Here is a 72,089-nt window from a genome sequence, read left to right on the forward strand (position 1 = left end):
GTATGACGAACCAAATACCGTACGCACTGGCGGAATGTTACGTGATACCACGTACTTATACATCTGTGACTATTACAGCGCCACCTACCACAGAGCGAAAAAAGTGGTCCAACTGAAACATTCATATTTATTTACGTACTAGACGAAGATGTAATAGAAAAGGGGGTTCCTATTTTAAAAAACGCAGTTGATATCCGTTTGACCTATGGCAGCGCCATCTAGCGGGCCAATCATAGCACCAACTGGTTTCGGCCTTCAAGCTAGAGGAGTTTCCTTCTTTGTAGTTTTTTCGTTTGATGCGTATTTCGTGAGATATTTGGCTCGGTCACTATCATTGGACCACCCTCTATACTAACGCGAAATTTCTCGAAATGCTCTAATTTGTAATAAATGTACGGCCCGCTGAGGTACGTTTATATTTGACAGTTCTTGCATGATATATACAAATGTGTCCTGCCTTACACGGCTGTTTCATTCTGCGTGCCGTGTCGAAAGCATCGAGACCCAGACTCGCGGCCTGTGTAGTTACTGTGAAGACGTCAGCAAGGAAGACAAAAACCCTCTGTCTGGGTTTTCGCGACTGGATTTTGAGACGTGAAGACCTGAGTACCCACAGTCAACGTCGCAAATAGGACACTGGTGCGACCTACACTTGTATACTGCTGGAGGCTTTGGGATCCCTACCAGGTCGGACCGAAAGAAGACATGGAAGCAATTCAGAGGCGGGCTGCTAGGTTTGTTACCGCTAGGTTCGAACTACACGTGTTACGGAGATGCTCCGGGGACACAAATGGGAATCCCAGGAGGGCAAGCGGCGTTATTTTCGAGAAATACTATTTGGAGAACCGGTATTTGAAGCTGACTGCCTATCGATTCTAGAGCCACCAGTACACACTGTACGTAAGGACCACAAAGATCAATTACGAGAAGTCAGGGCTCCCACGGAGGCATACAGGCAGTCGTGTTTCCCTCGCTCTCTGTGCGAGTGGAACTGGAAAGGAAACGAGAAGTAGTGGTACATAGTACCCTCCGCCACGCACCGTACGTTGGCTTGCGGAGTATCTGTGTAGATGTAGGTGTATGCTGTGAGCTACATAGCGGATAGACACGGGAAACCATAGCACTTTCAAGCACTTTTCATTCCGAATTTTGCCTCTCGATCACTTCGAGGGGCGAATTTAAAGTTATTAGAGAAAATGGTTCAAATGGCTGTGAGCACCATGGGACTTAACTTCTGAGGTCAATAGTCCCCTAGAACTTACAACTACTTAAACCTAACTAACCTAAAGACATCACACACGTCCATGCCCGAGGAAGGGTTCGAACCTGCGACCGTAGCGGCCTCGCGGTTCCAGACCGTAGCACCTAGAACCCCTCGGCCAGTCCGGCCGGCGCGTATTCAGTCTCGCACCTCCTACGTGGGAACGGCCAGTGGAAGCCTTCCGACATTTCGCATTCCTAGAAACGAGAGGTGCTCTAGGGCTGCGATACGTGGGTGGGATGACATGCGACAATAAATTGGTAAATACTTAAGATTTCGATCTTAGTGTGAAAACGTTCTACGTTGTTTATACGTAGAGAGAGACGCATTCTTTGCAGGCCGCAGAGACCTTGATCTCAAGCTGAGCGGCCGGCACTCATCTGGAAACGTGAGTGGGCACCTGGCAGTCAACACTCCAGACCTGTGATAAGCTGATAAGCGAGTCGCCGTTATCGGGTGTCGACACTTGCGCAATGGGGTCGGTAATTTGCGATTCTGCACCGTTCGGAAATAGTGAGGGGCCAACTGGAGAGAAACGGCTCCATTTCGGGAGGTTTGGGAGACGGAGCAGCTGAGAGGTGTGTGGGTGCAGGAGGGCTGCGTGTGGAGCAGCCTGGCTTTGGGGGGGCGGGAGGGGGTGGGATGTGGTGGGAGGGGGACTGGGGGCGGGGGGAGGCTCTGCAGGGGGGTCTGCAGTCTGACGTGGAGACCCTCCGACCGGACTAAATCCCTCTCTGAGACATGGCAAACGTCAACAGAGTAACACTCACGTGAGACGTCGTCCCCTTGTACCACACACGACGGGTGGATAACAACACACGCAAGTCAACGTGTACACCTTGTTACACTACAGAAATGTATTAGCTAGGGTAGCTCATTGTAGGGGACTGGGGGCGGGGGGGAGGCTCTGCAGGGGGGTCTGCAGTCTGACGTGGAGACCCTCCGACCGGACTAAATCCCTCTCTGAGACATGGTAAACGTCAACAGAGTAACACTCACGTGAGACGTCGTCCCCTTGTACCACACACGACGGGTGGATAACAACACACGCAGGTCAACGTGTACACCTTGTTACACTACAGAAATGTATTAGCTAGGGTAGCTCATTGTAGGTTGTTTATTATCAGAAAGTAATACAGTGTATCTTCTCAGGCATGGGCCTGGCTCAGAGAATTTTCGACTTGCTGAACACAGCACGATGTGCTGAAGGCGAAAACTCTATAGAAACTACAGTGTCCATGTGTCCTCCCCAAGAAGGGACAATAGGTCGCTGATATCCTCGACACACTAAACACTCTAGCGGAGAACACCGGCTGCATTCTCAGACGATGAAGTGACCTACAGGAAAGGGCAACTTCGCGATGACTGCAAGGAAACCTGGAACAAATCTGACGGTATTTTTTTGCTTCGTTTGCAAACAGAAACCTCTCTTTAAATAGGTACCAATGCAATAATAATATCTAGTAATTAGATAAAGAGTGTCATGTTAGCCTGTTGCTGAATTCCACGTTTGCCTGAGAAGCTATAGTACGTGCAGAGATACATTATAAAACTACGCGTACATCACTAGTTGGCAAGCCACGTGACTCTGGGCGCTGGAGAGTACTTCTGGACGCACGAACTGACCCGCCCCTCCCCTCTTCCAGTCGCGGATGCGGCTAAGACACGCACTGGCTCTGATTTCCAGAATTTTCGCGCGCGCTGATATCGCGAGATGTACGTGACAGGCAGTGAGGCGTTGTCCGACTCTTCCCAGAAAGTACTCTCTCGACATGTCAGTAGTAAACCACTGTGAGATAGAAAACACCTCTGCTGTAGCGTCTGCCCCTGGAGTCTGTTGATGATATCTGTAGCTCTCTTGCGCCGACTAAACGATCACGTGACCAAACACACCGCTGTTCGTAGCATACTCTCTCTCTCGTCTCCCAGACCTACCTCGTAAGCGTAGCAGACTAACAACACTCAAGAACGGCTCGAACAAGCGCCTTATAAGCCTGGTTCTTCGTGTATGAGTTACACTTCCTTAAGATTCTTCCTCTCAATCTGCCGTCTGCTGTTCAAAAAATGTTCAAATGTGTGTGAAATCTTGTGTGCCTTAACTGCTAAAGTCATCAGTCCCTAAGCTTACACTCCACTTAACCTAAATTATCCTGAGGACAAACACACACACCCATGCCCGAGGGAGGACTCCAACCTCCGCCGGGGCCAGCTGCACAGTCCTTGACTGCAACGCCTCAGACCGCTCGGCAAATCCCGCGCGGCTTGGCGTCTGCTTTTCCTGCTATTTGTTTCGTGAGGTCGTTCCAGAAAAAATGGTTCAAATGGCTCTGAGCACTATGGGACTTAACATCTATGGTCATCAGTCCCCTAGAACTTAGAACTACTTAAACCTAACTAACCTAAGGACATCACACACATCCGTGCCCGAGGCAGGATTCGAACCTGCGACCGTAGCGGTCGCGCGGTTCCAAACTGTAGCGCCTAGAACCGCTCGGCCACCCCGGCCACTATGGAGTATTATACGCCGATTTTTTTATCACAGTGTATATATATATATATATATATATATGTAGTGCAGTTATTGTTGGAGAATTCTCCTCAGAAATGGAAAACGTTGAGCAAATAACTCGATCAATTATTCTTTGAGTTCTTCTTGTTCTTCCAATACGCATTCATTCTTTCCGAAAAGACCTGTTTACGCACATCCGATCCCTTTGGTCTGCACTATTTTTCTTTTGGTTTCTCTGATATAACTTCCTATTTGTCTTCTTTGTGTCTGAAAGTGTCTCTTCCTTGAAGTCAGCTAGTCTTATGTTTCCATTATTTAGGTCCTTTCGAATTTCATCTAGCCGAGGTGCGGAATTCTTGTGTGGCTACATAATCTATTATTCTCTTCGTCAATCGATTTGCTGGTAGTCGGCTGAGATGACCAAAAAATTTCATTCCCCTTCCGCTAATATCATTTTCGATGTTTGAAAACTTTTCCGTTGTATTAATCGATTGTACCATGTAACCGCCTTTGTTACGTCTTCCTGCTAGAAATTTGCTGATTATCTTTCTCTTTTCTTTTCTGATGTCTTCAAGTTGTTGTTTCCTGTTAAGAGTTAGTGTTTCGCTTGCATAGCGGATTGCTGGTTTTATGGTATTGTAGTGTCGAATTTTTGTCCCTCTTGACATTGATTTTTAGTTGCAGAGGTTTTGCATTAACCCTAATCCTTCTTTAATTTTGTTGAGGCGATGTTGATGTGAACTGTTTCAACACCTGTCGGTTCAATGAATTCTCTAAGGTATTTAAAATGTCGGGCCCTGTTAATTTTACAGAATTTTGTTTTCATGCTTGCAATTTCTGTTTTTCAACAAAAGAATTCAGTTTTCTCAAATGAAACTTGTAAACCTACTTTTTCCGCACATTCTTTGAGTATTTCCAGCTGTTTCACCGCCCTCTGCTTGTTCTCTGTTAGTATTGCCAGGTATTCCGCAAATGCGAGATCTGGTATGTAGACATTGTCTTTGGCAACGCCCAGTCGTATTGGCTTCCAAACCCCACATTTCTAGAGTTCTTTCTCGCATTCTTTCATAACTTTGTCCAGAACTACGTTGAACACCTGTTTGAATGTCGAAGGGTTCTGAGATCTCCCCCATATATGTTACTTTAGATTTCGTGCCAATGAGTGTTTGTTTTATCATTTCTCGTGTTTTGGGATCTAATCGCCTCTCTTGTAAAATCTGGAGTAGTGAGGGCATGTCTCCTGAATTGTATGCTGTTTGAAATGTACAAATGTGCTTACTACACTTTTTGTCTGAGACTCCGCTTTTTGAGTATGGTTTTGAGGTTGAAAATTTGCTCCAGACATGATCTGTTTGATCTAATACCTGCTTGATATTCTGCTACTTTGGCTTGTAATTGCTGTTGTGTTCTGTTCAAGAGACAGAGGATCGACACTTGCTTGCAGGGAGTGGCCATTGACCCTCAAGATAAGCAGATGGAATTTATTACGCATAGATAGGCATAATGACTGACTACTGGATGATTGTAGGATTGCAGAACAACCAGTGGAAGCAATTACATCCATAAAATATCTACATGTGTGTGTACAGAGCGATCTGAAACTAATGGCAGGTAAACTTAAAAACCATACAAGGTAATTGCAAGGACTGTCTGGAAGTGTAGTCCACCCACAAAGGAGGCAGCTCACAAAACACTCGTTCGACCAATACTTGACTACTGCTCGTCAGTCTGGGATTCGGAGCAGGTAGGATTGATAGAGGAATTGGTTCAAATGGCTCTGAGCACTATGGGACTTAACATCTTAGATCATCAGTCCCCTAGAACTTAGAACTACTTAAACCTAACTAACCTAAGTACATCACGCACATCCATGCCCGAGGCAGGATTCGAACCTGCGACTGTAGCAGTCACGCAGTTCCGGACTGAAGCGCCTAGAACCGCACGGCCACCACGGCCGGCGATAGAGGAATTAAAGGAGATCCAAAGAAGAGCAGCGCGTTCCGTTACGCAAGCATCACGGAGCCGCTCAGGCAGGTGTGCTGGCAGACGCTGCAAGAGACGCACTCCACAGCACTGTGTGGTTTACTGTCAAAGTCCCTAGAATGTACAAACAGGCATCTCGCAAAAGACTGTGAAGGCAGAATTGGAGAGAGTCGAACACGCATGGAGGCGTACTCACAGCCATTGCTGCCTTGAAGCATTCTCGAGTGGAACAGGAAGAGGGGAAGGGTCGGTGTTTCACAAAGTATCGTCCAGCAGGTACCATAAGGTTGCTGTGAGGCTGGGACGCCACCACCTGGCAGCCACTGCGGCGGCCTCTGGCTCACGGCTGCAGCACCGTGGAGGCAAGTGCCGCACCTGTCGCCTCAGCTGGGTTCAGCTTGCTGGCCAGCCACAGCAGAGCGACTGCTGACGGCAAAGGTGACAGCTCCGTGAACTGAATGTGGCCCCCTGTACACCCCAAATCACCTACAAACTTTAATGCTGTATCTTCGTTATTACGCAGTAGATCCACAAGAAGTGTCCTTAATCGCTGTTCTTCCAGCTGTAGAAATTCCATCAGCAGGCAAAGTATTCAATCTTATGTCAAAAAAACTACAATAGATTTCGGGAGTCCGTTTAGTGGCATGATACTCACTGGAATGAGGCAGAACGGACTGACAATTATTTGTGATACAATCGCGGTCATTCTACATCTAGTCTCCGGCCGGAATGGCTGAGCGGTTCTAGACGCTACAGTCAGGAACTGCGCGACTCCTCCGGTCGCAGGCTCGAATCCTGCCTCGGGCATGGATGTGTGTGATGTCCTTAGGTTAGTTGGGTTTAAGTAGTTCCAAGTTCTAGTGGACTGATGACCTCAGCAGTTAAGTCCCATAGTGGTCAGAGCCATTTGAACCATTTTCTACATCGAGTGCCGAACGGTTCTGTTTGACGACGTTCAAACTGACATCGAAACAAAATTTTCAGTCTCGAGGGTGTCTAGTTTAATCCACTTATTCGGTGTATTGCGACATATCACACCCCGTGGGAATGGAACGTGCCTCTGGGATCCGAAGGGCGGATTGCGCGAGCGTGCTCCCGCGGCAGATAAGCCGGCCGGCGTGACGTCACGCGGCAGGTGTATAAGAGCGGCTGCCGCCGGCTGCGCTGCCTCGCCTCGCTCCACGTCGCTCTGCTCCGCTCCGCCTGCAGGGTGAGTAGCGCCGCTGCTGCCGCCTGCCAGCAGGTCGCGCGTCTGCAGAAATGTCCAAATGTGTGTCAACTCTCACGGGACTTAACGGCTACGGTCGTCAGTCCATAAGCTTACACTCTACTTCACCTAAATCATCCTAAGGATAAACACACACACACCCACGCCCGAAGGGGGACTTCGAACATCCGCCGGGACCAGCCGCACAGTCCACGACTGCAGCGTCTCAGACCGCTCGGCTAATCCCGCGCGGCGGTGTGCCTGCCGGTGTGTGGACGTTTGCCACGGCGGACATTTGCCACGAGTTTACCTGCTCCGAAGGTTTTGGTCTCTTGTCTCTCCCGCCTCCTCCTCCCTATCGCTTACTGACCCTTTCCGCTGGTTTACTTAACATAGAACCAGAATCTGTTGGGAATTTCCCCCACATTTCTAGAGAGAGTTTCGTTGTGCAAACTATTAAATGCATCTCGCATTGAAATGGACACCAAATTTCGAGCCTCAGTAAAACTTCGCCAATGTGGGAGATTTTGCGTTCGTGTAAATTATACTTGCCTTTTTCGGTGCTCCTGGAGCAGCATTCTGTCGTGTTTTGTGTACCATGTGGGATCAATTCCGTCTCTTATTAATTTATTTGGTATGAATCTCTCGAGTGCTGTTGATACTATGTTTTTCAACTTCAGCCATATATGGTCTGCACTTACATAGTTTGGAAGGATTGGAGACTGTCTCTAAGAAGTCAACCGAATGTTTAGTTGCTTTTATAAATAGATACATCTCGCGTTTAGTTTTGGTGAATTTCTTTGTTACGGAATTGAGCCTCGCTACGACTGTGTGTTCACTAATTCCGGTATCCGTCGTGATGCTCAGGATTATTTGTGGCTAAGAGTTCAAGTGTGTTTTCGTAACCATTTACATTTTGAATGGCCTCGTGAACTAACTGTTCAAAATAATTTTAAAAAAGCATTTAGAACAGTTACGGAAGTTGTTTTATATCTACAATGTGGTCTGGAAATGTATTTTTGTCAACATAGGGAAGGTAGATTGAAGTAACTGCCAACTATAATTGTATGAGTAGGGAACCTATTCGTGATGAGACTCAAGTTTTCTTTGAACTGTTCAGCAACTGTTTCATCTGAGACAGGGGGTCGGTAAAAGGAGCCAGTTATTAATTTATTCCGGTTGTCGAATACAACCTCTGTCCATACTAAGTCACAGGAACTACCTGCTTCAATGTCGCTTGTGAGCTGGAACGCACATTACATTATTTTTCCTTAACTTGTGCTTCTTGTTTCTGTTGTGGTGGAGATCATTACCATTACGGCTTTTCCCTCGAAAACCTAGGATGCTTTCTCTGCGACCCTGTAAATACCAGAGCTAAAGAATGTAGAACAACAATGTACGTTACAAGCATAGCGTTCTGTATTGCTTCATTTCCTTCAAAAATGGTTCAAATGGCTCTGAGCACTATGGGACTTAACATCTGAGGTCATCAGTCCCGTAGAACTTACAACTACTTAAACCTAACTAACCTAAGGACATCACACACATCCATGCCCGAGGCAGGATTCGAACCTGCGACTGTAGCGGTCTCGCGGTTCCAGACTGACGCGCCTAGAACCGCTCGGCCACACCGGCCGGCTCATTTCCTTATTTCTAACATTTTAAAAATGTACGTCGGCTTTAGATGACATGTCAATCATAGATGTTCTTATCTCGATTTAGTGAACGTATTTTCAGTCATGTTGCGAAGTTTGTCCCCCTACACTTTATTAACTAATGTTTCACCGCAAGGGATATTTCATTTTAGAGAGTAAATTAATATGGAGTATGTCGTTCTTCTTTTCCCACATTCACATACCCATTTCTTCTTTACTTATTGTCTTTTGGGCATGCAGTTGTAGTAATTAAAGTAGGCACAAATGCAGTGATCAAAAAGAAATGATTAGCATAAATTCGCATTCTCTTTACATCGTTCCTTTCTTGTTGCTCCCCTGCCAATGGACTGTTTCTATCGCGATCAGTAAGCGTGAAAGGAAGCTACCGTACAGACAGAGGGATCTATATTTATACTTGGCAGAACTAATTACATACTGGCATAATCGTCGGTATTGCTTTCGTTTCCCAAAAGTTATAAATATTTCGATTTCGGAAAAGGAGGTCTGTATTTGGCCGAGATGTCTAAGAAGAAGGTCCCTTACGTGCTGGTCGTATCCAGTAAGATGTGGAGACGGCGGTTTGAAAGCGGACAGAAGAGGGACGAGGAAGGGCGTCCCTTACGTGAGGGATCGCTACCCGGCGAAGGGGCGCGTGTGGCAAATGTCCGGCGTGGCAAATGTCCGGCATTCGCGCCTGCCAGCGCCACGCTGGAGCCCTGTACACGGGAGAGTACGGCCAGCCTGCCGGCCGCCGCCATTTTAGGCCTACTGCGCAAGGGCAGCCCTGTGGACGGAACTGTATAATTCGCCTGAATGCGACAGTGCGTCAAGTGAACAAATGACTATCGTTATTAATCGTTACGTCCTTGATAACTCGGCGTCTACTGGGAAAATTTGCTGCTCTGTCACTGACAAGGGAACCTCCCCATCGCACCCCCTTCAGATTTAGTTATAAGTTGGCACAGTGGATAGGCCTCGAAAAACTGAACACAGATCAATCGAAAAAAACAGGAAGAAGTTGTGTGCAACTATGAAAAAAATAAGCAAAATATACAAATTGAGTAGTCCATGGGCAAGATAGGCAACATCAGGGAGATCGTGAGCTCAGGCGCGCAGTGGTCCCGTGGTTAGCGTGAGCAGATGCGGAACGAGAGGTCCTTGGTTCAAGTTCTCCCTCGAGTGAAAACTTTAATTTTTTATTTTCAGACAATTATCAGAGTTCAGGCACTCACACATAATCAACTTCGCTCTCCAAAATTCCAGGACAAGTTCATATTTGCTTGGACATATGCAGGATTTGACAGTCTACACACGGAAAAATTTGAAAACGTTAAAAACATATGTTTTGACAGAGCACAGGGAAAACTGTGCGACTGTGAAACTGTTGCATTCATTTGTTGCAGTTTATGTGACAAACTCTTATGTTTTCATCACTTTTTTGGAAGTGATTATCACATGCACATGAAAACCTAAATGGGGCAAGGTAGAAGAATCTTTTTACCCATTCGCCAAGTGTGCAAGTTAGGTGGGTCGACAACATATTCCTGTCATGTGACGCACATGCCGTCACCAGTGTCGTACAGAATATATCAGACTGTTTTCCTGTGGAGGAATCGGTTGACCTATGACCTTGCGATCAAATGTTTTCGGTTCCCATTGGAGAGGCACGTCCTTTCGTCTACTAATCGCACGGTTTTGCGGTGCGGTCGCAACACACAGACACTAAACTTATTACAGTGAACAGAGACGTCAATGAACGAACGGAGAGATCATAACTTTGCGAAAATAAAGAAAGTAAACTTTTCACTCGAGGGAAGACTTGAACCAAGGACGTCTCGTTCCGCTGCTGCTCACGCTAACCACAGGACCATGGCGCTCCTGGGCTCGCATTATCCTTGATGTTGCCTACCTTGCCCATGGACTACTCAGTTTGTATATTTTGCTAATTTTTTTCATAGTTCCACACAACTTCTTCCTGTTTTTTTCGATTGATCTGTGTTCAGTTTTTCAAGGCCTATCCACTGTGCCAAATTATAACTAAATCTGAGGGGGGTGCGATGGGGAGGTTCCCTTGTGAGATATAGACGCTGATAAATATAGCTAGCAGTAATCTTTTTCTCACGCTGACCTTTGTGAAAAGTATTACATGCTTAAACGATAGAGTCCAGTCAAGGTCTCTGAGGTACACACATGGCTTACAGTACATATTAAATTACAAATGCATACTTCGATTTGCATATTCCCTTTTTTAATGCTTGTTACAAATGATGGTAGTTATTTGTAATTAAAAATAAAAAAACACAAAATTACAAATTACCGGTGCATCAATTTAGCTAAAACATGTAAAAGACAATAAATTTCTTCTTCTTAAAATACCTTTGCTGCATTTCTCATACCAATACTTCTACTACTGCACTTTGCTGTGGCTTCCTTCTGCATCTGGCAGTTATATTTCCTCTGAAGAACCTAAATTCGAGTCTTCAAAAATTCATCTACAACTCTTTCCACGACACGGTGAGAAGAAGGAATATTCTTAATGAGTTCCTCGAATGACTTCTGTGCAACTGCCTCCAGTGCTTGGAGGGACAACTTAGCTTCCAGGAACAGTTTTTCATTCACACGAAAGACTTTATCTGTCATCTCAATAATGCGAAATATTTCTTGGGAAATGCATTGCAAGCTGTCTTGAGCTGTGTAATTTTTTAGTTCAGTGAGTCTTCGAACTTCAGACTTCTCCTTTGGTGAAAGTGGTTCTCGGCACGCTTCACAAAGCAAATACTTTTTCTGCACTTGCTTTGTTGTTCTGCCTGCTAAATAATGTAGAGACTGTGCTTCCTCAGGTGGCATTTCTCCAACATCGCTTACGTCTGAATTCGCACTTGCAAGCAAGCCTGCATCGTCTGTGCCTTCTGCTTCGTCGTACGTCCGTCTGTGTTCCAAGTAGTCGACAAGAAATTCACCATCTTCTGTCTGATAACTTCCATGGCGACTGGGACGAAAATACTGTGACACAGCAATAAGCCGCAGTATCATCTTGAAACTGAGACACTCTGGAACAGGATTACTGGCTCGAACCATACTGAAAAGGTTGTCCAGAGCATCCTGTGACAGCCTGCACAACAGAACACACTGGAAACCTTTTTCGTTCAGAAGATAATCCTGGACATTAATAGCTGTGCATGTTGCTAGAATAACTCCAGATTGTACAGGTTTCCAGATACCCCTGTTTCCAATTTTCAAATTTTCAAACAGCGAGATGACACTCCTAAGGAACTGTACAACATCATTGTGTATGTCCTCAACGGTTCTACTCATGGCAGTTTTCCTGTTCCTTGAGGTCATTAATTTAAAGCAACGGAAAATTGTGGCTATGAAAAACGCTGTTGACGTGGCAGAATCTTCAAGTACATGTTCCTCTATTGCATAATGTAACACTGCTTCAAGGCTGTGATTTAAAAGTGCGTAAGCAGCACCAACCTTAATTTTATCATAATGGCCTGGCCATTATCTTTTAAATCCCAAGCAATATTTAATTTCTTTTCCTTGTCAAACTCGTACAGTTTCTTGATAGGCTCAATCGAGACTACCGGTCCCGTCAAATTATTGTCTGCAATTGCTTGCCGTGGTAGGATAAAGTGGTCGGAATTAGTTAGGTGTTCCTCACATTCTTCAAGATATGAGCTACGTCAGGCATGAAGTACAGATTCCGCTCTGGAGTAAATGGATGTTGGCAGAAATTCTTTGTTTCATTATGACGGCCAGCAATAACACGACATTCACCCCACAGTGCCTGATTTTGTCCACCCACATCTGATACAATAACTTCTACCATCAGACCAATCACTTCACACTTCACAATTAATTGCCACAGGAAAGACTTTAGTTCTTTACCTGAAATTGATTTCCCGGTGAAATGGTAACCAATTATTTGTTTCCATCGCGTACTTAGACCACCAAGCATAAATACCAAGACGTGACAAGCATATTTTTCATACGAACCATTAGCTGCTGGAAGTGTTGGATAGCCAATTAGGAATTTCGATGAAACGACGTAATTTAGGCGTGGCGTGAGACTCATCTCATCCATCATTATTGCAACATGTCTTTCAAAAGGATTCGTGGTGTCTACCTTCACTTTAAGAGCGGATATGAAATCCTCCAAAATACCTGGACTGATTGCCAGAGACTCAGGTTTCCTTTGTAGAGTTCGTTCGCTTGGTAATGGTTGTCCCAGTTCTCTTACCGCATTGTATTCAACGCTTCCACAAGCTAATCGAATTTTCAAAGCCTTCTTAATAATTTCTGGTGAGCACTTTGTCCCTCGCATAGTTTTTTTTCTGCAGTGCCGAGATCTGATCGTCGTTTAAAAAAGGTTTCACAGATGCCGCCATTGTACCAATTTTACCATTCGCACTGTGTAGTTGCTTCTGCAACATGTGGATTTTCCTTTTCAAACTTTCTAGTTCCGTTTCGGTGTCATTCTCAGGAGGTAATCCGACGTCAGAACTGTGAACATCCGGCAAAACTTCTTGAGGAAGAACGCAAACTTGCTCATTGCCTGAAAAGAAATAGTATTAATAATAATAACAAAAAAATGTTTTGTCAAACGAAAACGCGAGAAATTTAAGTTTCATAAAAAGTTAGTAGTGAATAAGATAGATAAGTTACTCTTTAGTTACATATATTTAAACAGTACCTGGCTCTCTCTGTCTAGTGTAAGTGCACTCAGGTTCCCTTTGCACACCCCTGTCCTTTGGTGCCTTTCGTCCCTTAATTTGAGGACGATGGCTAAATATAGTGGGTACCGCATTAGATTTCAGTTTCTTAACACCATCCTTACAATTTGCTTCAAACTGATCAGGTGTGAAGTGAAGCTAAAAATGACAGTCCAAATTACACTGTTAAATAAAGTTCAAAACTAATACCAGTAAAGAAGTAAAGATGGCATTATGAATAACTAACAAAATAAACCTTTTCAAATTTCGTATACATGAAGTACATCTGTATTTGAAGATTTGATTTTCAGGTTCTGTCTCTTATTCAATGGTGATCGTAGGCATTCTTGTAAAAATGATGTGGATGTAGCTTTATTAATACTATCAATAACTTTGTTAATGCATTTAGAGCTATTTCTACATAAATACTACTACAAAAATGTATAAAGTGAAAAAATTTTTTTTTGGTTTTCAGGTGTTTGTGTGTGTGTGTGTGTGTGTGTGTGTGTGTGTGTGTGTGGTCCACGTAACCACCACCAGCCCCGCACTTTTTTATAAATCCAGACTGAGTTTCTTAAAATGTGGCCTGACCTTTTTGAGGAAACAATGTTAATATTTCCGCTGGACAACTACCTTAAATGTTCAGTACTTTCTCTCTTTTTAAGTCATTCTTCTTTCTGTGGATGGACATTCAAATGTCTGTTTTAAGATTTGTGGACAGTTTCCCTCGTTCACTTGTACAACACATAAGAGTATAGAGGCAACCTTTCACATTCATTGCTCCCACACCGAGATCAGCAGGAACATTGTCAGTACCTGGCTCATGTCGATTCTCCACTTCTACAGAACTATACTGAATTGCTGTTTTAAAATCGATTCTTCAGCGACTGTTACTAATGAAACAACGTGAATCCAATAAGCAGATAGTGATTTCCCATTTTATTCAAAGGTCCAATCTCGGCATCTAATGCACACAGTCTAGACAGTCAGTGTAAGGACGAACTGAGAAATTCTTCAGCGAAAATTAGACCTCGTTGTCCAGAATCTGTATCATCGAGTGGTTATCTACTATTATCAGTACCATCTGCAGTGCGGAGGTTCAGTGACTTCTGCTACAAAATAGATGTGACGTAGCATGTGAAAGTTGCTGAATTGAACGGGTTACTCCTGTAACTTAAATATCAGATCTGAAGATGGTTCTGAATGAACCGAAACCGGTCATATGAATAATAATAATAAAAAAAATTTGCAATCAAGACGGATTTAAAGTAACAAAATAGTAGTATACGTGTTAGTTGAAGGGAAAGAATATTCTCTGCGGCTGGCTCTGACATATCGTGCTGCGTGTGGTTGTCGGATGTTGTCCTGTTGGACTATTTGAGAAGTGTTGAGAATGAATTGCAGGCTGAGTAGGCCCGCTTCCCATAGGCAATGTTTCCCAGAAGCACCCTCCAGGTTGTAGTAGACCTGTGTGAAACAACTCGTACAAGGCTACATGCACAATTATTGGTTCAATGACGAATAATATAGATTCCAGCCATAAAATAATGTTGTTTCCTTGAAGGAAAGAAGTGAACAGAATATCTCGTTGAATAAAGTACTGCTATAGTTATTTAGAACCTTCTTAGTATTTTGGTAGATGTCCAGTTCTAACGATTGCCGGTTCAAGTAAAATCGCTGTGTAGAAAAAATTATGGAAATGAAGTCTGCCCCCCTTCCCCCTCCTTCTGCAGCTTGTCGCGTAAATAAAATGTGCTGAAAGAAAACCGTAACTATTTAAAAACGTATTATTAAAGATATGCAGGTATTCACCAATGGCATCAGTCTAACACAGCAAAGATGATACTGCCACTGGCTGGTGATGGACCACTTTTTATGAACCGTCACTCGAGAAGTATCAGTAGTCACCTGTAAGCTGAAAGAGCTGCCCGGTGATGCAGTGTTTCAGAATCGTCCGCAATGGAATTGGTTAAGGACATCACGGAGACGGCGGCCGTGGACCTGGGGGACCTGCTGGACGCCGGGGACGACGCCGTGGTGACGCTGACGGCGGGCGACACGCGGCTGTTGGCGCACAGGGCCGTCCTGGCGGACAGGAGCCCTGTGTTCGCCGCCATGTTCGCCCACGACACCCTCGAGGCCAGCAGCGGCGCGGTGAGCATCCCGGACGTGGGGGGCCCGGTGCTGAGGCAGCTGGTCTCCTACCTGTACACCCTGCGGGCCCCCCAGCTGCCCGGCATGGCCCCCCAGCTGCTGGCCGCAGCGGATAAATACGGGGTGTCGCGGCTGAAGGCGGAGTGCGAGCGGCAGGTGGCCGCTCAGCTGACCGTCGAGACCGCGGCGGCCGCGGCCGTCCTCGCAGTCCGCCACTCCTGCGGTGACCTCAAGCATGCTGCACTGGCGTTCATTAAGACCTGTCCGTTCGAGGTGATGGCCACTCAGGGGTGGGCAGATGCGATGCTTCATCAACCAAAAGACTTGATCGAAGTGAGCCGGTTGCTGTATGATCCACCACCAAAAAGCAGGTAAGGGCGAGACAACCCACTCATTCGTGTCTCTCAGCTTTGTGTGTGTGTGTGTGTGTGTGTGTGTGTGTGTGTGTGTGTGTGTGTGTGTCTGTCTGTGTGGTGTGTGTGTGTGTGTGTGTGTGTGTGTGTGTGTGTGTGTGTATTTCCCTGACTATAATTTTTGCCACTGAGTTTCCTTAGATGTGTCACTGGTGTAAGATACGCAATCATAGACTGTCATTTCCTGCTAGCTCACGATGCTATCATTGTCCTCTTGTAGCAGGTTAGCTGAATCCCTAAGCTGAGTCCACTCCATTAACAGGTATGTTTGCTAGCAAAAATCATCAGACAACCAATTTGTAGACATTTATCTGTCGAACTACACGTGTAGGAAAAGTGGTTCTTTAGGTTTTGGGATCAAGTGTCAGGAGAATAGGATACATTCACTGTGTGAATGCAGCATGACGCATTCTGCTGTGCACACAAAGCTGTACTGCCCAACCCGGCCTCAAACACAGTGATGTGTGTAGTTTGTAGCCGGCAGCCCTTAGGGTCGCTGTAAGGCTGTTCGTATAGAGCAGCGTTTAAAGTTGTTCAGTGCCTCTGTGGCTGATCACAATGAGACACCTCTGAATAGTGTCACGCTGCATGAAGACGACGACCGAGTGCGTCACTTCTGGCCGACACCTCGAGCAAGGAAGCGTACTGCACAACGGTTCGACGAGGGTGGCAACATATTTACAGTTTTCGACAGCTGATGTTGATCTGCGGAATTTTCTTCGTGTAGAAAAGCAGATTTTCAGAGTATTCACTATTCACACCTCAGTACTACAGCTTTGTCTCTGTTACATAGTTTGTCTGTCACCTTTTTCAGTGTGCAAGCCATGCCAGCAAGTATCCCAACATAATTCTTCGTTCTCTCCAAATCCAAACAGTACCTAAGGGATTTTATTTGCTTTAAGGGAATGTTGTTGATGTTGTTGTTGTTGTTGTTGTTGTGGTCTTCAGTCCTGAGAATGGTCCGATGCAGTTCTCCATGCTACTCTATCCTATGCAAGCTTCTTCATCTCCCGGTACTCAGTGCAGCCTACATCCTTCTGAATCTGCTTAGTGTATTCATCTCTTGGTCTCCCTCTACGATTTTTACCCTCCACGCTGCTCTCCAATACTAAACTGGTGATCCCTTGATGCCTCAGAACATGTCGTACCAACCGGTCTCTTCTTTTGGTCAAGTTGTGCCACAAACTTCTCTTCTCCCCAATTCTATTCAATACCTCCTCATTACTTACGCGATCTACCCATCTAATCTTCAGCATTCTTCTGTAGCACCACATTTCAAAAGCTTCTATTCTTGTCTAAACTATTTATCGTCCATGTTTCACTTCCATACATTGCTACACTCCATACAAATACTTTCAGAAACGACTTCTTGACATTTAAATCTATATTCGATGTTAACAAATTTTTCTTCTTCAGAAACGCTTTCCTTGCCATTGCCAGTCCACATTTTATATCCTCTCTACTTCGACCATCATCAGTTATTTTGCTCCCCAAATAGCAAAACTCCTTTACTACTTTAAGTGTCTCATTTCCTAATCTAATTCCCTCAGCATCACCCGACTTAATTCGACTACACTCCATTATCCTCGTTTTGCTTTTGTTGATGTTCATCTTATACCCTCCTTTCAAGACACCGTCCATTCCGTTCAACTGCTCTTCCAAGTCCTTTGCTGTCATTCATAGGCAGTCATTCATAGTTATTATTGTGTTCAGACACTGGGCCCATTTTTATTCTGGAAGTATCGTTCTTTCACTGCAATTTCAAAAGTAATTTATTTTTTACCATGAGGTGGTATTAAGCTACAAAGCAGCTTTGTTTATCCAATACAATAGTTTTTTGGGGAAGTCATTCGTTATTATTCTGTTATTATTCACACCATTGATCTTGGCAAAGACGAGGCATGTCGTCAGTAAATGCAGCACAGGGGATCCCCCTGGATAAATTCCGGGTGGTTCTCGGCACGCTTCACAAAGCAAATACTTTTTCTGCACTTGCTTTGTTGTTCTGCCTGCTAAATAATGTAGAGACTGTGCTTCCTCAGGTGGCATTTCTCCAACATCGCTTACGTCTGAATTCGCACTTGCAAGCAAGCCTGCATCGTCTGTGCCTTCTGCTTCGTCGTACGTCCGTCTGTGTTCCAAGTAGTCGACAAGAAATTCACCATCTTCTGTCTGATAACTTCCATGGCGACTGGGACGAAAATACTGTGACACAGCAATAAGCCGCAGTATCATCTTGAAACTGAGACACTCTGGAACAGGATTACTGGCTCGAACCATACTGAAAAGGTTGTCCAGAGCATCCTGTGACAGCCTGCACAACAGAACACACTGGAAACCTTTTTCGTTCAGAAGATAATCCTGGACATTAATAGCTGTGCATGTTGCTAGAATAACTCCAGATTGTACAGGTTTCCAGATACCCCTGTTTCCAATTTTCAAATTTTCAAACAGCGAGATGACACTCTTAAGGAACTGTACAACATCATTGTGTATGTCCTCAACGGTTCTACTCATGGCAGTTTTCCTGTTCCTTGAGGTCATTAATTTAAAGCAACGGAAAATTGTGGCTATGAAAAACGCTGTTGACGTGGCAGAATCTTCAAGTACATGTTCCTCTATTGCATAATGTAACACTGCTTCAAGGCTGTGATTTAAAAGTGCGTAAGCAGGACCAACCTTAATTTTATCATAATGCCCTGGCCTTATGACATTATCTTTTAAATCCCAAGCAATATTTAATTTCTATTCCTTGTCAAACTCGTACAGTTTCTTGATAGGCTCAATCGAGACTACCGGTCCCGTCAAATTATTGTCTGCAATTGCTTGCCGTGGTAGGATAAAGTGGTCGGAATTAGTTAGGTGTTCCTCACATTCTTCAAGATATGAGCTACGTCAGGCATGAAGTACAGATTCCGCTCTGGAGTAAATGGATGTTGGCAGAAATTCTTTGTTTCATTATGACGGCCAGCAATAACACGACATTCACCCCACAGTGCCTGATTTTGTCCACCCACATCTGATACAATAACTTCTACCATCAGACCAATCACTTCACACTTCACAATTAATTGCCACAGGAAAGACTTTAGTTCTTTACCTGAAATTGATTTCCCGGTGAAATGGTAACCAATTATTTGTTTCCATCGCGTACTTAGACCACCAAGCATAAATACCAAGACGTGACAAGCATATTTTTCATACGAACCATTAGCTGCTGGAAGTGTTGGATAGCCAATTAGGAATTTCGATGAAACGACGTAATTTAGGCGTGGCGTGAGACTCATCTCATCCATCATTATTGCAACATGTCTTTCAAAAGGATTCGTGGTGTCTACCTTCACTTTAAGAGCGGATACGAAATCCTCCAAAATACCTGGACTGATTGCCAGAGACTCAGGTTTCCTTTGTAGAGTTCGTTCGCTTGGTAATGGTTGTCCCAGTTCTCTTACCGCATTGTATTCAACGCTTCCACAAGCTAATCGAATTTTCAAAGCCTTCTTAATAATTTCTGGTGAGCACTTTGTCCCTCGCATAGTTTTTTTTCTGCAGTGCCGAGATCTGATCGTCGTTTAAAAAAGGTTTCACAGATGCCGCCATTGTACCAATTTTACCATTCGCACTGTGTAGTTGCTTCTGCAACATGTGGATTTTCCTTTTCAAACTTTCTAGTTCCGTTTCGGTGTCATTCTCAGGAGGTAATCCGACGTCAGAACTGTGAACATCCGGCAAAACTTCTTGAGGAAGAACGCAAACTTGCTCATTGCCTGAAAAGAAATAGTATTAATAATAATAACAAAAAAATGTTTTGTCAAACGAAAACGCGAGAAATTTAAGTTTCATAAAAAGTTAGTAGTGAATAAGATAGATAAGTTACTCTTTAGTTACATATATTTAAACAGTACCTGGCTCTCTCTGTCTAGTGTAAGTGCACTCAGGTTCCCTTTGCACACCCCTGTCCTTTGGTGCCTTTCGTCCCTTAATTTGAGGACGATGGCTAAATATAGTGGGTACCGCATTAGATTTCAGTTTCTTAACACCATCCTTACAATTTGCTTCAAACTGATCAGGTGTGAAGTGAAGCTAAAAATGACAGTCCAAATTACACTGTTAAATAAAGTTCAAAACTAATACCAGTAAAGAAGTAAAGATGGCATTATGAATAACTAACAAAATAAACCTTTTCAAATTTCGTATACATGAAGTACATCTGTATTTGAAGATTTGATTTTCAGGTTCTGTCTCTTATTCAATGGTGATCGTAGGCATTCTTGTAAAAATGATGTGGATGTAGCTTTATTAATACTATCAATAACTTTGTTAATGCATTTAGAGCTATTTCTACATAAATACTACTACAAAAATGTATAAAGTGAAAAAATTTTTTTTTGGTTTTCAGGTGTGTGTGTGTGTGTGTGTGTGTGTGTGTGTGTGGTCCACGTAACCACCACCAGCCCCGCACTTTTTTATAATTCCAGACTGAGTTTCTTAAAATGTGGCCTGACCTTTTTGAGGAAACAATGTTAATATTTCCGCTGGACAACTACCTTAAATGTTCAGTACTTTCTCTCTTTTTAAGTCATTCTTCTTTCTGTGGATGGACATTCAAATGTCTGTTTTAAGATTTGTGGACAGTTTCCCTCGTTCACTTGTACAACACATAAGAGTATAGAGGCAACCTTTCACATTCATTTCTCCCACACCGAGAAGATGAGCAGGAACATTGTCAGTACCTGGCTCATGTCGATTCTCCACTTCTACAGAACTATACTGAATTGCTGTTTTAAAATCGATTCTTCAGCGACTGTTACTAATGAAACAACGTGAATCCAATAAGCAGATAGTGATTTCCCATTTTATTCAAAGGTCCAATCTCGGCATCTAATGCACACAGTCTAGACAGTCAGTGTAAGGACGAACTGAGAAATTCTTCAGCGAAAATTAGACCTCGTTGTCCAGAATCTGTATCATCGAGTGGTTATCTACTATTATCAGTACCATCTGCAGTGCGGAGGTTCAGTGACTTCTGCTACAAAATAGATGTGACGTAGCATGTGAAAGTTGCTGAATTGAACGGGTTACTCCTGTAACTTAAATATCAGATCTGAAGATGGTTCTGAATGAACCGAAACCGGTCATATGAATAATAATAATAAAAAAAATTTGCAATCAAGACGGATTTAAAGTAACAAAATAGTAGTATACGTGTTAGTTGAAGGGAAAGAATATTCTCTGCGGCTGGCTCTGACATATCGTGCTGCGTGTGGTTGTCGGATGTTGTCCTGTTGGACTATTTGAGAAGTGTTGAGAATGAATTGCAGGCTGAGTAGGCCCGCTTCCCATAGGCAATGTTTCCCAGAAGCACCCTCCAGGTTGTAGTAGACCTGTGTGAAACAACTCGTACAAGGCTACATGCACAATTATTGGTTCAATGACGAATAATATAGATTCCAGCCATAAAATAATGTTGTTTCCTTGAAGGAAAGAAGTGAACAGAATATCTCGTTGAATAAAGTACTGCTATAGTTATTTAGAACCTTCTTAGTATTTTGGTAGATGTCCAGTTCTAACGATTGCCGGTTCAAGTAAAATCGCTGTGTAGAAAAAATTATGGAAATGAAGTCTGCCCCCCTCCCCCCTCCTTCTGCAGCTTGTCGCGTAAATAAAATGTGCTGAAAGAAAACCGTAACTATTTAAAAACGTATTATTAAAGATATGCAGGTATTCACCAATGGCATCAGTCTAACACAGCAAAGATGATACTGCCACTGGCTGGTGATGGACCACTTTTTATGAACCGTCACTCGAGAAGTATCAGTAGTCACCTGTAAGCTGAAAGAGCTGCCCGGTGATGCAGTGTTTCAGAATCGTCCGCAATGGAATTGGTTAAGGACATCACGGAGACGGCGGCCGTGGACCTGGGGGACCTGCTGGACGCCGGGGACGACGCCGTGGTGACGCTGACGGCGGGCGACACGCGGCTGTTGGCGCACAGGGCCGTCCTGGCGGACAGGAGCCCTGTGTTCGCCGCCATGTTCGCCCACGACACCCTCGAGGCCAGCAGCGGCGCGGTGAGCATCCCGGACGTGGGGGGCCCGGTGCTGAGGCAGCTGGTCTCCTACCTGTACACCCTGCGGGCCCCCCAGCTGCCCGGCATGGCCCCCCAGCTGCTGGCCGCAGCGGATAAATACGGGGTGTCGCGGCTGAAGGCGGAGTGCGAGCGGCAGGTGGCCGCTCAGCTGACCGTCGAGACCGCGGCGGCCGCGGCCGTCCTCGCAGTCCGCCACTCCTGCGGTGACCTCAAGCATGCTGCACTGGCGTTCATTAAGACCTGTCCGTTCGAGGTGATGGCCACTCAGGGGTGGGCAGATGCGATGCTTCATCAACCAAAAGACTTGATCGAAGTGAGCCGGTTGCTGTATGATCCACCACCAAAAAGCAGGTAAGGGCGAGACAACCCACTCATTCGTGTCTCTCAGCTTTGTGTGTGTGTGTGTGTGTGTGTGTGTGTGTGTGTGTGTGTGTGTCTGTCTGTGTGGTGTGTGTGTGTGTGTGTGTGTGTGTGTGTGTGTGTATTTCCCTGACTATAATTTTTGCCACTGAGTTTCCTTAGATGTGTCACTGGTGTAAGATACGCAATCATAGACTGTCATTTCCTGCTAGCTCACGATGCTATCATTGTCCTCTTGTAGCAGGTTAGCTGAATCCCTAAGCTGAGTCCACTCCATTAACAGGTATGTTTGCTAGCAAAAATCATCAGACAACCAATTTGTAGACATTTATCTGTCGAACTACACGTGTAGGAAAAGTGGTTCTTTAGGTTTTGGGATCAAGTGTCAGGAGAATAGGATACATTCACTGTGTGAATGCAGCATGACGCATTCTGCTGTGCACACAAAGCTGTACTGCCCAACCCGGCCTCAAACACAGTGATGTGTGTAGTTTGTAGCCGGCAGCCCTTAGGGTCGCTGTAAGGCTGTTCGTATAGAGCAGCGTTTAAAGTTGTTCAGTGCCTCTGTGGCTGATCACAATGAGACACCTCTGAATAGTGTCACGCTGCATGAAGACGACGACCGAGTGCGTCACTTCTGGCCGACACCTCGAGCAAGGAAGCGTACTGCACAACGGTTCGACGAGGGTGGCAACATATTTACAGTTTTCGACAGCTGATGTTGATCTGCGGAATTTTCTTCGTGTAGAAAAGCAGATTTTCAGAGTATTCACTATTCACACCTCAGTACTACAGCTTTGTCTCTGTTACATAGTTTGTCTGTCACCTTTTTCAGTGTGCAAGCCATGCCAGCAAGTATCCCAACATAATTCTTCGTTCTCTCCAAATCCAAACAGTACCTAAGGGATTTTATTTGCTTTAAGGGAATGTTGTTGATGTTGTTGTTGTTGTTGTTGTTGTGGTCTTCAGTCCTGAGAATGGTCCGATGCAGTTCTCCATGCTACTCTATCCTATGCAAGCTTCTTCATCTCCCGGTACTCAGTGCAGCCTACATCCTTCTGAATCTGCTTAGTGTATTCATCTCTTGGTCTCCCTCTACGATTTTTACCCTCCACGCTGCTCTCCAATACTAAACTGGTGATCCCTTGATGCCTCAGAACATGTCGTACCAACCGGTCTCTTCTTTTGGTCAAGTTGTGCCACAAACTTCTCTTCTCCCCAATTCTATTCAATACCTCCTCATTACTTACGCGATCTACCCATCTAATCTTCAGCATTCTTCTGTAGCACCACATTTCAAAAGCTTCTATTCTTGTCTAAACTATTTATCGTCCATGTTTCACTTCCATACATTGCTACACTCCATACAAATACTTTCAGAAACGACTTCTTGACATTTAAATCTATATTCGATGTTAACAAATTTTTCTTCTTCAGAAACGCTTTCCTTGCCATTGCCAGTCCACATTTTATATCCTCTCTACTTCGACCATCATCAGTTATTTTGCTCCCCAAATAGCAAAACTCCTTTACTACTTTAAGTGTCTCATTTCCTAATCTAATTCCCTCAGCATCACCCGACTTAATTCGACTACACTCCATTATCCTCGTTTTGCTTTTGTTGATGTTCATCTTATACCCTCCTTTCAAGACACCGTCCATTCCGTTCAACTGCTCTTCCAAGTCCTTTGCTGTCATTCATAGGCAGTCATTCATAGTTATTATTGTGTTCAGACACTGGGCCCATTTTTATTCTGGAAGTATCGTTCTTTCACTGCAATTTCAAAAGTAATTTATTTTTTACCATAAGGTGGTATTAAGCTACAAAGCAGCTTTGTTTATCCAATACAATAGTTTTTTGGGGAAGTCATTCGTTATTATTCTGTTATTATTCACACCATTGATCTTGGCAAAGACGAGGCATGTCGTCAGTAAATGCAGCACAGGGGATCCCCCTGGATAAATTCCGTGTGGAAAAATTTACCAAAGGCTGTAGGGGAGTGGAAGGAGGCCTAAAAAACACATCACACAACTGTGTAAGGGAAGTGCATACCTTTTCCTCCTGTTGCATTCAACATTGATGCATATAGCCTGAAAGGGCACAATTAACTGAAACAAGTAGGTTCATGTATAAGGTCGTAGAGATTTTGTTTGATGTGTTGTCATACAGGCTGCTATAAGTACATTTATCAGTTGTCATTCCTTATTTGAAGTTATAAACTGTTTTTGCAGTGATGTATAGAATGTTGTACATTTGAAGGTTACAAGGATGATTATTTCAACATTCAAAAACGGTGCATTAAACATTTTGTGAGTGTATGTGCTAAGTGCAGCGAAGAATTCACATCAGGAAACAGTTTTTTCATTTCGAATAGTATTCCTCTGATGTGACAGTTTACCGGTACGGTCCAATCGATTACTGGCAAATGTAATGAAATACGACCGCTTAACCTTCGTGCAATACTTGAATTCAGTAGGAAATGTTGAGAAAGAAAAAAAGAATTAACTTAGGGTCAAACGTGCCATCGACTGCAAGACCATTAGAGTCAAAGCAGAATCTACAGCTCCCAAATGCGGGGAAGGAAATCTACAGTTCCCTTTCAAAGGAAAGGTCTCAGCATTTGCGTTCATCGATTTAAGGAAATAAAGCAGAACGAAAATCAGGATGGTCAGGTGGACATTTCAACCACTGGGCTTTAACTTCATAAAAGGAAATTTTGTGGCCCTGAGAAAAAATGTACAATCAAAGGTTAATCTGTGTCCTCAGAATGTAACATCACGCATATGGTGTGACGAAAGTGTTCTGTAGTAAGAAATCCTTCCAAGCAGTATGCCCATAGTAATTAGCATCTTTCGTAATCGTGGCTGGCTGCAAAGATTTTCATCGAGTCATTTCAACTGCTAGTACCTGCACATCAAACCAAAAGAGAAAAGTAATTGTGATTTTATCGTCTGCATATGTCTTGTCATCAAAGACGGTTGGTGTTGGTTTCGACTTGACCACATACGAAAGTTTTCAAGGCATCATTTCAGGTTAAAACATGTCACTCCTAGCAACTGTCGAAACATTTAAGTTATAGAATGAGATTTTCACTCTGCAGCGGAGTGTGCGCTGATATGAAACTTCCTGGCAGATTACAACTGTGTGCCCGACCGAGACTCGAACTCGGGAGCTTTGCCTTTCGCGGGCAAGTGCTCTACCAACTGAGCTACCCAGGCACGGCTCACGCCCGGTACTCACAGCTTCACTTCTGCCATTCTGGAATTTGAATAGTTGTTTCATTGCAGCCTCCTGCAAGCGTCATATAAACTGCAAGGGAATGTTATTTAACCATTCGCTTTCTCTTTCCACAAATCGTCCAGAGCTTTGTTAAACTCTGTGTCTAATGACAAGTCCGCTATGTTTTCCAGCTTGACTTCAGTTTCCCTTCCATCATGTCATCCAATAGTCCCTCACCTCATGGAGGTACTCAGTGTACTTTTGTCAGACATCTCTTTCACTCCCCCCTTCCCTCCCTCTCTCTCTGTCCCTCTTTCTTCCCCCCCCCCCCCCCCCCCTTGCACTTAGCAGCGGAATTCTTTTCTAACCTCTTACACCCAAACCTGCAGATGTCAGACATTCAGATCAGTACCAAAAGTTGCAGGTCGATAGCTTATCAACAAAAACTGCGGTTTAGTTCGTGCTGTCTGCTGTTGTCCAGCAGAGAGTACATAAACGTTAATTAAAAGTAACACCAGGACTACAGAGCACTTCACAAGCCTAACAGTGAGTATGTAACGTATGGTACTTTCATGTGGAAGTTGATAGAGCCTAAGATTCCTGTATCAAAGATCATGGGTTCACAACGCAATGACCCTAAATTTTTACCGTATTATGTGTGAAAGTGCTATACGGGACGACGCGCTTTTTTTTGGGTCATCAGTCTTCTAACTGGTTTGATGCGGTCCATCACTAATTCCTCTCTTGTGCCAACAACCTCTTCATGACAGAGTAGCACTTGCAACCTATGTCCTCAATTATTCGCTGTATGTATCCCAGTCTCTGTCTTTCTCTGCAGTCCTTGGCCTCTGTAACTCCCTCTGCTACCATGGAAGTCATTCGCCGATTTCTTAGCAGATGTGCTATCATTCTGCCCCTTCACGTTGTCAGTGTTTTCCATATATTCCTTTCCTCTCCGATTCTACACAGAATGACTTCATTCCTTACCTTGTCAGTCCACATAATTTTCAACATTCGCCAGTAGCACCACAGCTCAAATGCTTAGATTCTCTATTCCAGTTTTCCCACAGTCCATGTTTCACTACCATACAGTCCTGTACTCCATCTGTACATTCTTAGAAATTTCTTCCGCAAATTAAGGCCTATGTTTTATATCAATAGAATTCTCTTGGTCAGGGCTAGTCTGCTTTTGATGTCCTCCTTCGTCCATCTGTCTTTGGTTATTTTGCTGCCCAGGTAGCAGAATTCTTTAACTTCATCTGCTTCATGACCATCAATTCTGATGCTAATTCAGTTTCACTCAGGATAGGAATGTCAGCAGCATATCATATCCTTGATATCCTTTCGTCTTGAATTTTAATTCCACTCCTGATCCTTTCCTTTATTTCATTCCTTCTTCTTTGTACAGATTGAACAGTAGGGTGGAAGACTACATCCGCACCTTACACTCTTTTTAATCCAAGCACTTTGTTCTTGGTCGTTCACTCTTATTATTCCTTCTTGGCTCTTGTACATATTGTATACCACACATCTCTAGCTATAGTTTAGCTCTATTTTTCTCAGAATTTCGAACACCTTGCACCACTTTACATTGTCGAACACTTTGTCCAAGTAATCAAATCCTATTGTCTTTATTTTTCTTTAGTCTTGCTTCCATTATCAACCACAATGTCAAAATTGCCTCTCTAGTGCCTCTACCTTTTCTAAAGCCAAATTAATTGTCATCTAGCACATCCTCAATTTTCTTTTCCATTCTTCTGTATGCTGTTCTTGTCAGGAACTTGGATGCATGAGCTGCTGAGCTGATTGTGCGGTAATTCTCGCACTTGTCAGCTCTAACAGTCTTTGTATTGGGTTGATGGTATTTTTCCGAAGTCCTAAGACACATACATTCTATGCACCAACGTGAATAGTCGTTTTGTTGCCATTTCTCCCAATGATTTTAGAAATTATGATGGAATTTTATGTATATGATCTGCCTTATTGGATCTTAAGCCTTCCAAAGCTCTCTTATATTCTGATTCTAATACTGGACGTGCTCATGACATGTAAAACGGCTGTTTCGAGTTCACAGCAATGTTCTCTTGGTAGTCCGCTTTCGGTTCATTTCACTGAAAGTAGTAAAGCTGTAGAGTGCTTTAAGAGTTTCACAGAATATACAACCAGAACAGGAAAATAAAGAAACAGTTGCATCGCACATGTGGAAATAACAGCAATAACAATAATCAATAATACACAACATAATAACATCAATGATAAGTACATGATGTTCAAGTAACGAAGCAAAAGAAGCAGACTGTCAAAAGAACATTGCTACAAACTCCGAAAAGTGTTTGTACATGTCAGGAAAATGTTGTCCCATGTAACAGCTTCGCGCCAACACAGTTGTCACTAGTGGTATTTGAACGTTATACCTTCTCATCCACGCGAGATCTAGGATGCAGTTAGTCACAGATGCGCTTTTCCCATGATTAGTAGCTCTCGTGATACTTTTAATTACCCTTTACACGTCCTGTTTTCGTTCATACTCCATCGGCATAACAGCTTTTGGCACCGATCTGAGAGTCTGACATCTGGAAGGATGGGTGTTAGTGTTGTCATCCCTGCATTTAATTTCACAGAAGGATCTTTAGGCTTTTCTATGTGCTGAATGTGTGCATCCTACGATCACTTTTTATTTATTTATCCTGAAACTTACTGCTGTCATTCTACTTCATCGTCCCTCGAAATTAGAGTTACATTTCTTAGCGACCTGTAATACTTTATTCCTGGCTTTCCCTGACTATTTTAGTACTTCTTTCTTTCATCAATCATTTTATGTATTTTTTCCGTTTGCTCAGATTTCTTCAGAGTTGCCTTCCTTGCTCCAACATTTCTCTGTTCAGTTTTCGTGTTTCGCGTTGTCAGTGACACCAGCTGCTGAAATTCCAGCTGAGACATTCATTATCGCGTTATCTACAGTGTCACAGAAGCTGAAGAACCCATTCCATTCGTCAGCTCTTCAGTATCCCATTTATCTGCACACTGATTGCTCCTAACAGTTCTTTTCAGTTTGTTCACCACCATAACTAACTGACCCTACGTCTGCTCGTGCGTACCTCTTACAGTTCATCGGATTCTCTATCTGGGAATGATATAATACATCTGGAATCTTCCAATTCTTCCAGGTCTGTCTTACACACCAAATATACACCACCACCTTCCTCCTTAACCTTCTTGATAGCCAGAGACGCTGAGGCGCTGAAGCAGTCATACAAATATCACAGAACAGAGAGTGTAGACTTGCAGTAATTCTGCCACATGGAGCAGGGGGTCTCTGACACAGGGAGCGGTGTGGACAGAACCAGCTTCGAACTGATGAGCAAGTCCACCAGAGGACTGTTCAGTAATGACTGCACATGGTAAGCAAAATGTCTTGAAATTTTTTCTGGAGCTGCTCTCCTACAAGTCATAAATATTTCAAAAGTGGTTGTAACAATAAGGAAATTTAGAAGTAGCTCAAAGTGTTAATCACGATATTTTTCAAAGTTTGGAAGGGCCACTTGTCCTTAACATTTGACTGTCTGTTACCACTATAACAGCTATAAAGACAGACAGGCGTACAAATGCCTCTACCTGAAGCACATACTTTGGTCTGTACTGGTCTCAGATGCTACACTTCAGGGATTGGTGCCCAACCAGTCCTAGGACGTTTATTATGTATAGTAAAACGACAATATCTAAAAGGGTGCACATGAAATGCGAGGTAGTCAAGTTATGTGGGTCACGTACAAAGAGGCACAATCCAGTTCAGATCATTCGGATACCTTTGAGAACGATAGTACCAGAGCTGGCCCGTACAGTGGGTCTGTAATTAAGTTCCGTGTAAGTGTCAGGCACTGTGTGTACATTTTCTTCATGCTTGATTTTGAACTTCCTGTTGTGTGGTATGGCGAGCAACTGCTGTGGGGAACTCAGGTGGTGCAAATGAATGTGATTACCGCACTGGTAATTCATTTGTATTTACTGGACCGCTACTCCTGTTGTCGGCGTGTATGAGTGTGTGTGTGCGCTGCAGTGGGCCGTCCCCAGGACCCCACGAGGACACGCCTGGTCACACTGTGCCTCTCTCTCTCTGTGTGTGCAGCCCACCAGCCGCTGCACAGCTGAGGCCCACCACCACCACCACCGCCACCACCACCACTGCCGGCACAACCCGCCAGACTGCTGCTGCTGCTGCTGCTGCTGCTGCTGCTGCACCGCCCACGACTCCTGCACCTGATGACGCCACTGTCTCTCGCTTGCGGTGAGTTCCCTCACCACACACACACACACACACACACACACACACACACACACACACACGACCATTCTGTGGTAGATAAGATTTAAATACCGAAAAGCAAAGTGTAAATGCAGAGTCTAGAGTTAATGACGGTCAGCAAAGCGAACTGGCACTAAAATCAGAACAATACAGTCAGATGAATAATGGGGCTGTATCGACATGATAGGAGGTTGTATCGTGAGAGAGAGAGAGTCATTAAGAATAGGTTGGTAGGGAAAATAGTGAGTTATTGTTAACAGTTCAGTGATTTATTCTCACGCAGCGAATGTCAGCGATAACTCAGGCACATACGCCAACGTCGTACACAGAAAATCTGGTGGCAGGGAGCCACTGTGATTGCACTGAATGTGTGACTTTCTTTTGTCAAAAGAGGTAAACGTCCAGCACTCTTGGCATATTGGAGTGGTCTAGCAGGGGTCAGATAAACACATGTTTGTGAGACCATTTGGGGTGGTTGGCAGCACTGAGACAGGACAAAAAGAAAAACAATTATTTGCCATAAAATTTCCGCTAGTAACAACAAGTATGCTCGTCAAGCAGCAAAGAGAAGCGAATGTTGGCAGAGCGTCAGCTCGTCAGGGTGTGGACGACTTTGGTCGACCCGCCGCACTCTGGAGTAACAGCCAGTCCCAGTAACAACACACATGCGAAGCAGAAACTCTGCCTGCTGTTGACCATGTTTCTGTCTGTGTGACCAACGAGTTTAAAGTGCTGTGAGCACCCAGAGCCCACACTTACTTGTGCTGTGCGCTCCTATCTCTGTCCTGCCCTACAGGTTTTACCCTCTACAGCTACCTCTAGTACCATGGCAGTTGACCTCTGATGACTTCACATGTAACCTATTACGCTGACCGTTGTACATGTCACGGTTTTCCACATATTGTTATCCTCACCTATTCTGGAGGGACGTTTCAGTGTTCCTCTGGTATGAGTTCACCTAATTTCAACATCCTCCAATAGCACCGCATTTAGGATGCTTCGATTTCTTTCTCGTTTTTTCCCGTAATCCACGATTCATTTTCATACAGTACTTTGTTACAAACATACATTCAGAGGTTTCTTCCCCAGTTAAGGACTATCTTTTGTACCAGTAGCCTTGTTTTGCGAGGAATGTCCTGTTTTCGTGTGCTAGATGACTTTCTACAACAACCTCGCCTTGTCCCTAAGTGTAAATACGCTTCGCACATAGCAGAATCCCTGCAATTTGTAAGCTTCGTGGTCCTTAATTCTGATGTAAACTTTGCCATCAATGTTATTTCCGCCACTCCCCAATATTTTCCTCTTTCTTCTGTTCATTAATCCTAATTCAGTGATCATTCGACTATTTATTACATTCACCAACTCCAGTGATTCTTTCTCACTTTCAGTGAAAGAAATATCGCCAGGAAATTTTATCAATGAAATGCTTTTTACCCTCAGTTTTAATTAAATTCCTGGAAGTTTCTTCAGTTCCACCAACGATTCTTTAGTGTTCAGACTGAATATTTGCGGAGACTATCATCATCGCTATCTTTCACGTTTTTTAATCAAAGCACCAATCCTTCCTTATTATTGTACATATTCTGTGTTATCTGCTGTTCCCTATGTCTTATACCTATTTTTTTTAAAGTTTCGTACACTTTCACTATTTCACATTGTCAAATGTCATTTAAAGATCTACAAATCCAATAAAGATCTGCATTTTTCTTACACATTCCTTCCACAATCAGGTCGAAGGTCTGATAGGCCTCTCTCGATCCTTTACTCCAAATTTAGTGTGCTCGAACAGACCCTCAGTTTTATCTTCGATTCTTCTGCGCGTTATAATTATTCTTGTTAGTAATTTGGATTCATGTTTAGCTCACTACGAGAAAGCTGTCGCAATATCGACCCTTGCTCGCCTCTGTAGTGTTTGGATGGTGTGTTTCTGGCAGTCTGTTGTTATGACTCCTGTCTCATGGATCCTACAGACAAACTTGAATTGTCATTTGATTTTCACCTTCCCAAATGATCATGTAAGTTCCGAGGGAATGTTAACTAACCGTTCCACCTTGTTTGTGTCCAAGTTTTCCAGAGCTTTGTGAAATTATGAGTGTAATGGCCAGTCACACACGTTTTCCAATTCGGCTTCCATCTCTTCTTCTGTCACGTTATCTGTTAGTTCCTCCCACTCACAGAGGTCTTTAATGCACTGTCTTCTGGCATCTGCCCTCTCCTGCCCGTTTAACACTGGGATTCCTTTCGAACTCTTTGTGTAGTCATCCTTGCATTTAATTTCACTGAAGGTTGTTGCGGCCTTTTCCATGTGCTGAATGCATCCTTCTTATGTTCCTTTTCTTTTCGATTTTTTCTAATTGTTCCTGCAGTCATCCTATTTTTCCTTCCCTCAAATTTCCGACTGATTTCATTTCAGCACTGTGAACTCCGACTTGGTTCCTGGAGTGGCAGAGAATCGTCCTGACACATCCACCTGATATTTTCCTGTCGTTGTCATCGATGGTATAGATTAGAAGATTTATGTTTCCGAGTCCAGAAAGCTCGTTTCAACCTCAAACTAAAACCACTTTAACCTTTTACACCGACGGGGTCAAGGAGAGAGCTACATGAGATGGTTGATGCGATAGCTCAGGGGTGAAGCGTTAACCCACCAAAAGGGTGACTGTGGTAGATGTAGGCTGAAGTCTCGCTGGAAAGATTTTTTTTGTTTCTTGTGTGGAAGAGTTACCCTCAAGTAGATCCACAAGCAGTTAAAAAGTCCTTAGAAAACTTTTTTTTCCTGTCTTGATTCAGTGCACTGTAGGTCTAAAAGTGAAAACTTAACGATTTGAAAACGTAGTTGCTGCTGTTTCGTCTTGTACAGAGATAATTTTTATGCAGAAAAAAGTGTAGAGATTTAGTTGGGGCACTGAATAACCTGTTAACTTGATTTCGTTATATGCCTGCACACACTGCTACTTTTCCACACATACTTCCGTGGCAGTTCTGCAACGCAACTTCATTATGACTGTGGGCTGCACTTGGTCACAGCCTGTTTTTGCACAGGAAGGCACAATATCTCGCCAACTCATGACTATTTATGGGCGTTTGTGCTATGGGAACATTGTTTTATTGTAGTATATTTTTCTTGTAAGGTTAGCTTAGTAAGTTGCAATTCCTTTGTGTTCGTACAGCGTATACCTCATTGGTTGTTTTGTTGGTTTATTGAACACGCTAGCTAAATATAAGAAATGCGTTATCATCAGGAATGTAGTCTCCCACATTATCTACCGTTATCGAACTTGTACTGTATTCATTCGATTGTTTCATTTTCCTTAACAGCGTTTTGAATGCTTTCTCCTTGGTCATTGATAAGATTTTCTTGTACTGTTTGCTTTTCTGATTAGAAACAGTGTGTTATTCGAACCTTATGAAAAATCTTTTGTAATCGGTGTTACACTGTCTTTTGGTGATGCCAATGTACGTATCTGCAAGGAAAACCGCTTTAAGTGAATAATATTAAAAATAAAGTTATTGAGTCATAATGTAAATAGTGTCAGGTGGTGCTAAAAAAGCGAATCACTCATGGTGAATGAGCTGCATCTCTACAGCACATGTAAGGCACAAAAAACAGAAATAGATACAATAGCTACTGAAGAGTACGACTATCCGAATAATCACCTCTGCTCTCTATGTAAGACGTTACATTTGCCGTCGGTGAGTCTGGATATTATTCGTAACAGTGCTTTGGATCAGAATATAAGTTAGAGAAATGCAAACGAAACTCTGGGAAATGCTTCACGTATTGTGGCCCCTGGTCAGTACTGCAGCAGACAGTGTCTTCGCTGCAGAGTGAAAATCTCATTCTGGAGTGTCTTCGCGTCTTCACGAGGCAAAATCGCCAGTGATCATAGCATCAGCTGAGCCAACGTATTCACCGTCTCGCTAATCTAACGCAGAATTGGCAACGTCACAGAATTCATTTGGCAACCACGTGATCATTGATTTGGTCAATTCAGTTGATATTTTGTTGTCACTTCCGATAAATAACATGACAGATTCTCACTTCAGGTTGAACACAGAGGTGTCAAATTTGTTCCTTGATTCCAGAAAGACCATTCCGCGCAGAACATGTAAGTAATCTCATATTTTAACGCTACTGAGTCTCTCTACTGGCGAAGTGTACCGCAGTGGGAGCGCAGTAGCAGCGCCAGCTGAATGGAGACCCGGCTCCTTTGACTGGGGAACGCTGCGCCAGCCGCAGGTGCTGGTCGCGCGACCAGCCAAGTAGCCATTCTGTCTGCTGCCTACACCTGCTCTTACAGAGTTACAGGCTTACAGATCGAAAACCATCGAGCAATTCGTACCGCCGCCACCTTAAGCCTCATCACAATTTCAGTTTACTACCCAGTTGATCCAAAGGTCAATGATTCAAGAAACTGTTAATGTGTACCCTTTTAGAAATTATGTTTTCCTCCTTATACCACACACTGTTTGTGAATATGCACGGCACGTGTTCCCAGGCTTCAGCTGGCTGTAATGCAGCTCGATTTCGAGAAGGCTTTCGACAGGGTGAGCCACCAGTGCCTTCTGAAAACAATCCATCGCCGACATCACTGGTAGAGTTTCGAAGAACTGCACTTTGTAAATCATGATCAGTGGTCAGGTGACCAGGCAACCTGCGTTCACGAGTTGTGTGCGCCGAGGTGGTCCTGTGTGGAGGGCCTCGTTCGCCACTGCCGCTGAGGCCCTGCTAGCCGCTCTGCAGAAACAGCTGCGAGGGCTGCACGCATGCACAGACACACACACACATGTCGCCAGAATATCGTGTGTAGGGCGTACACAGGTGACATGGATGTGGTGATCTCCGGCGAGAGCGAGTCGCAGAAGGCGTTGCAGGGCACCAGCAAATACCAACTTGCATCAGGTGCGAAGCTAAGCAACATAAAATCACACAACCCCAAAACACGCGAGACCTCAGTTCAAGTTCTGGCTCTGGACTACAGGTCTAATATAAATCGTACTGCAGCTGCAAACTCTAAGAAAGTGCTTGCCAGCGTGCCAGTTGGAGTCAAAGAACATAGAGAAGGCTTGACGACATCCAAAGGGCACACTTTGCACATATGTAGATGGTCTCTAAAGTCAACTGCGTGGCACATGTTTTACCCATACCACATGAAACAGCAGCAAGATTTCTGTCAGCTACGAGACATTTTCTAACTCGTGGTAATATTTTTAAGATAAAGTTTGACACGTTGACCATCTCAGGCGGCAACGGGGAGGGGGAGATTAAATATCGCCGACTTTGGGAGAAAGTGAGAAACTATATTCGTGTGTTCGACACACTAGATGCGGAAGAAGACACACACACGGCCCTCACGCCGCACTTACCAGACGAAATTACTCCCACTGTCTGGAATCCACCCACAGATGTACGGCACGTCGCCAATGGCTTTTATCATTTTGAACAATTTTGATTCCAACTCAGTTATACTCAAACCAGAGTTGGCCGTCGAATATGGTAAAAGTCAAGAACATGTACGTGGAATTAATGAGAAGCAAAAGCGGAAACGTGACTGTACAAAAGTAGCCGCACTACGGCTGGAGGGCCATCTGGACAAACATCGGCACCCCTCACCTACCAACGAGTGTGAAAACTACTCGGTAGAGGGCAGTAAACAGGAAAGTAGCAACCAAAGCGAAACTTGAGGCAGTCCACCTGGGTGGTCGGCAGCACGTGACAGAATTACGACCTGACAGCAGGACATCTGGTGAGTTATCAGAGAATTCTTAGCCACAATAACGCGAACTCTACTCCCAATACCTTGCCTTACAATTTTCTTGAATCGTAGCGACGTGCCGCGTGAATAAAGGAATGCTGTAAACTGGCTAAGAGGACAGACAACGCACCACCTGCCAGCAGAGGGAAGCGAGACGGCGGGCGCTGGGTGGGTCGCCGCACGCACGCCGGCCACAAGCGGGCCACGGGGCGGCGCGTGCGTCGCTGAGGCGGGAAACTGCGAGAGGAACTTCGCAACATGTTTCAGTGCATACAGTTACGTGGTACAGTGTGCAAAGTGAACAGAAGAAGGGGTAAACGCAAGAACATCGTAATGAATCGTCCTTAAGCTCTTTTGTGTTAAACGGTGTTTCTTACTGACTTATTTATTTTTAAGGAAACAGAAATCTAATTTAAAATACATAGGCCAGAAGCACTCTATTTTGTGTTGAAGGAATCTCGGAGGAAAAGCTGGTCCTCATGACAGAACACGTCGTACTTTTTAGTACACTTTATTTTACTTCATTCCGTATGTTGAAACTCCTTTTGTCCAGAAGCGACTGCACTGATTTCTGCTGTTCTGCGTTACACTCATCGTCACCCGCTGTATCAGGAATCGCAGCACGGAGCTTCCAGCGCGTGCAGTACTCAGGGGTGGCAGAAGACAAACTTGCCAAACGAGCCTCGGGAACTGAGGCATTGGGCGAGTTACAAGATGTTGAGAAATAAATCGGAAAGCAAACCATCGTGAACACAGAAGTTGGAAGGCGTCGCTCTCAGCTGAGTTAGTTTGTGTGCAAACATGGTCTTTCAGATCAAGTGCTAAAAATAAAAATAAAATTAGAAATAAAAAAAATAAAAAAATTATGCGCGAAAATAGCGCAGCGACTCTGTGACAGGTATGGGGAAGGCGTCGTGGCCAGACCTCGGAATGGTTAAAAAATTAAATGAAATAAAGGGGTTAAGGGCGCGAGTTTCTAGTCTGCATGTAGTGGATTCGAATACCGCAACTCGCATGAATTTTAATTCGTGGTAATAGTTGCTAGTTAGGAAAAAGTTGAAATGATTCTTGTTACATATGCTGAAGGTCTGGGTTCGTTTCTCACATCCGGCAATCATTTTTACCAAGCATAAGCAGCATCTCTCCCACCTCTGGTAGCCTGGAAGAGAGTCGCTACAGGTTGGGCCCTGACAGAGGCGGAAGTCACGCCGGGTCGAAACTCTGTCACCAGTCACCTTTCTTAAGCGATATTTTTTTTAAATCAATGAGCCAATTGCTGTACAAGTCCGCAGCGCACTTGACTCTTACTGTATTCGAGCCTGAGACGTGGAAAATATTGACGATGGACTGGAATTCGAACTCGGATCTCCCTTTTCGTCACGTTTGATCACTTTCAGATGATGCATTTCCACTGCTTCATTGTCTCCACTTGTCTGCAAAGTCATAAAGACGTTCACAAGAGACACATCCCTGGGTTCGAATCCTGGCATGTCACTTTAAGTTGCAACATGAGCTCAGCAAAATACATGTGAGAAATTATTCTGATTTTACCGATTCTCTGGGCTTTGTTAACAATAATGGTGGTACTGGTTTCGAGTCCCAAGTCAGACGGGCAGCTTTTCGTCCCTTTCGTGTCACTTTCAAACATGCCACTCCTAGCTACTGGTGAAAGAGAATAGCACAGTGGAGGTATCTTTGTATGTAGTCAACAACTGTGTGTCCAGGGTTCGATTGCTAGTCAGCAGAAAATTTTCATAATTTTACTTACAATACAGAAATGCGCACATTTCGCTGCTAACGAAGTAAGTCATTATATAACGTCTACACGTGACTAGAGGTCCGTGTCGATAGGTGTTGGTTTCGAATGCCCATAACACAAAACACTTTCGTCTCCTGGTTTCAGTTTGTCATCTCATTGCTGGTTAAAAATGACGGTTTCTGGCGTTTCATTCTGCTTAGTTAACCATCCGATTAAGTGCTGCGTTCGAATCTCCGGGAAGCAAAACTTTATGGCAGATCATTTCAAGTTTCAACTTGGACACTCTTTGTTACTTGTGACTGAAACCATACTTGAGATATTTCGTCTTTACTTGCTGGATTGCATTCCCAGATAGTAGCGAAGTGAGAAAACTTTTGTCGTGTCATTTAAAGGAGGATGCTGCTTTCTGAGGTTTCATTTATTACAATAAATTTGAATATGCAAGCGTAATGGCTGTGTGATGTACAATAACACGATTCCTGGTATTTGCATTATCGAAGTGTCAGTTTGCATGTAAACCGATAATCACACAGAGCAGTTGTCTCTTGTGGGCTCATGTAGTGAACATTTTGTACAGGCAAAGACTGCATAGAACAACAACAAAGAATGAAAGAAAATTTCCGTTGACACAATTAATTAAGTCCCCAGCAACTATAAAATCTACGAAGCCAACAAAGCACAAGTGTAGCTGTTCTGTGTGTGGAAGTGTGATTCAACGTACACATCTGGCACAGTTCTTCTTCAATAAGACAAGAAATTTTAAATGTCATTTATACTGAAGTAATTAAAGAAAATAGAAATACTATAATTACGCAAGAAAACCAGAATTACACTCTAATACAAGAAGACAAGCCAGATGCTTTGTTGACTGAACCTGTAATGACGCATTATTCAAGACATTGAAATAATGAGAAAAAAAGCGAGTTTTGTTACCTTCATATACATTGATGAAAAGCACTCTAATCATTACAATATCTCCATTAGAACAACATCTGCTGTCTAGCCCATCAAACAACTGCATAAAACATGGAACAAGCACTCCCTACTAAAACATCTCAACACCGACTCGCTACTACCACATCTCAACAAGCACACTCCACCACGACATCTCGACAAGAACTCTTTACTACGACATCTCAGCAAGCACTGACAACTGACACATCTCGACAAGAACTGCCAGTGGAGGCGGCGGAATAAAACTCTTTGGCGCAATCTCTGGCGCTGTGGCTCAGTGTAGCCACCTTTCAACTTGCAGGAATGAGTGTGACAAAATGTGGTAATGAAATTCTTTCAGAGGTTGTATAATGCTATTTGTAACGGACGATGAATGAAGATTTTCTTATGAGGGGGATAGAACAGATTTGCTGTAATTTAATACATACACACAACTGCGCACTGTTTCGTACTGTGGGAGGGGGAATACGGTAGGTTTGTTTCAGGACAGATTTGTATTTGCAGCAGTTGTTTCGTCGTGGGGCTGTTTTCCTTGTTCTGTGTGCTGTGTGTTTGTAGCAGAGAGTGGCAGTTTGTGTGTTTTGTGCAGGAGCCTCTCTGCTAAGGAGAGGGGCTGGAAGCTGGTCCAGGCGGCTGACCGGGGGGCAGTGGGGGAGCTGAGGGCGCTGATCGCCGCAGGGGCCGACGTGGCGGCGAGGGACGGGGGTGGGGAGACCGCCCTGCACTGTGCAGCGCTCAGGGGAGACGTCGAGGCGGCGAGGCTGCTGGTGGGGGCGGGGGCGGCGGTGGACGCCAGGGATGACGGTGGGTGGACGCCGCTGCATCACGCGGCACTCAGTGGCCGCGCAGAAGTGGCGGCTGAGCTGCTCGTCGCGGGGGCCGACAGGGGGGCCACAACTCGTCGTGGGGAGACAGCGCTGGACATCGCCAGGGAGTGGAACAGGAGGCGGCTGGTGGAGATGCTGTCATGAGGCAGGCAGTCCAGCGAACTCTGTGCAAAAAAACAGGAACTGAAAGAGTTTGTACGAGAGCAACATTCGTAATTTTTTAAATAAAGATCCAAAAAACTCAATCCCATTGTGACTCACTAATTGCAGGCCTCCTCAAGTAACATACAGCACACACATACTCTAAGGAACGTTGTAGCAAAACCCGGACAACTCCAGATAACAGCAAAATAATTCAGGTAACAACGGACAATCCTTCTGTCAACAAGAATGTCTCGAGTACACTTCCAGAGTAAACATGGCAAAAGTCAACAGTTCATTGTGAACAAACACAACTGCTCTATAATATCTGATCGCTGAAAAGTATTTCACACCACTCTACAAGTTGTTACATCAGACTATTCTAATTTGCAACATACCGAGATCACTGCTATATCAGTTCTATCACCAGAATTTTCGCTCCTGATACCAGACTCAATTTACTTCTCCATATTCAGCAAACATTCTACTCTACCGTACCTGTTGTGTTTAATAACAATGACATAGTAGTAGCAGTATTCACAACACATTATGCGACCATCATCTGGAACCATACAGTCAGTCTACATTGAACTAAACACAATCAGACCACAACATGACACGCATACAAAATGTGGAGGAAATCCTCTCTATCTGGCACTGTTGTCTCTACTTGAGGTAAAAGATTGCAACGAGCAAAGCAATCCTAGTTGTATTGGAGACAGAACACCGAGGCCCGAGTTTCAGCACACGAAAGCAGTTTCGCAACGACGCACACGAGTCTCCACACTCATCGGCCACAACGGCACAGCTGAGACGGTGACGCAAGTCATGGAGCTACAGGTAATAAAATTACACTTACTTTGACTCGTACAGCCCGCATCTCGTGGTCGTGCGGTAGCGTTCTCGCTTCCCACGCCCGGGTTCCCGGGTTCGATTCCCGGCGGGGTCAGGGATTTTCTCTGCCTCGTGATGGCTGGGTGTTGTGTGCTGTCCTTAGGTTAGTTAGGTTTAAGTAGTTCTAAGTTCTAGGGGACTTATGACCACAGCAGTTGAGTCCCATAGTGCTCAGAGCCATTTGAACCATGTGCGAAATTGTTGAAATTTGATATCGATATGCGTAAATCTCAATACAGTGCAGCAGAACTGTATAAAAATGTATGTGAAGGACACGCTACACGATGCGAAATCCCCTCTAGCCAGTTCATCAAACGATTTGCCTGCGAGAGAGCAGGCCGCTTTGAATGTAATTTATATACGCAACTTGTCTACAAAACTAATGACTTAGATTAAAATGTTGGCCCTGGATACTGTTAATCCTTATCTTTAGACATGGAAACAATGACTGTACCAGAACTGCTTTTGTATTTATAATGCAAATGAACATAAAATTTAACACATCTGAGTTTGTGTCAAACTGCTTAAAAATTCACAAGATAACATCTTTCTGAAACAATTTACCGATCAGAAACGTCTGAAATGATATGATATCTTCACAGATCCATTCTGGTGTGTGATGGAGGATACTCTGAATACCACAGGAGTTTCAGCCTTTTCCTGTTCCAGTCGCCAATGTGTTGTACTCTCATAAAAAAGTTTGAAATCGACTGAAAAACTTCCACGTCCACAAGAGTAAACAGCTTTCATAAGTTTTAGCTCAAAGTATCAGTTCCAATTACGATTAGCAGAAGTGCCGAGCGCATCCTTCACGTACTTCGGTTCAAAATTTAATTTTTGTACAGTTCTGTTGAACTGTATTGAGATTATGAAATTGCATTGTCCTCCTTTTCCAAAAAGCTGCTTCACAACTGTAGTGGACAAGGTTCATTCTGACGCTAGGCTTACTGTAACTCAGGAACCAATCGAGAACGGAGCTGAAATTATGCCGTTTCTGTTGACATGCTTCCCATGTATCAATGATTCGGAACGGAGGACTGTAGAATATTCGGTAAGTGAAAGGCCGTGGCAGGTTAGTCCTCAGGGACGGTTCGAGAAATATCTTCCGACTACTCGTCTGTTAAGAGCTCTGTCTGGTTTTTCGTCCTTTGGCGACAGACCGACGTTGGGCGGCCACTGCTCCCAGAATCCACTCAACTCGTGACGTGTTTACTACAACCGATCCAGCGCCGTCACGCATGCAGCACGCTATAATCTGGAGAACTTGGCCTTGAATTGTTCTAACTGTCTCAACGTGGTATTAGTTAACTGCAGCAGCGTCTACGGAAAGTTCTCAGAACTCATCTCGCTTATAAGCGGTAACAATGTCCACACAGCAGTAGGGACGGAAAGCTGGGTGAAGCGCGAAGTCAGTAGCAACGAGATTCTAAATTCCGGTCGCAACGTAGGTTGTAAAGAGAGGTCGACCGCTGGTGTTTAAAGCAGTGAAAAGTAGGAATGCATGAGAGAGATCAGTGGAGATCCCGAATGTAAGATAATTTGTATCAAGAGAAGCGTGGAAGCTGGATCAAACGTGGTGATCGGACGCTTCAATAGCCTCAGCACCAACAATGGCGGAACAGTTTCAGGGGAACCTGGAGAATATTTCGCGTGAATTTGCTGGCCATGTTATAGTTTTAGGTGGAAACTTAATGTTGCCATGTATACAAGGAGACTCAAGTGGCTAAAACTGGTAGTAGGGCCAGAAAATCATAATAAATTAATCCAAATGCTTAACCGAAAAACTACCTTGAGCCATTAATCTGAGAAGCGACTGGTGAAGATAGCATCTTAGGCCTGCCGGTAACAAAGAGACTCGAACTTTTCGAATCTGTTGGTGTAGAACAGGGAATCAGTGATCCCAAGACCGTTAGAGTGTCACTGAATACGACCGTAAACAGGAATACAAAGAAAGGTGGGAAGGTCGTTCTGCTCAGCAAGAGCGACGAGAAACAGGTTTCAGGTTACCTGAGCAGTCAGCACCAAAATTTCCTCTGCAGCGCAAACAGCGTGGGTGTCAGTGGAAGAGTTGAAGAGCATCGTACAGTACGCTGCAGGATCACAGCGATGAGTTTAAGGCCACTGATTTCCATAGAAGTGCGCCTCGGCGCACGCCAGAACACGAGAGAAGAGTCTACAGAAATGTCAGACATCCGAATGTCAACTATGGCACTCGAGCCAAAGAAAGAGTTCTTTGTAGGAAGAGAGGCACACCTGTAACAGGCTGCGTTACTCTCTACGTGACGAAAACCTGCGTAAACATTCGGTCTGGTGATTTAGGCACTTTACAGCACTTTTATCCACGTACAAGTAGCTTCAGGGGGCGACATTTACGCCGTGGGGAAAGTCGTAGGTGGGGGCGCGACGCGGAATGCGGGCAGCGAATCCGGCCGAGGGCCGCGCATGCGCAGAAGCAGCAGGCGGGACGGGAACAGGCGGTAGGGGCGCTGCGAGCAGAGAGAGAGAGAGAGAGAGAGAGAGAGAGAGAGACCGGCCACACCACACCGAGGCCGAAAATAAATCGGGATTATCACTTAGCATATAAAATTTGCAACACTGTTTAGCGATTAGAGCTCCAGTTCTACTCAACAGCTTAAAATTCAGCCGTGATCGCAGACACCAGCGTCCGGCTGGCAGTTAATGTCACGATATTACAAAGATATTTTCTTCTTCTCTACTAGTAATTTCGCAGTTGTATCTCAGCAGGTTACATCTACCTAATGGCCGTATGCGGTGTACAAACACTAAACGCTATTTCGACAACAGTTGTTTCACTTATGAGACAAAACGTCGCATTATAAAATTTCTGCTCAAAACTTCAGCCATACGCAGTGTCACAACAATAACAAACTACACAGTTACAAGTATGTGAAATACGGACATGTTTCCATTACTCGACGTATGTCGGTACAAAGTCCCCCTGAGCTAACGCTGTCTCCAGCACACGGCAGGCCGAGTACACAGCCAGACCGCCCGACACACACACTGCCTGCTACCGCCGTGAAAGGAAGCAACACCTGTGCTGTCGGTGTTTTGGTTGGCAGGAGAGCCAACACTGTGTTACTGGAGGAAGCCGAAAAGCACGCGTTTTAGCTCAGGCAGGCAGGTCAAGGATATTAGAATTTAGAAAAAACGGACGTAGCTGGTGGAATAATTAACTTTAATCCATATCTGGTGAACGTCGCTCTTGACGGTACATGATTCACAGTATCAATAGTAACTTGTAATGGCGCCTTGCTAGGTCGTAGCAAATGACGTAGATGAAGGCTATGCTAAACTGTCGTCTCTGCAAATGAGAACGTATGTAGTCAGTGAACCATCGCTAGCAAAGTCGGCTGTACAACTGGGGCGAGTGCTAGGGAGTCTCTCTAGACTAGACCTGCCGCGTGACGGCGCTCGGTCTGCAATCACTGACAGTGGCGACACGCGGGTCCGACGTATACTAACGGACCGCGGCCGATTTAAAGGCTACCACCCAGCAAGTGTGGTGTCTGGCGGTGACACCACAGTCGGCAACAGATCTACAACGAATGTAATTACAACGATACTACAGAAGTTGAGTGCATTTATCAAATTCACAGGTTCATTCAAATTTATGGCCCAAAGTACTTGAAAATTGACACAGCAAATAGGACACCCCGTTTCCATTTCTCATTTATGTGCCGACACGAGATATTTCTGCATTATGGGCATTTTCCAAAAAGCGTGAGCGTCCAGTTTACTGGCAGTATCATCTCCTGAATCAAATCGAGGGTGGAACGGAGTGGAGTACAGTAGAGACAGACCAACACTTCACCACCACTTACACACGTAACTTCATTACCGCATCCTACACAATGCAGGGCGGCCATCCTTGCATAACATATTGCCCGGTTTCGGCCGACAGTTGTGAATTCTGTATGTCTGGAGAGACGCCCACACGGCCGTACCTTTCGAATACACCGATTCTCGTCTGCCGACCCTAGTTAAGCTACTCTGGATGGCGAGCGCCTGTTGGCTTTAGTTTTGTATTTTCGCGTCCTCTGCTATTTATACCCAATATTGCGATAGGAACTGCATTAATCATGTCGTACCACGTCGCACGCAATCTTCCACACCGTCGCCGTGGTGCTGGACACCCTGTGTAGAGGCGACACAGCGCACTCCTGTACCCAGCTGCCGGCTGTAGCGAGGTGTGACAGGTTACGGCAAAACACACACCGTGTCCTCCAGAACTCAAAGTAGTGCCGTTAAGTCGATCTCACGTCGTACACAATTCCCGCCACGCCCACTGCTTACACGTTTCGTCATTTATCCACAGCCACAGCTACACAACGCCCAGTAGGAAATAAATCCTTACCAGCACCTCATGAGCGTAATTCGTATTAAAAAAATTATTCGCATTCAGTCTCGCCACCCAGGTCACAGGGAGTGCCGTGAATGTTTCGCAGCTTGCTACGGAGATTTAGGATTGGCGCCAACTGAATGCATCGAAATGAAAGACGCATCAATGGCAAACACCTGTAAGGACTGTGTGAAGAACAAAATTGTAGTTAACCTCTCAGATGAGCGTTTGAATAGTGCAGCATGTGGTTCGTTGGGACTGAAATGCTCAATAAAACCGACTGCTGGTTCTCCGAAGTGAAGAAATCGTAGGCAGTTACTCTCGTAAAGAAACGGCCAACGATAGTGACTTAGATGACCAGCATATGTTTCCGAAATAAATTTAAGAGTTAAAATTTCCATGCCGCAAGTACGGAAAGCGTTGCTGTATGGGATGAAAGAACGTGCTGAGAAGTGTGTGGTAAGGAATGCTTACATACTGGTAGCCCTGGTGGAAAGCAATCCGATGAATAGGGAGATGCAGAATAACGTGAAATCCGGTCGTCAATAGTCGCGACGTTCAATATAAACACTTTGGACCTATTCCTATGAAGCAATAGAAAAGTCAGTGACAGAAACACCATCTTGCATGACATGGTTTCCGATATTGCTAACGATATAAGGAGCGAAAGAATTTGTAGCTTCACCAAGTTGGACTACCCGCTTCGAAAACATCGCAGAAAATCACGTCTAGAAAGATCATAAAGAAGGTAGCGAGAAGAAGGTCTTAAAACTGTATAATTCAAATTTCGGTGTTAGTACGTTTCGTTTGATGGTAAAGAATACGATCGCTGTTCACAGTGACTCTACCGTGAACAATGAAACCAGTCCCTGAATTTGCGATAAAGGGACGCTTTCATTGAGAGGCGTTAAGACGCGGATACAGGGTAATACACATTATCACTGTGGGTGGGTCAGGTGTTCATTGTTACCTGTGTCAATCGGCTGGAAAGTGCAGGACTTGTGGAAAGGTCAACGTCACCCACACACAAAGTAGTGATAGACTCATCGACATCTGGAAAAATGGCAACATGAGTGTTGTCACAGTTGTAATGCGTCACGCTTTCCTTCCGCTTTCACGAACCAAATCCCTCTTCTTTCTAGATTTGTGTTTAGCTGAACGGAATGAAACTAAAAAGCTACCGTCTTTCCCAACCAGAATTAATCATCGAAGTGTTGCCAGAAAACAGTTCCACTCTTCCGCTAAACAGCTACTTTGTACATTCCGCGTCATACGCTGATAAACATTAAATTAAGTTCAGCCTGTGTCACATCTGTAACGGAAAAAAGTATTTTCTATTTCTGGCGACAATTTTGTGGGGCCTTTCGTCTTGCTACGGCTGCTTACGTCCGTCTGAGCAGCTGCCAGGCAGCGCCAGGAAACAGGCGTCACTGCGCACGCGCGGCGGCGACTGCGTGGGAAGCCCGAGGTTCCTGTGAGCAGCTGCCAGCGCGTTCGTGCGCATGCGCAGAGCTGAATTCGCGTATGAGCAGTGCCTTCTCCCGCTCCTGGCCACTTGAAGCGCGGCTGTTTGCCGTATGAGCAGCAGTAGCAGCAGCAGCAGCCAGATGGTACCCAGAAATTTTTTTTAATAATGCCAGATTCGCGCATGCGCAGAGCAAGCTGAGTTACAGTGGGGGCTCATTCTCCACGTGACCCGTGTGTATGTTTCGTGATATTGCCGGTCTCTCTTCGTTTACAGCTTCCACATCAAATGAAAACAAAACGGATTTGTGTGTCTGGCAGCCATCAAGTGAATTAATATACATTCTTATGATAATGAAAGACTAAAATAAGTCAGTAGTTTCAATTTTCTGATTATATATTATTTCGACGTTATTAACAATCAACCATTAATCTCTTAATTAAGCTATTTCTGTGAGTTGTGTGGAGAAATTTGCATCTATTAATTTTCCGGAAGTCTCGGAACCGAGGTGATGCTTTTAGTATATAGAACGTAATAGTAAAAATGTTAACCAGATGTAATTACTTACCGAATGAAAGAGGGAGGTACTGATTTCTGTGTGTTTAAAAGCGTTCTTTCGGGCAGAGCATCTTCATTTTGGAAATAAAACACAGTTGTTGACAGAAAAAATAGTGGCAGCCAGAATAAATTCATAAATGTGCTGAAAAACAACAGGAGAACAATGCTATTAGTGCAGTTCATAAGGGAATCTGTAGACAGCATTCGAGATAGCAGAATGTAATGTTAAAAATGTAGCCAGATGTAATTACTTACCAGAGTAAAGAAGGAAGTAATCAGTTCTCTACATTTGAAAGCCAGCTTTGCAGCAGCGCGTCTTCCCTTTGCAAATAAAACGCAGTCGATGGCAGAGTAAGTGGCGGCACCCATAAGATGCTCATTAACCTGCTGATAAAAAGAAGGCGAACAAAGCCATTGCTACATTTCATATAGGAATCTGTAGACAGCATTCGAGGTTCCAGGATGTAATATTAAAATCGTTAATCAGATGTAATCGCTTGCCAGATGAAAGACTGAAGTACTTATTTGCCCATTTCTCAACGCCAGTTTTCCAGTAGCTCATCGTTATTTGGAGTTAAAGCCCAGCAGGTGGCAGAGTAAATGGTGGCAGCCAGAATACACAGCTTAACCTGCCGAGAAAGAGCAGGAGAACAAACCTGTCACTGGACAGGTCTACTGGGAGTCTGTTATTTGCACTTCTGGATTTTGTACGTACTACGTATCTCTCAGACGCTGAGAGACACTTCTGAGTCGCTTATTATTCGCTCGCAGTCTTTCCTCAGGGCAACTGTGTCACTGGAAGGTGTGTTCGTTTTTGTCATCGCTGCTGGGATGAAGGAAACATTTTTTTATTTGGTGGCACTGCAGTCGCGCGTAGTTAGATTCATTGTTGAATTAGACAGCCATGTGAAGGGAATTGAGATTTTTCATTAAAGATTGCTTAATTTTCACTGTAAGGGTTTTTTCATGTCTGTCAATTATTTTTCTAACAATTGTGAGAGTAAGCATTTGACATCAATGTTGTCCTTTTTCAATGTTAATGCATGTTGTAACATAAATTTCATAGAATTAATAATGTATCAGTTAATGTAAAAACTGTTTGTCGGGGCATATTTCACCTAAGAGCATTGTCCACATCCTCAGTCCATGTCGTTTTTATTTAAAGCAGTCTCTCACTCAGTGGTGTGTATAACACAGTTTACTTGCTGGCTGGAGCTTCGGCAGTAAGCTCTCAGCAACTGCAGTCAGAACTTTGCAACTGGCGTGCGCAGAGCAGCAAGCACTGCGTTTCCAAGCACTTACATTACGAGGTGAGACATTTCCATTTCACGATCTGTTTGCTACGAAAATGATCAGCGCACAGGGACCATTTCATGTACAACATTATTTGGCAGACCACTGAAGCACAGGGACAACTTTGTTTAGTTCAAGAGATTAACAGTAAAGTTCAGGATTTAATGAGTTTGCACATTTTTACAATATGAACACAGTAACAGAGCGTATCATCTCGTTGGCAGACATAAGACACACGCTATTGCAGGACAAAGAAACAGCAACAAATGAATGTGTACCATCCGGTTATAAACGTACCAACTGACTCGCATAATTTCACCGCAGCAACTGACTACGGCTCTCCAGTTACACTGTTTTGTGATGCAGCATGTAATGAACGCAATGCCAGTAATTCTTGCTCTACGATCCCGTTACAAAGGACTAAAGTTAGAGGACACTCAAAATGTACTCTTCATGGCCACACATTTTATGCAGGGTTTTTGATCATCCCACATTTAATAACGGAAGTTATGCTGGGTATGGATTTCTTGATAGAAGATGAAGCGATTTTGGGCTTTAAAGACTCTTCTATTCTTCTATGCAACAATAACCAGCAAGTTGCATTAGAGTTTGATAAGAGCATTTCCATCGAGGAACAGGAAATTAACAGATTGGAGCTTTTTCCACACACAAACAATACACAATGGTATACACAATTTTTCACCGACACGTCTTTTGCTCTCGCCAATACAGGTGAAGAATCAAAGCCAAGGTAGACACTTGTGAAGCAGCAACAGACGAACCAAACAACACACTGAAGGGGCAGATATTTCAGCACACCGTTCATGGAATTTCTAATGATTCAACTTTGCTCTCGCTGCATTTAGTTTTGAAGAATAAAAATCCGCCAGACAAAATAAAAGAACTTCTTTCTCTCCGCAAGTCACAATGTTTACGTCATCGTGAATTGAATGACATTGCAATTACTAATACAAAAAAGGCAGCTGAGAAAAGGAAAATGCTAATAAAGAAGGTAAGTCACAATAGAAAATTCAAAGTTGGACAAAAAGTTTTAGTTCGAGCACACCCTTTGTCTTCTAAAGCAAAGAACAGGTGTCAAATATTTGTATTCCTGTATAACGGACGATTTCGGAGTCGACGGATCACACTTCCGAACGCAGTACATCTTGAAACACTCAGAACGAAAGTTTCCAGAGGTTTCCATCACCTCACCAATATAAAACCTTTCATTGTATAATTATTTGACTTTCTACTCTTCCTTGAGATGACTACACCACACCAATATATAACACTTATGTTCTGACAACACGTATTTCACTCTCTTATGACGTCAAGCGTTTGCAAGTAGTAGTTAAGCTTTTTCTACAGTTTTTGTTTCACTGACATGTATGTGTACATGAGAATAACAATTTTTTCTCATACAGTACTATAAGTACAAGCCACTTTGTATGTTAATTTTCACTGTCATGATTTTTATGTAATAGATACAACAGAGCACACATCACGTCATGCTCTAACGTAACTCACCCCGATCTTTACACTACATCATTTTACAAGCAGAGATTACGTAAAAGAAGACAGCAATGATTTTTCCCTCAGTGACAAAGGCACCACAGAAGATAAAACCAACACGAGAAACAATAAATCGAATTTTGCGCGTCGCAAAGCATTTTCTCTTACAGGCTAACGTACAGAAGTATGGAACAACGGATTCCAGACAGTACTGATAAAACAGGTAGAGTATATATTTTTTTCACAGGTATAACACGTACTGTCAGTAATCGGAGCAGATATTCAATTTAAGCGTCTTGCACTGAGATACTCAAACCCTGAGATATAACCAGGATTTCTTCATTCACTGTTGGAATTTTATTGTAGGTGTCGTATGTGAAGTGAAGACTTAAGCCTTCATTATAGATGAAGTATGTGTAGCAATGATTTATAGATTTTTATAATGAGAATACGATGAGATAATAGGAAGTGAGAATAGCGATCTTTTTATGATTATTATGCAGACCTTTATTATTTATGATATGAAGTGGCATATTGATGTTAGGGATTGTCACGGACTACATGATAACTTTACTCTTGTTGCATGCTTTGTTGATTGTGTTTTGGTGTGTATCTCTGACGAGTAGTACTTCTAATGGTTTGAGAAAAGGTGTTGCAAAACGATAATACAAGGCTATGAATTTACAGGAAGATAAACACATTGTTTCCAAAATATGCAATTTTTTGTGAACAGCAATGAGAAGGGTTGAAGACTCTTATTACGATGCACTTGCTTTGATGAATTTCTGACTTTGCTTGTGCTAGTGTATTTTTTTCTCATTTACAGGATAATACCATTTCTCATTCTTTTTCGCCTCTAGATAATAGACTTAATCGGAAACAGATAAATTCTTAATTGTTTTCGCTCTGCACCTTGACTTTACTTTTTCGTAGATATTAAGTACTCTTCCTGATACCACTTAAATTTTTCATTTGGGGGAGTTACTTGTAATTGGCACGTGCATAGGTTTCGTGAACACATTTTCATTTGCTTTATGTTTTGTGACTCAGAGGCAAAAGACAGATGTAATAATTTCTTTTTTTTTTTCTCTACAGAAGTAAAATATTGTTCACATTTCATTCCTTTCCCTCCCTTTAGCCTGTATCGTTATGGGCATCTACTCGAGTATATAAAAACATACGCGCTGCAGAAATCAGTATTGTACGCTTGCATAACAACACGAGTGGCAGACGCATGCTCGTGTGAAAAGTAAGAAGGCAGACGGCAATGTTTGCCTACTGATACTCTCACAACGCATTGTACGTGTAGTGGTTACTATATTTTAATGTTTCTTTTCTCTCACAGCGTGAAGCCGATTTCCATTATGATTATCCTGTCTGACATGTCACTGCCGACACAGCAGTGTATATTGTAATTTGAATATTGGTAAGAAATGCTTGTTATTCTTTGTTTTTTAATCTGAGAATTCGGCATAATTTATGTAGTTTTAGATAAATGTAAAAGATTCATTTTCTTTCACTGCGTTGTAGCAGGATACACGTACTTTGAGAAAACAGCACATTGATGGACTCGAGTAGAGATATTCTCTGCACAGTGAGACAGTTGGACGTGTTATGGACGTTTTCTTTCCGACGGCAAGCCAAATGGGTTATCGTGATTTTAGATGGCTTCACAGACATTTAGTTAAAGTGACATGGAGGTACCTTTTGTGAGCGGTCTGGCTCTGAGTTGTCACTGGGTTCATCATGGACAGGTACGGCACCCACCGAGTCCGCCCTCAGCCGCCTCCCACACAGTCAGGGTGCGCCGCTCTCACCTGGTCAGATATCACAGCGTTGTGAGTGAGTGCTGGGAGACACTCCAGCATGATCTGCACAGCGCACTGTGTACACTCGTGCCAGCAGCTTCGTGTACGAAAACCACGAAAAGGCATTGCTTCGATACACATTTGCTACGACAAAAAGACGACGTAATCACAGCCAGTCTCACGACATTTTGTGCAAAATAACGACAAAGAAAAATGCCGTCAGTGTCATTTTTCCCACAATTAATGACTTTAGAACTAGTGCACACAAATCTAGTGGACAATTTTCTTTAAATTGTGCACACTGCCTTCAAACGAAATGTAGCGCATTCTAAATAGACCTGAGCACCAATGTAATCAGCTTTATATTTGGAGTGCAGCTGAGCGCGAAATGTACGATGATTTTTGCAAATTAACAAATTAATTTATGAGCGACAGAGCACTGCTACTTACAAAACTTCTTTATACTGCATATATACGCACTTAACATGTATATATTGCTTATTCTGTTATCTCTACATATTTATTTATAGTATACTATACCACTTCCTAGCTTACTACTATTTTTGTGTAATATTACGTAGACGAAGTTTTCAGTACAATCTTTGGCATGTGTAAATATCCTCCTGCAAAATTCTGGCCAGAGAGACTGTGAGATAGTGAAATAGATCTCCTATGATTTTCTTCTTCTTCTTCCTCTTCTTTCAAATAATCTATTTGGAGGGTACGATGAATCAGCTTTGCCTACTCTTCATTGTATTAGATTTCCTTAGTTTCCAAATTTCCTTCACCCTTTTAGAGTGTTGTTCCCTTTCTTGTTGAGTCCACTCTCGTCTAGCTGTTTTCTTTCCCTCCTGAAATTCTGTCTTTTGTACTGACTTTCTGAAATGTATTCTGTTTTCTGTTGTGTGTATAGTAATTCCAGCGTTATCCATGTCCTTTTCACTCTCTACGAAACATGCGGGTTTGGATTGATGGCTACAAAGTAATGGGAATCTACGTTTGGTTAGTCTGTTGTTATCCATTCCGAAAATACCTCCAGAAAACTGTAGTCTTCTCTTCCACATTACATCAGTTAGTTTTTCAGTTTTCAAGTACAGCACTCTGTTTGGTCTTAACCTGTACTCGTCATTATCGTTTCTTTTAGCTCCCAGTATTTTCCTTAAAACTCTTCTTCCGACCTTCTGTGAGTTTGTCATTTGCATTTCAGTACTTTATACGTACTATGTGTGTCTGAGACGCCAAACGACAATCTTGTGAGACAGGGGGGGGGGGGGAAGACTTGACTAGTGATTTGGAATGAAATGAGATCAGGGAAGAGTATGAGGGGGAATGAAGGCAACATTACTTATTTAGCGACACCACACTCACGTGTAGCTAGATTCACTGTTGAATGAGACATCCACATGAGGGAACTTCAGATTTTTCATTAAAAATTCTGTGATTTTCACTGTGAGGTATTTTTCATGTTTATTGATTATCTGTCTAACGTTTCTGAGAGTGAGAGTTTGGTATAGGTGTCGTCCTTTGTCAGCGTCAATAAATGTTGTGATATCAACTACGTAACAGTAATAATAAATCAGATAATTTTTCAAAAATCACGTTAAAGGCATATTTCACCTAAGAGCATTGTGCACATGCTCGGTCCAAGTCGTTTTTATTTAAAGCAGTCTCTCACTCAGTGGTGTGTATAACACAGTTTACTTGCTGGCTGGAGCATCGGCAGTAAGCTCTCAGCAACTGTAGTCAGAACTTTGCAACTGGCACGCGGAGAGCAGCAAGCACTGCGTTTCCAAGCACTTACATTACGAGGTGAGACATTTCCATTTCACGATCTGTTTGCTACGAAAATGATCAGCGCACAGGGACCATTTCATGTACAACATTATTTGGCAGACCACTGAAGCACAGGGACAACTTTGTTTAATTCAAGAGATTAACAGTACAGTTTCAGCAGAGCATTTCCATCGAGGAACAGGAAATTAACAGATTGGAGCTTTTTCCACGCACAAACAATACACAATGGTATACACAATTTTTCACTGACCCATCTTTTGTTCTCGACAATATAGGTGAAGAATCAAAGCCAAGGTAGACACTTGTGAAACAGCAACAGACGAACCAAACAACACACTGAATGGGGCAGATATTTCAGCACACCGTTCATAGAATTTCTAATGATTCAACTTTGCTCTCGCTGCATTTAGTTTTGAAGAATAAAAATCCGCCAGACAAAATAAAAGAACTTGTTTCTTTCCCCAAGTCACAATGTTTACGTCATCGTGAATTGATTGACATTGCAATTACTAATACAAAAAAAGGCACCTGAGGAAAGGAAAATGCTAATAAAGAAGGTAAGTCACAATAGAAAATTCAAAGTTGGACAAAAAGTTTTAGTTCGAGCGCACCCATTGTCTTCTAAAGCAGAGAACAGGTGTCAAATATTTCTAGTCCTGTATAACGGACGATTTCGGAGTCGACGAATCCCACTTCCGAACGTAGTACATCTTGAAACACTCAGAACGAAAGTTTCCAGAGGTTTCCATCACCTCACCAATATAAAACCTTTCATTGTATAATTATTTGACTTTCTACTCTTCCTTGAGATGACTACACCATACCAATATACAACACTTATGTTCTGACAACACGTATTTCACTCTCTTATGACGTCAAGCGTTTGCGAGTAGCAGTTAAGCTTTTTCTACAGGTTTTCTTTCACTGACATGTATGTGTACATGAAAATAACAATTTTTTCTCATACAGTACTATAAGTACAAGCCACTTTGTATGTTAATTTTCACTGTCATGATTTTTATGTAATAGATACAACAGAGCACACATCACGCATGCTGTAACATAACTCACCCCGATCTTTACACTACATCATTTCTTCTTCTTCTTCTTCTTCTTCTTCTTTCCAATAATCCATTTGGAGGGGACGATGAATCAACTGAGAGTACTCTTCATTGTATTAGATTTCCTTAGATTCCGAATTTCCCGCCCCCTTTCAGAGTGTCGTTCCCTTTCTTCTTGAGCCCGCTTTCGTCTAGTTGTTTTCTTTCTCTCCTAAAATTCTGTCTTTTGAACTGCCTTTCTGAAATGTATTCTGTTTTCTATTATGTCTATTGTAATTCCAGCGTTTTCCATGCCCTTTCCACTCTCTATGAACCATGCGAGCTAGGATTTGTAGCTATAGAGTAATGTGAATATACGTTTGGTTAGTCTGTTGTTATCCATTCCGAATATACCTCCAAAAAACTGTAGTCTTCTCTTCCACACTACATCAGTTAGTTTTTCAGTTTTCAGGTACAACACTCTGGTCTTAACCTATATTCAGCATTATCGTTTCTTTTAGCTCCCAGTATTTTCCTTAAAACGCTTCTTCCGACCTTCTGTGAGTTTGCCATTTGCATTTCGGTATTTATACGTACTATGTGTGTCTGAGACGCCAAACGACAATCTTGAGTCTGTTATTCTTCACGGGCAGTCTTTGGCCAGAGTCTGCGTGGCAGCGAGGAGCGCGGGAGTTGTGACGTCAGAGGGGTAGCGAGGCAGGCGCCGAGCAGCGGACTCGTGGCAGAGTAGGCGTGGAGGTGGCCGTGGGTGCGTCTGAGTTAAAGTGAACTGTGGCTGGATATTGTGAGACAGGGGGGGAAGACTTGACTAGTGATTTGGAATGAAATGAGATCGGAAAAGAGTATGAGGGGGAATGAAGGCAACATTACTTATTTAGTGACACCGCAGTCGCACGTAGCTAGATTCACTGTTGAATGAGACATCCACATCAGGGAACTTCAGATTTTTCATTAAAAATTCTGTGATTTTCACTGTGAGGTATTTTTCATGTTTATTGATTATCTGTCTAACGTTTGTGAGACTTGGAGTTTGGTATCTGTGTCGTCCTTTGTCAGCGTCAATAAATGTTGTAATATGAACTGCGTACGAGTAATAATACATCAGATAATTTTAAAAAAAGCTGGTTAAAGAGGCATTTCATCTACGAGCATTGTCCACAACCTCGATCCAAGTCATTTTCATTTAAGGACTGCCTCACTCAGTGATGTGTGTGAAATAGTTTACTTGCTGTCTGGAGCATTGCACTGGACTCTCAGCAACTGTAGTCAGAAATTCGCAACTGGCTTGCAGAGAGCACCAAGCACTGCGTTTCCAAGCAGTTAAATTACGAGGTGAGATATTTTCATTTCACGATCTGTTTGTTTGCTACGAAAATTATCAGAGCACAGAGACCATTTGATGAACAGCATTATTTGGCAGATCATTAACGCGTAGGGACAACTTTATTTAATTAAAGAGATTAATAGTAAAGTTCACATTTTTAGAACGATTATGCAACATGTCGCATTCTGGCAGACAATTATATTACGTTTCTCTCGTTATTGGAAATGCAGCGAAGGCTAAACAGGAAACTAGTACGAAATCTCAAATAAAATGAAAGGAATTATTTTAAAGGAAACTTTCAAAATTACATTTCACATAGGAATATGTAGATATTATTTGACGTAGCAGAATGTAATATTAAAAATTTTAACCAGATCTAATTACTTAACATCCGATAGAAGGAAGTACTCATTTTTCTACATTTGAAAGCCAGATTTCGTGTAACGCATTTCATCTTCGCAAGAAAAAGGCTGTCGATTGCTGAGTAAATATTGGCAGTCAAAAGGTCGTTAACCTGCTGATAAAGAAGAGGAGAACAACCCTATTACTACGTTTCGTACAATGCAAACCAGACGTTATTACTTACCAAACGAATCAAGGAAGTACTCATTTCCCTACCTCTTGAAGCTATTTTTTGAGTAGGGCATGTTCACTTTCCAAATAAAACGCACTCGATATAATAGTTCTTTTGGAGAAACGCTATTCAGAAAATTTAGGAAACAGGCATTCGACGCTGACAGCCGAACGATTCCAGTGCCACCAACAAGCATTGTTCGTAAGGTCCACGAAGAGAAGATACGAGAAATTAGGGCTCATGCAGAGGCATATGGAGAGTCGTTTTTGCCTCGCTCTGTCTGCGAGTGGAACAGGAGAGTAACTGACAAGTAGTTGTACAGGGTACCCTCTGCCACGCACCATACGGTGGCTTCAGGGGTACCTATGTAGATGTACTACATTTCTTATAGGAATCTGTAGATATCTTTTTCATCAAATGAAAGAAAGAAGTACTCATTTCTCTACCGCTCGAAGCCAGTTTTCGAGTATCGCATGTTCTGTCTGCAGACAAAAAGCAGCCGATGGGAGAGTAAATGGCGGCAGCCAGAAGACGCTTGGTAACCTGCTGTGGTAAATCAGTGGAGGACAACTCTGTTACTACATTTCATATATGAATGAGCAGTGAGTATTTGAAGTAGCAGAAAATAATACACCCAACAGCCAAAGAAACTGGTACACCTGCCCAATGGCGTGTAGGGCCCCCGCGAGCACGCAGAAGTGCCGCAACACGACGTGGCATGGGCTCGACTAATGACTGGAGTAGTACTGGAGGGAACTGACGCCATGGATCCTTCGGGGCTGTCCATAAACCCGTTAGAGTACAAGGGGTGGAGATCTCTTCTGAACAGCACGTTACAAGGCATCGCAGATGTGCTCAATAGTGTTCATGTCTGGGCGTCTGTTGGCCAGTGGAAGTGTTTAGACTCAGAAGTGTGTTCCTGCAACCGCTCTGTAGCGATATTGAACGTGTAGGGTGTCGCACTGTCCTGCTGGAATTGGCCAAGTCCGGCTGAATGCACAATGGACATGAGTGGATGCATGTTATCAGACACCTGTCAGAGTCGTATATAGAAGTATCACTGGTCCCACATGACTGCAACTGCACACGCCCCACACCAATGCAGAGCCTCCACCAGCTTGAAGAGTCCACTGCTGACACGCAGCGTCCATACCTGTACGCGTCAATCCACTCGATCAATTTAATGGAGACTCGTCGGACCAGGCAACATGTTTCGAGTCATCGACAGTCCAATGTCGGTGTTGACGGGCCAGGCATAAATGTTTGTGGGCTTTCGGCTCCAAATGCCCATATTATGATGATGAACTGAGAAGGTGGTTAAGATAGAACCCGGAGAAATACGTTATGTTGTGGCAAATCTCATCCTACGTGTTTGCTGCCAACATGAGAACTGCAATGAACTGATTTCAGAAGACTGGTGTTTGGCCAACGAACCTTGACGCCTTTTCAGGCGGTGACTTGCCACCAGCCGCTACGACTGGTATTCCGCAGCCACTCACAAGCCTTCAGCCGACCGTTCAGCAAAACGCACGCACTGACGCTCCCGCTGACTCCCCAGACGCAGCTCGTGGACTCGCGCAATCTGACTGCAGCGCCAGATTACAAAATACTGAGCTGGAGCAAATACGTCAGTGTTCTTTGACGCCTGACGCTCCAAATTCGTCCATAAGTAACTCCACTGGGTCAACCGTCCCTGGTTTTACCCCGGAAAAGTCACGCCAGTATCCAGAGCAGCTCAGAGTGACGAGAAAGACAGGTCGAACCGCTATTGTCACATCATCTGCCTACGAGAATGAGGTACAACAAGCGACCAAGAAACCACTTAAACTAAAGAATCTGAACAGAATAGAGCAGAGATCAGGCTGCTGGCTGGAGAAGAGAAGAAGAAAGGAAAAGAAACATGTCTTCCCTTACAGAAGAGGAACACAAAAGAAAAACAAATTGACTCTACAGAAAATGAAAGATACGAAGATGCGGCACGAACATATCGCAAGGAATTGTACTGGACTCCAGCTGAGGGACGGATTGCCCGACAGAAGAGCAAACAGTGGGCTGGTGACTCGTGTGCTGGCACAGGCAGCGAGGACGGTGGATCCCAGCTCACCTCTAAGACGTGTCATCGAAGAAACTTAAAAAAAAAAAGAGGAAAAGTCGAGGTCCATTCCACCCTGTGTGGGGAGCGGAACGGCCTTGAAAACACTTTCCTAGTTGGTTGGTACAACAAAGTAATGTGTATTATTCTACTTTACTTTCGTTTGCGGAGTATACTACAAAAACGTACCGTCCCTAAGCTTCCGCACCTTGCTCCGAACGCAAGGCGCCCCGCGCCCCCCCCTTCCGCTGGAGCAGCGTCCCTGCTGCGCCCCCCGCGGACTCAGCCACGCCCACGCCGTGCTCGCCCTACGAAGGCTTTCCTCACGAAGCAGCGCAGTACACCGGCGGCGCACAGCTGCGTACGAGGCGAACTTCGGTCCAAAGCTTCCAGTTCGAGGGCTGCCGCAGCCGGCTGCTTCGTTCTCCATTTCTTATCTTAATGTGCTCGTGTTGTGCACTCTACCTACACGCGTCACTCACCCTTACAAACCCTCGTATGCCTCGAATGTAGAAGAAGGAGCTGTGGTGTCACCGCCAGACACCACACTTGCTAGGTGGTAGCTTAAATCGGCCGCGGTCCATTTAGTACATGTCGGACCCGCGTGTCGCCACTGTGTAATCGCAGACCTAGCGCCACCACCAAGGCAGGTCTCGTGATACGAGAGAGCACTCGCCCAGTTGTACGAGAACCTAGCTACCGACCAGATGTACGAAGCCTTTCTCTCTCATTAGCCGAGAGACAGAATAGCCATCAGCTAAGTTAATGGCTACGAACTAGCAAGGCGCCATTAGCCATACAGTGATTGTACTTAAAGTCTCCTGTGTATCGTCAAGATCGATGTACCACAAGGAATGAGTAAAGTTAAGTATTAAACCTGCTCCGTACTTTTCTTCCTAACATTAATTACGTATCCTGTTCCAGTACTTCACGCCTGTCTGCGTTAGTCTAGCTTGCCTTTTCAGCCATCTCAACTTCACGGTGTCGGCCCAGATACCGACACAACATTGGCGACGAGGGAAAAGAGTTCTTTCTGATTGCTTACATTTCATTGTGTCATGGCTTCGCCACATTCTCCAGATGTACTGTCCGAATTTTATCGCTTGCAGAATCAGCAGACGCAGGCGTTACTGGATGCCCTTGGACAGCTCGTCCAGGGTCAACGTGCGCTGCACACTGATGCGGCCGCCGCCGCTTCTTCGCTACCGCTGCCACTAAACGCTGTTGCACCTCCCTTTCGACCATACCTGGCAGCCGATGAGACCTGGCACGAGTGGTCTCGCCAGTTCAACTTTCATCTAGCAGCCTACAGAATTCAAGGTAAAGAGCGGCAGCCGTTTTTGCTTTCTTGTGTCGGTGTGTCCACATACCGTGTGATAGTGAAATTGTTTCTCCGACGCGACGTAGCAACTCTGTCCTACGAGGAAATTTTGTCTGCATTAGATGCCTATTTCAAAGAAACAGTTAATGTGGTTGCAAAACGGTATACGTTCTTTCGTACAAAACGTACGGCCGGTCAAACTAATAGGGAGTGGGTAGCAACATTGCAAGGACTTACTAGGGACTGTGCCTTTGAATGTGACTGTGGTCTTTCTTATTCAGATACAATGGTGCGTGATGCAATTGCACAGAACGTTTCTGATGTTCGCATACGGGAGCAAATTTTGAAACTAGTTAATCCCTCCCTTCCACAAGTGATAGACATATTGGATAGACAGGACACACTTGACTGTGCTCAGGAATCTTTTGAAACTTCGCCAGCCGTGTGTAACATTAACCGGCCCGCTGGACGCGCTGCGCGGCCCGGTAACCGGGCCTCGCGCACGTCGACACAGCGACCGCCGCGTGCTACGCCAGGTGTGCCGCGCCAGCCCACAAATGCAGTGAAATCGTGCCCGCGGTGTGCTACTAGACATTCGCGTGAACATTGCCCGTCACGCCAAGCTATTTGCTTTTTCTGCAATAAGAAAGGACATGTTCAAAGTGTTTGCCAGAAAAAGCTCAGATCAGACAATCACAATCATTCCAGGCCCTTTGCTTTGCGCCGGAATCGAACCAAGGACACTCAGGCTCGTGGACCTTCGCCTATGGACATTCATGTCGTTAATTCCACTTCGTCCAGTGACACTTTCTCTAACGGTAACTGTGTTCGTCCCACAAAAACTGTGCGTCGACGTCGCCGGAAATCACGTCAATTAGCAAGTGATTCTGTACCAGTGTCTGTTCCAATTGCACAAAACAGTCGCTCTTGTCGTCAGCAGAACAATAAACTTTTTGTGGACTTAGACTTTGAAGGCAAAGTGATACCATTCCAGCTCGATACCGGAGCTGCAGTTTCATTGCTCAATCATGACACGTACAAACAACTGGGCAAACCTCCGTTGCGTTCCGCAAATGTTAAGCTAACTACATATTCCGGACAGAAAATTCCTGTGTTAGGACAGTGCAGCCTTCTTGCAACATACAAGGGACAAACAAAACTTGTGTCATTTTACGTTCTTCGTTCTTCTTCTGCAGTGAACTTGTTTGGTCTAGATTTGTTTCAGTTGTTTAACATGTCTATTGTAAATCAGGTGCTATCAGTGAATCAAACTGTGCCTTCAGACAGTGTTTCTCGTCTATGTGACGAATTTGCAGACATTTTTGCACCGGGCTTAGGTTGCGCTAAAAACTATGAAGCACATTTAGAACTGAAGGTAAACGCGCAACCGAAATTTTTCAGGGCGCGCAATGTTCCCCACGCATTGCGTGATGAGGTCGCAAGAACGTTACACGATCTCGAATCACAGGGTGTGAGTGAATGTGCGCAATGCCTCTTTCATTTCAGCTCCGCTTCATCGCTTACGCCGTACAGGTGTTCCGTTTCTCTGGACGACGGAATGCGAACGCGCCTTTCGCCAGTTGAAATCGGCGTTGCTTTCTAATACTTGCCTTACGCCATTCGATCCCCAGAAACCCCTTTTGTTGAGGGTAGATGCATCGGATTTCGGGATCGGTGCTGTGCTTGCGCACAAAGTTGGCTCCCATGATCGCCCTATTGCCTTTGCGTCCAAATTCCTCTCGTCTGCGCAAAGAAATTATTCACAGATAGAGAAAGAAGCTTTGGCTCTCGTGTTTGGTGTTACTAAGTTCCATGATTTCTTGTATGGTCGTCACTTTACCATCATCACAGACCACAAACCTTTGACATCGCTTTTTCATCCGACCAAGCCTGTACCTCCACGTACAGCGCAGAAATTCATTCGCTGGTCTATTTTCCTCTCGCAGTACCGCTACGATGTCTTGTATCGGTCCACTGCTAAGCACGGAAACGCCGATGCGTTGTCCCGTTTGCCTGTTGCTGAGGATAAAGCATTCAATTCTTCCGAACTTGCTTGCATGTTCATTGATTCGGAAACCGATGAAGTGGTCGAATCGTTTCCGATTGATTTTCGTCGTGTCGCTACAGCCACAGCTGCTGACCCTGTCCTTGCTACTGTTTTACGTTTTGTTGCTACGCAATGGCCTTTGTCAAAGTCTCGGATCGAGGATCCGTTGGTTCGCCGATTTTTTGCTCACAAGGAGAGACTTTTGTTCGACGTGGTGTTTTGTTGTTGCGTTCTGATAATGATCAGTCCAGAGTCGTGGTCCCACGTTCGTTACAGTCCTCTGTTTTACGGCTTCTTCACCAAGGTCATTGGGGTATAGTGCGAACGAAACAACTTGCTCGTCAGCACTGTACTTGGTTCGGAATCGATGCTGCGATTACGAATATGTGTTCTTCGTGCCCGGCGTGTGCCGAACAACAGTCCGCACCGCCGCGGAAAGTCTTTGCGTGGCCAAAAGCCACTTCCCCTTGGCAACGCTTGCACATTGATTTTGCTGGTCCATTCTGGAATGCTCGATGGTTGGTTCTGGTCGACGCCTTCAGTAATTTTCCTTTTGTTGTCCGGATGTCTTCCACGACGTCCTCCGCCACCATCCAAGCGTTGTCTGCTATCTTTTGCATTGAAGGTCTTCCGCAGTCTATTGTTTCCGACAATGGCCCACAATTCATGTCCGCAGAATTTCAGTCATTCTGCCAGGCCAATGGTATTCAACATCTGACATCCGCGCCGTTTTCGCCTCAGTCCAACGGTGCCGCTGAACGATTGGTCCGGACTTTCAAGTCACAGATGTTGAAATTGAAAGAGTCGCATTCTCGGGAGGCCGCATTGTTGCTCTTTTTGTCTTCGTATCGCTCTCAGCCCCGAGATGGTCGCTCGCCGGCTGAGTTGCTCCACGGTCGTCCTCATCGCACCTTGATGTCTTTGCTGCATCCGCCGCATCAGGTTCCTGTGCAGCGGCAGACTCCTGCTTTTGCTCCAGGCGACGTTGTATTTTATCGCAACTATCGAGGTTCACGGCGTTGGCTCGCAGGGAACATTCTTCGCTGCCTCGGCCGCGCAATGTATTTGGTTTTGGGGGCCTCTGGTGAGGTGCGTCGGCATCTCAATCAGCTGCGCCTCTGTCGTCGCTCGGGTTCTGCCGCTCCCCGTCTGCTTTCAGCGACGGTGCCGTCCGGTCAGCGCCCTGGGGACCCATCTACTGGCTCGCCTCAGCCCCAGGTGTTACCGACGACGCCTTCCATTTTGCCCCATGGCGACGCGCCGCCGCAGCCGCCGCCGCCGCCGCCGCCTGTTCTCCCGCCGGCGCCGCCCGCATTCGACGCTTCGTTGCAGCCGCCAAGCGCCTCCCGGGGTCACGCGCCGCCGATCGCTTCCCGTGACCAGCTGTCCTCCGCCATGGAACTCCCGCCCGCTCCGGACCACATGACGTCATCGCGCGTCGGCTACCCCGACGCAATGGAGGTTGATCCTTCGGTCCCTCCTGTCTCTTTATGGGCGCATACACCGCATGTTGACGTGCACCCTGGACTAGTTTTTCAGGCGTTTCCTAGCTCCCCTCGGACCGCATGGCCGGGTGCGGGTGGCACAGCCTCACCTGTTGTTAGGCTCCCCACCTCATCGCATACGTCAACATGTGGTCCTCCCCACGGCGGGCGGAAGCCTTATCACACGACCGTTCGCCGATTTGCGGGGGAGGAATGTGGTGTCACCGCCAGACACCACACTTGCTAGGTGGTAGCTTAAATCGGCCGCGGTCCATTTAGTACATGTCGGACCCGCGTGTCGCCACTGTGTAATCGCAGACCTAGCGCCACCACCAAGGCAGGTCTCGTGATACGAGAGAGCACTCGCCCAGTTGTACGAGAACCTAGCTACCGACCAGATGTACGAAGCCTTTCTCTCTCATTAGCCGAGAGACAGAATAGCCATCAGCTAAGTTAATGGCTACGAACTAGCAAGGCGCCATTAGCCATACAGTGATTGTACTTAAAGTCTTCTGTGTATCGTCAAGATCGATGTACCACAAGGAATGAGTAAAGTTAAGTATTAAACCTGCTCCGTACTTTTCTTCCTAACATTAATTACGTATCCTGTTCCAGTACTTCACGCCTGTCTGCGTTAGTCTAGCTTGCCTTTTCAGCCATCTCAACTTCACGGTGTCGGCCCAGATACCGACACAACAGGAGCACAGAATGTCGTTCGCTGTAATCCAGTAAACTCAACAATATTACCTTCCCTGTCTGTAAACACAAATCTACGACCTACCCATTTTCATAGAGGACATCTTGAAGATGGAAAACTCCTGAGAGAGAAAGAGTCTGTTGTCCTTGTGTTTTGCGGTAGTGCTCGTCTCTCCTACATCTCTCTCACCAACACGGAGTATTTCGCCACTGCCCATTTCGTTGTGCCGCTCTGTTAAGCTTCGTACAGAACACACTGCTCTGAAACCTAAGGTACTTTGCCTCACTTTTATCTACTCCGAATATAGCGCAGAGACGGACAAGGCGTGGCACAAACACTGCAACGTAATATCGAGTACCCATCTAACACAGGGGTTTCCAAACGTTTCCTCTGACGGAACTCTTCGAGAATGCTGGTACTTTTACGGAACGCCTTTTTTGTTTTGAATGTTAAAAAAAACTTTAAAAAATGAGAAGGATTTGTTTTATTCAGTGATTACTTCAATTTAACTCATGACTAATAACACAGTAATCATAATAAAATGAAATAAATATTAATATCGTCAAGGTGTTCACGAAAAAACTGGCCATGTTATAAACATTTTTTCGTGGAGCACATTTTCTGTCCTCGCGGAGCACCAATATTCCACAGGCCACAGATTGGGCAACCCTGCTCTAAGAAAATGCTCTGTGTTGAGTGCAGGGTGAAAGAGCACCGGTTAGTTTGAGACACACTGCGAATCTGGTTGTCATCCTCAGCAAACTAACAAAACAAAGTTGCACAGGTGCGTCTAATTTTGGCTTCCACAATGAGATTTTCACTCTGCAGTGGAGTCAGCGCTGATATAAAACTTCCTGGCAGACTAAAACTGTATGCCGGACCGAGATCGAATCTCGGCACACAGTTTTAATCTGCCAGGAAGTTTAATTTTGGCTTACTAAAAAAGACGCACCGTCCAAAATACAGGGGCGAAAAATTCATTAACTGGATAGAATTGGAGTAACATTTTTGCCAATACGTATACTGGGTAACATGGGACTAGTACCATCGCCGTAGTTGTTCTCAAATCGACAGTTCACTTAACTTTTTTGTTATGACTGACAGTAAACATTGAATTACGTTCGCTACGAGACTGTTTTTCCCGTCCCGGGCTACTTATCGTTACAACGCAGGAGCACTGTAACAGTGTGTGTGTGGGAGGGGGGAGGGAGGGAGGGAGGTTTTGGTGCTCGGTTCCTGTCTGAGCTGGCTGCATAGGGTTAACTGCCTTTGGATTACTTGGAACCGGCGGCCATTTGCGTAGCCATTCGACATCTGTCTTACTGCAGCTACGTTACAGTGTACTGTATTAAGAGAGGTGCGAACGACGACCCCGAGCTGGCGCCCAGGCAAGTTGTGGAATGCTATTAATTCGTTTTGCAGAAGATTTTAATTGGGATGAAACTAATGCACAGCTAATGGTGCCATTTGTAGTTGCACCGATAGCACTTTGTGTGCAATAACATGCAGAAAACTCCTTTATCCGGGAATTTTTTGAAACGTGCAGCTTCTGTACTTTTAACTGGTATAAATAGGTTCAAATTTTGCACGAAGGTAGGTAAATGGCTAAAGTCAAAACGAGCCAAGATACTAGGTACACCTGGTTTCAATTTTCATTTCTACGTGCGCCAGTTGCTACGACATGCTATTTTAGGTGTCCACATGCGCACCTTTACATGTGTAAGTCAACGTGCGCGGCCGATACCTGCCCGTGTAAACCCCGCTTAATGTACCACTCTGTACCTCCCGAGGTCTTTAGCAAACTAAAGAGAGACAAATACGGCGTAGTTTTTTAGTTGATGCCGATTTTTACTGCACTACACGCGCTGCCTCTTGTGAAAACTGTGTTGTAAGTCATCACACACACACTACTGCCGGCTCTCATCCCCTATCGTCTTCAGGAGTGCTGGTTACTGTCCGCTTGGGGCACTGCCGTCGCTGTGCATAAGGAAAACGGGCACCAGTGTGGTGAGAGTAACCTGTTAACTCCAGACTGTGGTTAGACAACACGCAGCCACTGCGACGCGATATACACAAATACACGTCAGGTGTGTCGTAGGATCCTCAGCGCCTTCTGGTCTCCCAGCAAACGGCATCGCCGCAGTGATAACACCGGTTCCCATCAGATCACCTGAGTTAAGCGGTCGGGCTTGGCTGGCACCTGGCTGGGTCACTGTCCGGGTCTGCAGAGTGCTGTTGGCAGGCGGGGCGCACTCAGCCCTCATGAGGCCAGTCGAGGAGCTACTTGAGTGAGACATAGGTCACCAGAACTGGCAACAGCCTGGAGAGCGGTGTACTCTCCACATGCCCATCCCTACCTGCATCCAGTAATGCCACTGAGCCTCAGATGACACGGCGGCCGGTCGGACCGTTGTGCCTTCAAAGCGGGTTCGGGCGGAGTCCTTTTTGTTCCCGTGGTCCGCAGATAAAACATCTTGACCGCAAAAAATTTATCGCCAAACCATTTCTTGGAATAGCTGAATTCGTAAGAAATCACTCATCATTATTACAAGCATGTTGTATGAACATAATGTGTTCGCTTTTCTGCATCTACGAAAAATGGTCAGATGCAGGGGTGTCACGTAAGTTAGTGTGCCAAAGAGTCAGAAAGGTCGACAAACGCGACTCTAACAAATAGTAAATCTTATTTACTCCTTTTCGGCATTTGTCACGCTTGTTCTGTAATAGAGACCTGCATAAAAAGAGAATTCGAAGTTACTAGTTTTCTTTTAAAGAAATCGGTAACACGAGATCTGAATTTCAGTTCTCAGTGTGGACAAGGAAGTTTTCTCGGCGCAAAGGTAAGAATAATTCAGCAGGAGAGCGGAGACAGCTGTAATGGTAACCAGTCGCAGTTGCGAATTTTTGCGGTGTGAGTTACTCGGCTCCAGATCAGGTGGGAAATGAGCTGAAATGTTCGTATGTCGTTCGTGACATTTGTCTTATGCCAGTTAACATGTATGAATCACATATGAGCTGGAAAAGCAGATAGTTTTTAGCGTTCTGTCTGTCTCTGTTTCTCCCTTTTGCACAACAGTCGGTATACATTACAACCTTCATAGGCAGAACCGATACAGTAACTATTGATTGTCTTTCACAAACAATATAGAAAACTTTGATGTGTTGTCGTCAATGCCATAACAGCATGCCTTTCTAGTCATATCGATTGCCTTTTGTGGCTTGGGTTTTTCCGATATGCGAATCAGGAAATAAAAGGTACGAATTTGATGGCACCTACTTTGACGCTGACGACATTTTTATCTTCATCATACCTTGCACGGCACACGAATGATCTGAATTCGAAAACGCTGTACTGAACGAATCGATAGCTGTGGTGCTGTGGTGTCGGGTTGGTGACAACCAGTTGGTGCAGCAGTGCCGCCAACTATATTGTATAGCCTGAAGTGACTTTGCCAGGTTACTGTTAGCGCTACAATATACCTGACAGACACAAACGCAGAAGGTGTCTCAGCAGGGACGTTCGATATTCGGGGATATTCCAGCGGCAATCATTCGAAACAAAAAAGCCTTAGCAAACGTGTGCTCTAAAGCGCATACCTTAAGAGCTGTGACCTCTTCTTCATCTTCGATACCGTGAAGCAAATCGCTTCTACTGCCAGCTCTTTACTTTCCGTATTTTGAGAGGACCTGTAAATAGCGATCCAAAAATTTCAGTATGATGGTGTTGCTGCAAAGAATATGAAAGCCAGCATCACTCCGATGCTTGTATATAATCACCGACGTGTAATCAAGGGTGTAGCGTGTTGATGCAAACAATTGTATTATAGTGATAAGTGGACGTTTCGTTATGCTTCCTTTCGAACTGTTACCCAATAATTGTAATGTGTTACGCCTTAATCGAGCAGGCAGGTTAGAAAATTTAAAAAGGGAAATGGATAGGTTAAAGTTGGATATAGTGGGAATTAGTGAAGTTCGGTGGCAGGAGGAACAAGACTTCAGGTCAGGTGAATACAGGGTTATAAATACAAAATCAAATAGGCAGGAGGTTTAATAATGAATTAAAAAATAGGAGCGCAGGTAAGCTACTACAGATTATTCAGATAGTGAAGGGAGACGAAAATTTAATAGTCACAGGTGACTGGAATTCGATAGTAGGAAAAGGAAGAGAAGGGTAAGTAGTAGGTGAATATGGAATGGGGGTAAGGAATGAAAGAGGACCCCGCCTGGTAGAATTTTGCACAGAGCATAACTTAATCATAGCTAACACTTGGTACAAGAATCGTGAAAGAAAGTTGTATACATGGAAGAGGCCTGGAGACACTGGACTGCTTCAGGTAGATTATATGATTGCAAGACAGAGAATTAGGAACCAGGTTTTAAATTGTAAGATATTTCCAGGGGCAGATGTGAACTCTGACCACAATCTATTGGTTATGAATTGTAGATTAAAACTAAATAAACTGCAAAAGGGTGGGCATTTAAGGAGATGGGACCTGGATAACCTGAAAGAATCAGAAGTTGTAGAGGGTTTCAGAGAGAGCGTTAGGTAACAATTGACAACAACGGGAGAAAGAAATACAGTAGAAGAAGAATGGGTAGCTTTGAGAGTTGAAATAGTAAAGGCAGCAGAGGATCAAGTAGGTAAAAAGACGAGGGCTAGTAGAAATCCTTGGGTAACAGAAGAAATAGTGAATTTAATTGATGAAATGAGAAAATATAAAAATACAGTAAATGAAACAGGCAAAAAGGAATACAAACGTCTCAAAAATTTGGTGTAGGAATTAAAATCCATGGAGAAGAAATAAAAACTTTGAGGTTTTCCGATGACATCGTAATTGTGTCAGAGACAGCAAAGGACCTGGAAGAGCAGTTGAGCGGTATGGACAGTGTCTTGAAAGGAGGATATAAGATGAACATCAACAAAAGCAAAACGAGGATAATGGAATGTAGTCTAATTAAATCATGTGATGCTGAGGAAATTAGATTAGGAAATGAGACACTTGAAGTAGTAAATGACTTTTGCTATCTGGGGAGCAAAGTAACTGATGATGATCGAAGTAGAGAGGGTATAAAAAGTAGACTGGCAATGGCAAGGAAAGCGTTTCTGAAGAAGAGAAATTTGTTGACATCGAGTATTGATTTAAGTGTCAGGAAGTCGTTTCTGCAAGTATTTGTATGGAGTGTAGCCATGTATGGAAGTGAAACATGGACAATAAATAGTTAAGACAAGAAGAGAATAGAAGCTTTCGAAATGTGGTGCTACAGAAGAATGCTGAAGATCAGATGGGTAGATCACATAACTAATTAGGAGGTACTGAACAGAATTGTGGAGAAGAGAAATTTGTGGCACAACTTGACTAGAATAAGGAATCGGTTGGTAGGACATGTTCTGAGGCATCAAGGGATCACCAATTTAGTATTGGAGGGCAGCGCGGTGGGTAAAAGTCGTAGAGGGAGTCGAAGATATGAATACACTAAGGAGATTCAGAAGGATGTAGGTTGCAGTGGGTACTGGGAGATGAGGAAGCTTGCACAGGATAGCTGCATGGAGGACTGCATCAAACAAGTCTCTGGACTGAAGACCACAACAACAACGCATAATACAATTCGTCGAGTAGAAGTGGATGAATTCAACAGCTGAATACAAACCGTGCGTTTTCGGCCATGGGTTTTTGTTCAAAATATTATGTACCCACTCCCCTCTGCAAATATTAGAAGTTTGTAACGGGAAATTCCGAACAACCTGTAGCTGGTGACATTGCCAGCGAGATATTGCTCATGTGTAGGCTGCTAGATGAACTCGTCGTCGGCGAACCTATCAGATAACAGGATACAGAAGTGTGTAAGAGGTCACAGGTAAGTGATGCTCACTGCTGTACTTTACATATCATCGAAATGAAACACAGCATTAAGCAATGACGATCACAGCTCTTGAATGATACTTCCGCCTTCTGACTGTACAGACTTCCTTGTCCTATATTAATATCATGGTTTTGTTCTTAAGTCATTATCACGTTCATTCGGTATAATTAGACATTGTTAAGTGAAGTCATCGATAAGATCTATTGAAATGGTTGTGCAGCATGCAGAAAATCCAAAATCGTCTAAATATATGACAAACAGGTAGCAAATATGTTTTCCAGTCATTAAATAATTGAGCCACAGAATGAACATTAGTACAGTAGTTACATGTGTGGGGAATTTGGTCTGAAAATATACTATGGGAGATACTGATTGACTGATGGCCAAAGATGAATAGCATGGGTTGTATGTCCCTGTACGATGACACGTGTTCACAGGAAGATCTTTGGAATAACTATGTTTTCTGTGAATACACTTACAAATACATCTTTGGAAGATCAGTGTTTTCTGTGTCTACAAGGTGTAAACAGCACTTCATAGCATGAAAATGTGACACTATGGCAAAAGGAATACCCACATCATACACAGGTTTAAATGAGAAACACGTCCATGTGTCGTACGTACCATACTACAGAAAATTACGAGAATTTGCATTTGCCAAAGTCGACAGCGAAACGAATCAAAGTACCAGCAGCTCGAATTCGTGCAGCCTCTACTATTTCAGTTCTAGGGAGATGAGAAGCCAACATAACGTGACAGTATTGCACTGGTGTTGATACGAATTTCATTGGCGCAAGGACGATAAAGACGCCTCATTTAATGATGCACAAACGGTAAAAAAGCAGTGAATAAATTCTAGTGTCCCGTTTCACCCTCGACTTTGACCACAGAGTGAACATTCGGATGCACGGATTTGATTTTCGGGGCGGCGTAGGTCTGTCCGTAAAACGTCCCACAAAGTTGGAATGCCGCCATATCCTTAGTACCGACAGACTCCCTTCGTATGTGGTGTGTATTTTGGACAGGCGTTTTGTAGACGCCATAACAATTTGCATTCGATACCTGGAATAAATTCTTCTCTCAGCTTAGATGAGTAAAATGAGCGGGCGTCGTCTCACTGCACCGTCACGTCAGCGTGTGTTTACACTGTCTGTCACGTCATGTAGCGTCAATTCCCTTAGTCTGTGTGAGAGTATAGTATTGCAACTGAGGAAACAAAGTTGTTAATGGCCAAAGCAAACCTCATAAGGTATGTTCTTGATCAGTTTCGTTTGTGCTAAGACGTGAAACAACATTTCAAAACGTCGACATATCTGTGCTGTTGGAAAGTGGGCATCTGTTCTGTTACTGTCAAACCTAAATAATTTTGTCGCTTTCGGATATCTCACACTGCTTGTGTAAAAACATCCAATGCAAAAAACCTGCAAGTCAGCATGAAACATTTACAATTTGCCACGAAAATAAAGCACAATAATAAAAGAAATATTAAGAAGATACAAAGCACAATATCCACTACCATAACACACGTGAGTGCGGCAAAATAGGTTAACTTACGATGTTAGCAGACGATGATACTGTCGACATTTTCTTCCCGAAAATCGTTGACCTGCCGTGACGTGACGTGACGTGACGGTCTGTTGACGACTTGACTGAATGCCGCCATTTGAAATGCATTGTGCAACGTTTTGACGTGACGCAATGGCCAAGATGAACTGTTCTTAAAAACAGTCATGCCGAGATCACGTGATAATTTCTGCTTAATGTTGACAACGTGAGCATCACGCAGTGCACACTCCAGAGATTTTTCTACTCTATGGCTTTGACCGACGTCTTATGTAAGTCACAGACGCTACATCTGAAGGCAATGAGGTTTATTCCTAAAGCAAAGAATGTATCGCAGAAAAGAAAGATAGTAGACATACATACAATAAAATTTCATAGCAGCTCACGCGAATTAAATAGGCACAAATTATATCGCAAAGAAATTGAGGTAAGAAAAAAGAAAGCAACAACATTAAAAACAAACAGGCATAAAATAATTCCAGAATGAGATTTTCACTCTGCAACGGAGTGTGCGCTGATATGAAACTTCCTGGCAGATTAAAACTGTGTGTCGGACCGAGACTCGAACTTTTTTTTTTTTTTGAGCGTATATAGACTTTTATTTTCAAAATAACGATTTTCGTTTTACAATTACAGTTTGCGTTTTACTTGTAAAGACGAGACAATCCATTCTTTGCTTTTATTTTTCTGTTACTGTACTGTCCAGGTAATTATTTCATTTGGTGCTTTTTTTTGTATATATTTTTCGAGAGTCTGTCAGTCACATTTCGTTAGTTGTTTCTTGCACTGTTTATTGTTGCAGTTTAGCTTTTTCTGAGTCTTTGTACACTACATCTGTACGTGTGGCAGAATGGATTGGGAATAAGCATTGATTGAACGATCTAGTTATTTTCAGAGAAAAATTAGCAAAAAAAAGTTATTTTATGGAAAATTTACTCATTACTAGTTATGGTATTATTATTATTGTTATTATTTTTGTAGATATTTTGAGTTGTGGAAGTGCTCTATTCATTTTACAATAATGTTGAGTTATTACTATCTTCTTAGTAAATCTTGTGTTAGAAAACAA

At 44.0% G+C, this 72,089-nt stretch overlaps 1 protein-coding gene across 1 annotated transcript; it reads left to right on the forward strand.

The window, feature by feature from the left end:
* Nucleotides 1–21,943: 21,943 nt before the first annotated feature.
* On the forward strand, nucleotides 21,944–39,311 carry LOC124741169 (poly [ADP-ribose] polymerase tankyrase-1-like). The gene is made up of 3 exons (XM_047248678.1): nucleotides 21,944–22,339; nucleotides 29,695–29,853; nucleotides 38,930–39,311. Exons 1-3 carry the CDS (start codon nucleotides 22,053–22,055, stop codon nucleotides 39,309–39,311), a joined length of 828 nt encoding a protein of 275 aa, XP_047104634.1. The 5' UTR covers nucleotides 21,944–22,052.
* The last annotated feature ends 32,778 nt before the right edge of the window (nucleotides 39,312–72,089 follow it).

The sequence above is a fragment of the Schistocerca piceifrons genome, unplaced genomic scaffold (genome assembly GCF_021461385.2).
Source record: "Schistocerca piceifrons isolate TAMUIC-IGC-003096 unplaced genomic scaffold, iqSchPice1.1 HiC_scaffold_1880, whole genome shotgun sequence".
In the NCBI taxonomy this organism is placed as follows: domain Eukaryota; kingdom Metazoa; phylum Arthropoda; class Insecta; order Orthoptera; family Acrididae; genus Schistocerca; species Schistocerca piceifrons.

What these genes read in the sequence shown, in the direction of transcription:
- LOC124741169 (XM_047248678.1), top strand. Translation starts at nt 22,053, where the DNA reads ATGGCCCCCCAGCTGCTGGCCGCAGCGGATAAATACGGGGTGTCGCGG. An exon ending in GATCCACCACCAAAAAGCAG is followed by an intron (nt 22,340 to 29,694) that starts GTAAGGGCGAGA and finishes CTGTGTGTGCAG; the next exon opens with CCCACCAGCCGCTGCACAGC. An exon ending in GCCACTGTCTCTCGCTTGCG is followed by an intron (nt 29,854 to 38,929) that starts GTGAGTTCCCTC and finishes TGTTTTGTGCAG; the next exon opens with GAGCCTCTCTGCTAAGGAGA.